The 72,089-nt window shown below is 38.6% G+C and overlaps 3 protein-coding genes across 3 annotated transcripts; 1 reads left to right on the forward strand and 2 right to left on the reverse strand.

The window, feature by feature from the left end:
- The first annotated feature begins 42,263 nt into the window (after positions 1 to 42,263).
- On the forward strand, positions 42,264 to 43,586 carry LOC149685942 (uncharacterized protein F54H12.2-like). Its single transcript, XM_089871079.1, has one exon. It carries the CDS (start codon positions 42,264 to 42,266, stop codon positions 43,584 to 43,586), a length of 1,323 nt encoding a protein of 440 aa, XP_089727205.1.
- A 1,370-nt stretch (positions 43,587 to 44,956) lies between these two features.
- Positions 44,957 to 46,427, reverse strand: LOC149685943 (uncharacterized). The gene is made up of 3 exons (XM_089871080.1): positions 46,345 to 46,427; positions 45,878 to 46,287; positions 44,957 to 45,819 (listed from the first exon to the last, which is right to left on the reverse strand). The coding sequence occupies exons 1-3, from the start codon at positions 46,359 to 46,361 to the stop codon at positions 44,957 to 44,959; spliced, it is 1,290 nt and encodes a 429-aa protein (XP_089727206.1). The 5' UTR covers positions 46,362 to 46,427.
- Positions 46,428 to 49,967: 3,540 nt separating this feature from the next.
- Positions 49,968 to 50,974, reverse strand: LOC149685944 (uncharacterized). Its single transcript, XM_089871148.1, has 2 exons — positions 50,648 to 50,974; positions 49,968 to 50,582 (listed from the first exon to the last, which is right to left on the reverse strand). The coding sequence occupies exons 1-2, from the start codon at positions 50,749 to 50,751 to the stop codon at positions 50,114 to 50,116; spliced, it is 573 nt and encodes a 190-aa protein (XP_089727274.1). The 5' UTR covers positions 50,752 to 50,974; the 3' UTR covers positions 49,968 to 50,113.
- Between the last annotated feature and the right edge of the window lie 21,115 nt (positions 50,975 to 72,089).

Raw genomic sequence — 72,089 nt, forward strand, 5'->3', positions numbered from 1 at the left:
TTACTAGGGCGCCTAAATGGATCAGAAAGGGCGCAAAATTTATAATCAAAGGGCGCCAAAATGATACTGAAGTAAAAAGAGGCGAATAGACCATTTCGGTATTAGGCGCAGCGCCGTTTTCCGTCGTAGAAGCCAAGCCCGTCTTGGGTAAGGCATAAAAAGGTGGAGAGCTTATTTAGCTTATCAAAGACAGCTTCACAAATTTGGGGCGCAGAAGACCGTTCGTGCCTGCGCAGAGATGAATACCGAAATGATCTATTGTGAAAATAAAGCTGACACGGAGAAACCTTTTTTTAAAGGCAGCAAGAAAGTATGCAGGACGAAACCTAGTCTTTTGCATCTTAATCGTCTGCTTCTTGTTGTGGCTGCCACTTACGCTTCAGCACCCAGAGATCCTATAATTCCAATAAAATCCTATATTTTAGAAAGTATCCTACAATTTCACAAATCGTCCTTTAAAGTCCTATATTTTTGGGATTTTGAAGTAATTATTTATAATCCCAGTTGCATGACGTTTTAAACGTAGAATTAGCGAGACCTCATTTGGTCACATAGAAAAATCGCGGAGCTCGTTTCGCTCGCTCAGGAGATTTTTCCCTTCAATGTTTCCAAAATTGAATTTAAATAATTTTTAAAGTATATCAATTACTTTGCATTCTGAGCTGCGTTCCAATTGAACTTTGCCTAAGACCTTTCTTCTAAAATGTCTAGGTTCACAGATTAAGCTCAATTAGAGCACAGACTTTTAAATTATCTTTAATTATAAAAAGATTTTTGAAAATTAGTTTTCTCTGGAAATTATCTTTTCCTACCTTACCCTTTAAATAGCTTGATTTGGTAATTTTCAGTCACTTTTAAGTCTCTTTTTGCTTATTGTTTTTTTTAATCATTAGTCTTTTTTAAAAGTAAATCTGAATGCGTCTTCTATGTGAGCCCTTGAGTATTTGATTAGATCAAGATGTGATATACCGCCTTTAAAGGAATCTTACGTTCTCACTAAGTAAAATTATCCGCACTATGGGTCTTATCACTTATCAGTCCTATATAATCCTTAAGTTTTATGAATCCGGTCCTATAAAATCCGATATTTTGAGAAGGGAATCCTATTTTTCGAATTAAAACATTCTCTAAAAGAGTTGGCGCCCTGATATACGGGAAAAAAATTACTCAAAAAGTATAAATCATTTAGTGATTATCTAAACATATCCAGAGAGAATTGATAAAAATTTCTTGTGCCGAAAATTATCCACAACCAACAACTATCGGCCACCAGTTTCTGGAAAATCATAATAATTCACCATTTCACTGTAACTAAAGTACCTTAATTGTTAAATGTATTTTTCGACATTTTTTTTCTTGGGGGGGGGGCGCCCAAATCCACATTTAGACTGTACCCCCCTAAATTCGAAACGTTCCTACGCGCCTGCAAATCAACGTCTTCTGAAAAATCAGTATCGGAACCGGCGTTACACCATTCTTCTTCTTCTGGCTTTTCGGAGGAGATTTTGACTCCTGAACAGATTCCTCAATCGCAATCCCAATCGCTGCGTGCGTCTGACAGTTCATCAACCACGTTATCAGAGTCCATGACAACTCCTAGATTAAACAGGGCTACCTTACCCGATATTTATTTAGAACCTTTTCGATTGGGATGGCGAAGAGAAGTGTGTAAGAGGGCAACAGTTTGGCCACGAGGTAACGAAGTCGATATCTATTACCGAACTCCCGACAGTAAAAGATTAAGGTCACCGTATGAGGTCCTGGTTTACCTCCAGACTAATAACGTTTCGAACCTAACAAGGGATCATTTCTGTTTTTCCCGAGAGCCAATCTCTGTTTTCCCATGGGAGTTTATCTCCCAAGCAAATAAGAGGAATTACTTATATATTTTATTTTTAGATGGCTGAAAGAGGAAGAGATCATTCACGCCCTATATACTTCGACCCTCCATTAGGACCAAAAATTATAAACAATACGAAATCAACATTATCCAAATTGGATTCTTCGCAGGAAATCTGCGACAAATACGCAGATTTCTGCCTAAACTGTGGACAATCCTCACATCTTCAGAAAGGGTTGCTTTATTCCAAAAAGAGATAAAGACACTCCCCTTTCATGTATCGATTGCAAGGGTCCCCACTGGACCAAAGATTGTAGTACTCCTCCTCAAGATATACCGATCATTATTATGGTTTCACCGGGAGAGCGACGCTCCCTCGAACAACATTCGAATCACGAAACTAGGCAGGAGCTAGAACGCCGTCCAGTCACGGTATATCGCCGTTTTAAAGAAGCCCCACGGCTTGCTGACTCCGTCCCTGATTCTTCACTCCAGGATGTGGTTCCTCAGGCTCCTGATGTTGTCCCAGTCCTAGCTCTCTCCCTGCTCCCGATGCTCTCGCTCCTCTTGCTTCTCTTCCTTCAGCTCCTCGGCAACCTTGGAGTCCCGATGTACGTCCAGTTGACAAGGATAGCATATATTGAAAGCGTTTCGGACAATTGGGATGGCTCCCTCGCATCAGAATTCCCAAAGTACTTACAGCATCAAAAGTTCCCAATGCCAAGCATCCACTCATTTGGAGTACACATAAATGCTGGCGGTGCCATAAAACTGGCCACCACGTCGTTTCTGATTGCCCAGGAGGGCGAAGTAAGGAAGCGTTGGAACGAAGAGCAGCTCGCAGGCGTGCCCGATTGGAAGCCAAACACTCAGCACAATGAAAAAAAAAACTTTTGTGATAACCCCTACCAAAGTATTCTGGGTTCCTCGGGGTAACCCCTTTTTCTTTTGTGATAACCACAGTTCCTAAAGAGAGGGGGATGTAACATGGCTGCCTGATTCCTAAAGGGCGATGTAACATGGCTGCCAGATTCCTTGGAGTCTCTACTCCTTGGATCTGGCAGGGTATATATGCCTCCATGTTACATGCTCCTCCTCCTCCTATCAAATCTTCTGTGATTTATTCCATTATTATTCTCACTCAGTAGTCGTCTCTAAGAGAGAGCGGTTGTTTATGTTGTACATTAAAACTGTCAAGTGTACGGATCAGTTGGGTTAATCCCTTTTCTATTAATAAAATTATAGAAGACTTGTTTCTTCAATTTTTGGATTCAAAACGTAAGTTGTCTTTAATTCTTTTTATGACCCTCGGGAGAATTCCCTTTATTTTAGTTAATTGCTATCGAGGGTTACAGTATGAAAATTGAAATTTTAAAAATGTGTTGTAACGTTGTATGAAAGTTTTAAACATTTTGGACGAAAATTTAATATTTCAAAAATTAACATACTAAACATATATTTTAATACAATGCAGGAAAAATTTTATACATTTTTTGCTTTTTGTAAGAATTTTCTTTACTTTTAATAAACATGTTTAGAAAATTTTGTTGTTTTTTTTATAAAACGTTTAATCTTACATTTTGTTTCTTTTGAAAGTCAATCTTGTTTTTGAAATCATGCCGTTTTTCTTTTTTTTTTTTGATTTTGGGCTTCCATTGTTTTCGGTTCTTGCTGTAAAAATGAAGGAAATTATCAAATTACAAAACAAAATATTATATTTAAGGTTTGGATAGTATCTTACTATGTTTTGTATTTTTTTTTTGTTTCGTACCCTTAAGTTGGTCACCAATTGTTTGATTTTCGTGACTGGTGGACATCTCAATATCAATTTCATGAGTGGTGGACGCCTCAATAGCTTTTTCACGAGGGACTATTTCTGTAGCTAAGTTTTCAATTTTTTCTCCCTCCTCTTGATATTGTGGACTTTACTCTTTTAAGCTTTCTTTTCGTACCCTTATATTGGTCTACTTAATGTGTAATAAACTAAATTTGTCAATGTTTGTAAATTGATAAATTTGATTTTAACAATTGTTTGTATTTCCTTGGAAACCTCATTATCTTTTTCATGAGTGATGGACGCCAACGTATTGATTTCATGACTGGTGGCCGCCTCAATACTATTTTCATTAGGGCCTATTTCAATTTCATTTGCAACTTCGGGAATTGAAATTTCCCCCGCCTTTTGATATTGCAGCAATGCGCGTCTTTCTTTTCTCGTTGATGCCCTTTTGCACGAATCAGCAATTCCTTGAAATATATGTTAATTAACAACAGTTATCACGTTATTGAAAGCTTTCCACTTATTCTTTACCTACAGCTGCGTTGCTTTCATCGCAGCTTCCTGTTTTTTCAATTTCACCCTTTTCATCATCACTTCTGTCTCGCAAAGAGGATGCTGAAAAAATCGTAATGATTAGCATAACATGATCACTTTCCCTTTTTATCTTTTGAGGCACTAAGCTGAACTAGCAGCCTTACCTTCTGATCCGCTTCCACGCGTTTCCAATTTCTGAAACCTTCACCAGTCTGGGATGGGAAATAATAATCCTCCTTCACCTTCTCCACTTTTATTTCTTCAATTCACTTTTTTCAGGTAGGGGTAGGTCTGTTTTTCTAATTTTAATTAATGTTAGCGGTACATTAGCCTCATATAAAAGTTTGTAAAACTGTGAGGCGCCAATGACGAGCGACCGTTTTTTAGAACTCGTCGTAGTATAAGCCAATAAATCAATTATATTGGAACCGACGATTTTACTATTCTCATATATTAATTCCCCGGCGTGTGTCCATCTCATTTTTGATATATGGTCTATCCATTTGTACAAGTTCAAAAAATCGACCGCACTATAGGAGGGAACCGAAGAGACGATTTCAGAACTCCAATTCTGGTTTGTCGCTGGTTTCACTTTCTTCTTTTTCACCGTTTTACTAATTTCCCTTGAAAGTACGTGGTTATATCTTAATAATTTGCCAGTATCGTTTAATTTAGCATCGTTAATGATAGATTTCAACTTATCATCCTACTCTATCTCCATCGAAGTGCCGACTTTGAAACCGCTATTTGAATTTAACCTATTATACTTGTCTTCAGAAATGAATAACATTTTTCGTGCCATTCTGTTTTATTGCGCGACTTATAGCCGCACCTGCCACTGAGCTGATGATAGATAGTAAGGGTCCAAGGAGTAAAGGGTTGAAGCCCCCGTTTTGAATTAGGGATTTTCGACGTAACTCGTCTTATGGCGTGTCGATGTTTCTTCAACCGCCGCTTCCCGTTTTCTGAAAGAGGAACATTGCCTTGTAGGATATTTATACAACACTCGGCAATAAAGGTTATACCGGACGGACTGTAAGAATTAATCCCATCAAAAACATTTAACATGTACAAAAATGGGCCAAGTCTCGCTTCGTGCCCTCTCCACCGTAAAACGTTCTGAGATCCCATGTACAGCCAAGTCTGTCATTTTCTTCTCATTCAATCGCCAATTGAACAATTATGTTATAAATTAAGTCCTTTTCCTAATTAATAACTAATATTCTTTGACTCTATCATTATTATACATCTTTGTTCGTATCAAAAATATCGTGACTTGGCAATCGCAGGTAAGTAATATTAAAAGGAAATCGAGGGGATAGTCACTAAATCGTTGCCGATTTTTAAATAAATCGTTTATGGTCGAGGGGATATATACAAGTTAATGAGTCAGACATAACCCTATGTACAAGTTTATAAGATGAGTCAGACATAACCCTATGTATACAAGTTTATATGGTGAGTTAGGCATAACCCTATTTACAAGTTTATAAGGTGAGTAATGCATAACCCTATTTACAAGTTTATAAGGTGAGTAATGTATAACCCTATTTACAAGTTTATAAGGTGAGTAATGCATAACCCTATGTACAAGATTATAAGGTGAGTAATGCATAACCCTATGTACAAGTTTATAAGGTGAGTAATGCATAACCCTATGTACACGTTTATAAGGTAATTACCTGCGATTGCCAAGTCACGATATTTTTGATACGAACAAAGATGTATAATAATGATAGAGTCAAAGAATATTAGTTATTAATTAGGAAAAGGACTTAATTTATAACATAATTGTTCAATTGGCGATTGAATGAGAAGAAAATGACAGACTTGGCTGTACATGGGATCTCAGAACGTTTTACGGTGGAGAGGGCACGAAGCGAGACTTGGCCCATTTTTGTACATGTTAAATGTTTTTGATGGGATCTCACTTCTTTTTGTAGGAAGCCCTTTTTTTGGCGACATCGTATGATGTATGTCTACGATGGGGGTGGTAGAGGCGGTAAAAGATATGGTTGTTTCGAGGTGTGGAAAGTGGTTAGGGTTCCCACTGCCACAAAATCTGACGGTGTGGTATTCGCGCGGGTGTGCATCTGAAAATGATATGGGACGGAATTGGGACTGATTTCCTCGTGTTGCAAAATTTGGATTCTAAGAATTCTCTCGAGGTCCATGAATATACACCAATTTTAGCTTGAATGCATAAAGAGAGATTGTTTATTCGTTGTGATATATTATTCATATAAACAAAGATGTATATTATCGATAGAGTCAGAAAATATTGGTTATTAACTATGAAATGTAATTTATTTACATTTTATTATTATTTTGTAATTTACATGTTGAAGTTTCTTTTTTTTTGGTTTTTTTGGAGGCAATCCTCCGTTTTTTCTTTTCCGGTACTGTCTCTTGCACGTCGGCAACGGATTTTTTCAAAGCCCACTCCCTATCTCTGTAGGTTTTTCTCAGCGGTTTTGGTGTAGCAATCTTTGATAAGTCTGGGCGATAAATGCTCCTTAATCGATTATATTCAGCAATTGCGGCCTCCTGAGCTTTGATACTACCAAAGTCAACGTTGATTAGGTGCAATCCGTCCAGACTTGTCACCCTTGACAGTGCAACGTACGCTTGACCGGACGTGAACATAGAAGAACCAATGTCTAGTAGGGTTGTCTTTAAACTTAAGCCTTGGCTTTTGTGAATGGTTATCGCATAGGCTATACATATTGGAAATTGTTCGCGATGAACATAAGCCCTTGGAATAATTTCAAACTTAGTTTTAACTGGAGCTAGCTCGTATAGATGATCGTTATTGAATTTAATTTGTATTTTATGAATTTTATTTGCATCTTCAGAGTTAACTTTTACGCCTTGAACTAAACCTATTGAACCGTTCACTAAGCCAAGAGTGACGTCAATATTTCTTCTTAACATCACTTTTGCCCCAATTTTAATGACTATGCTTTCTTCTAACCCCGCTGTCATGGAAGCATCATCTTGATATTTTTTTATGCATTCACGTGCCCTTTTTGACAGATACTTGGGGCAATCTATGCTATCTACAGCAGCAAGTTTTATTTCTGGGTGAGGAAGAGATTTGAGGATGGCACTGTTTAACTGTTGGCACATGTTTTTGGTCGGTAAATAGGCAAACTGTATCATCGGGAAGTTTAGAGAGATATTCACTAATTTCAAATAAATTGCTTTGATTGGAATTAGAATTTAAAGTAATCAATTTTTTTGAGAGTATATCGCGGTCTTTGCGTGTAGTTACGCCTAATCTTACTCTATTTAACATTTCAATAAAGACAGAGTCATCGAGCTGTCTCATATTTATGGTGAGTTCATCATAGATGAATAATTCAGCCCAAAGATTGGGCATACTTAAAGAACCTAACAGCTTGTTAGTTTCAGCGGTCGATAGTTTCTCAAAAGGTGATTTCTCTCTTACGGGTGGAAGCTGTAAAAGATCTCCGAATAGAAGAATGTGTTTTTTACCGAACCATCCATCTTGGTCTTCGGCAGTATCGAATATCTCGGACAAGCGTAAATGAATGTATGTTAGAGTAATATTGGATATCATCGACACTTCGTCTATGATAAACAGTACCACATCTTTCAAATCGGATCTCAATACTTGAAGGACTTCATCCGAGAGTGGCTTGTATTTCGGCGTTTGTTTATGTTCTACAGGTAGCTGCAAAAGTCTATGTATTGTCAACCCATTAACATTAAACGCAGCTATGCCTGTTGGTGCACTGATCGCCACCTTCTTTTTTAAATGTAATTGAACCCAGACTTGAAAGGTTTTGATTAAAAAGCTTTTTCCCGTGCCGCCAGTTCCACTTATAAAGCAACGTAATACACCAATATCATTAATATTATCCATTTTTTTTGTGATCATATCAAACACCCTTTTTTGATCAATATTAAGCTTTTCTATCATCCCTTGGAGATCAATATCAGAATTTTCAACCTCCGCGAAATTGATTCCCTGAAAGTTGTTCATCGCATTTGCAGCCTCCAAAGCTTCGAAATCCAAGGGGTTTTCGGGGCCCTCATCATGAACGTTTTCTCTCTCTTCGTTAATTTCAGCCACTTTCATCTCTATCATGTCAAATGCGTTTTGAATCTTGTACCTCAATTCCATCCGTGAATTTCCATAAGCAACACCTTCCTTTAAATTATCTTTTGCTATATTAAAGGCCTCCGTGTAAGTATCGCAACCCATCTTCAGTTGTTCCAAGGAGCGCCATGGTTTGAATAAAAGAAGCAATGAGAAGAAATACTTTTCGGGTACTTGCTCTACGTCGTAAAAATAATGGTTAATGAGGTAAGGCTTATCCCTTCTCTTCAAGAATCTTTTACTCTCATCAAGAACATAATACTCGACTTTGGTAGAAACTGGGCGCGATTTAACTATATCATAGTTTTCAGCGAAACTATACAAGTTATTGTTTTCTAATTCTTTGGGCCTATTAGGATAATAGTCGTCAATCCAAGACTCGTAATAAATATCAGTAGACTCTGGTTCAAGCATCATCATATCAGCTTTAGACTTAACGCGGCGATTTCGATAAATGTTGACATCAAGCCATCTAATCGTTGAAGTGGGGTCAGTGCCATAGAGAGAAATTCCGAGCAGAGTGTCACTAGCTTCCAGGGCTCCACACTCTCTGCTAGACAACACTCTAAGACCGATGTTAAATAAACGACTTCTTAACGTTTTTGTAGAGTTTATGTCCTCAAACATATCAGTTGCATGAGTTTTCTCACTTTTGGTTGTATATTTTGTTACGTAATAATTTAAAATGGCGGTTTTTTCACCAACATATTGAATGTCCATATTTCCATTCCACGCAAGCAAAACTGCTGCATTGTAGTCATTAACCATCACGCATTCCTCTTTTCGAACAATACTGTAGAGTCGACTGTTGGAAGATAACGTTTTTCTCGCAGCAATTGATTCAACGATATCTCTTATGGTAAGGAGTTCAGTGACTGGGCGTGGGAATCCAAATCGACAAACTGATACAAAACCTTTTCTGGTTTTCTTTTTTCGCATGCAATAGCTGTTATGTTTGTGGGTTTGGTATGACGTGACTCGCTGATGAAGAGTTGGCGAAAGGTTTTTGTTGGGTATAACGCAAGTTACGTACTTAGAGATAAATGACGCAACCTCTGCAAGTGAAGACTCGTGAAGGATAGGGGCGTCTTTAACCCACAACATTAAATGGAAATGTTGCGCCCCACGCGATTGATATTCGCGTCTCCAAAAGTAATGTACAACATTACCGAGCGGGGCATCTGATGACGTAATAAAATCCAACATAGCTTTAAACTTGTTTTCAATGAAGCGGGAAGTGGAGACAGGGTCAAGCGCAACTAACTGAGAAACGCTTTTGTTTGCCATTTCAGGACCGTTGACTTCCATAATGTATTCACGTAAGTCATCCCACATCCATTCAGAAGGACTTATGGTAAGGAACCACGTTGCTGGCCCGTAATTTTGCGTCATACAATTAACATCGTTTCGAGGTTTTTTCCAGTACTGCTCGGTGTTCCTCAATCTACCAAATATCGCAGTTAGGTCGCCTTCCAACTCATCTTTATTAAGCATCTCAAAGTATTGTTGAGCTGTAATTTGTTCCTTTTGATTGACACAGTTCATTTTATAGAAAATGCCAGAATTTATTTGACGCAGATTAGCATCATTTAGTAAAAAGAAGAGATATTGTTGATTTAAGCGAAACTGACAGTGTTTTGACATTAATCTAGCTTTTATAAATTCACTTGATGTTAATCTTTGCTGACGAACTTGAAACTGGCCATATTTACCTTCTACATAAAGGTCGGGGAAGCACTTTACATCTAAATCTTTATCTCTTGAATCAATGGGAGCAGCATTAACCTTAAGCATTTGGTAGAGCTCTGAAATTGGAACGTTTCTTCTCCTCTCATGCAAAGGGTAAATGGTGTATTGGTCATAATCCCTCTCTTTATCAATGGTAATTTGGGTTAGGAGTGCACCATCCCCCACAACAACGTCATCTACCTGAAGTTCTGGCCGGTCCACAATATGTTGGACATTTTCATTTATAGAGCTAATGAATTGATGAGGCGATCGTGGAAGTTTTATCTGAGAATAGTGAGCGTTTACACTTTTGAGGTATTCTAACGCAGCATAAACCTTGTTGATATCTACAATATCTTCCCACACAATTTTTGACTTTGTTGGCACACCACGAACCACGATATAGAGCTCAGGGTTGATGTTAATCGGATCTTCTGGCAGGCAGATCTTTTTAAGCGTTTCTTCAAGTGGCAATGGAAGGTGGAAAGTTCTGCCTTTTACTTTTTTCACCAAATGTTGATTAGGCAAATGTTTGTTTGCGACAGGATTCATTGACATTACGACCTGAAATGCTTTGGCGCGCTGGATTAAAATCTTCTCATAGTCATTTAACACGCTTATCTGTGGTGGGATAGCACTAACGTACAAATCATTCAAAACACAGGTTGATGGCAGTTGATTTGCTCGAATTTTTCGTAAACACGAATGACAAATGTGCAGACTGTAATTTAGTTTATTTTTTTTGTAGTAGTCAAGTAGATAGCTCCAAACACTAGTGTCTATAGGTTTTCGTAAACGTTCTATAGATGAAACATCTCTTGAACAACAAAGTTTGATACATGACATGCACTCAAGCTTTGGAGTATCAAGACACTTGAGTTTAAAGGATTTGAAAGCGTTTCTATGCTTCTCTATGATATCATCTTCCATAATTTCATTGGAATTTATATTTTCCATAACCGTACTTCCAACTGTTTGTTGCTTTCCATATTCCTTCAATTTTTCGACGTCTGTCGCTTGTAACGATTCATCTATATTCTTCAAAAGCATACAAATGCTCTGTACTTCATACATTTCTCTTATTATTGTTCTGAGGCGTGGAAAATGCGATTTTACACCTTTGACATAAGCTATAGATTTAAGCAGTTGTCCTTTTTGTATTGATGAGTAATACTGAACTGTGGTTTTGTTCACCCAGTTTGCGAAACACTTTTTTAATTGTACAATAACGTTTTCATCTAACGCGCACAAATCATCACAACAAGCCCAGACTAGACCTTTGGAATCTTTTTTGACGTGTCCAAAGACCGCTTTGCCCGCATTATCAATTTCAATAGCTTTATCTTTAGCTTCATAGACTTTGTATGATTCGTGTGCATAATATGGCTCCTGGTTATCCCGGTGCTCCGATTTTCCAAGAAAAGCTTCTAATTTGTCACTTAAAGTACTATCCGCAGGACATGCGGTCAGTTTTTCTAATGATATTTTTAGTTTTTGTCTTAATTTTTCAACTGTTTTGTTAAAGTTCCCCAGAGCCAATTTTCTAGTGTGAACCGTCCATTTTATTAATTTTTCTGCTTTCAACCTGTCCTTAATTTTTATAGTTAGAGCTTGAGTAAATTTTTCCAAATTTTTCAATTGCAACTGTAGTTTGTTGCTTGATCTTTTTCTTCGGACTGACTCAACATTAACTTCAGGGTGTGAGTCGTTGTAACGCGCCACAGCTTCACGATTAACTTCCGGATGCGAAGCAGTGTAGCGCCTTACATTTTGGCGATTGACTTCCGGATGTGAAGCAGTGTAGCGAGCTACGGCTTGACGATTGACTTGCGGATGCGAAGCAGTGTAGCGCGCTACTGCTGCCTTGTTAACTTCCGGGTGTGAAGAAGTATAACGAGCTAGTGTATCTTTTCGTTTTTCAGGGTTGTTTTGCCGATAGTGGTAAGCTGCTTGTTTAAGTTGTTGAGAACGTGTCATTTCTGAGGTTTTAGGCCTTCCTCTTTTAATCTTTTTGGGTCTCCCAATCCCAATATGTTTGGAAGACTTATCAACTGGCGTGAAAGCTTCATTAGTCGTTAGAGAAGAACTAGGGAGAGGGATGAGCACTTCAAAATGACCTCTTAAAAAATTGCCAGAGAAACGTAAACGTTTCACTGGGTTCCCACGATTATCACCAAAATGTCCTCTCAAATGGCCATTTTGATACACCTCGAAAGTGTAGGGATACAAAGCAGCGGCCGCCATAAGTTCAGATACAGATCCGTACGTGGAAGCTTGCAGCATTGCCGTCGCGTACAGATCAGCGTTATTGTAAGGGTCTCCATGCTCGTCACACGTATAAAGGTGCATCTGATCCCAATGCTCAAACACATAGTTCACTATCGCACGCCTAATGTCATACGACGACTCAAGGTTCGCAAACACAGAAAATGATATTGAATGAAAGAGACATGAACCATCTCCAGGCATAGGAACCACTCGGTGTGGAGTGGGATCATCATTATTCAGGAATAAAGTTTCAGTTTCTATAGCTCTATTCATTTTTATGTCCGTCGGTATGTAAAGAACAAACAATAGAATATAGATAGCAATCCAATGAACGTCCAAGCAAAGCAACCAACGTGCAAGCAAAGCAACCAAAGTTCAAATCACCAGCAAACTAATACTATGACTTTTCTATATCTTCAATCCAAACAACGTGAAAACAACGCAATCAGCGTCCAAATCACTATCGAACAAATCAGAATAGTCCGTAAGTAAAAACACATTTTAAAAGCCGTTTCATGATAAGAAAGAAAGAATCCATTGAAACTATGGTAACTTACACTGTCGTTGAATAATTGAATGAACGTGCAAGCAATGCAATAAACGTGCAAGCAAAGCAACCAACGTTCAAATCACTAGCAAACTAATATTACGGCTTTTCTATAGCTTCAATTCAAACAACGTGAAAAATACGCAATCAACGTCCAAATCACTAGCAAACAAATCAGAATAGTCCGTAAATAAAAACCCATTTTAAACGCCATTTCATGGCAAGAAAGAAAGAATCCATTTAAACAGGAATGTATGGAGGGGTTGGAATGGCTATGGGGGCTCTCGTTGTACCCCTGATAGTGGAAACATAAGGCAAGTGTAGCTCCTCCCCCTACGTCTATTTAGCTGTCTACCAAAGGCGAAAAATGTAATGACTCGTTAAAAAAGGCATGGCAGAAGTGACCTTTTAGATTTTTTAAAGTTAAATGCGCTGATTCGCCGCCGTTCGCGTTCATATTAGATTCTCTCAGCCTAGGCAGAGGACCTAGGGTAGAGGGTGGAGAATTATAGCAAACAAGTTTTTTGGCAGCCAATGAATGAATGAAAATAATTTAAGTGGTAAATACGATTTTTACGTCACGCTAAGACGTCACTAGTGTAAATTAAGCCACGCCAGTGGTTTCCAAGATCATTTCACGCCGATTAGGATTTGACCTTAGCCATTCCAACCCCTCCATACATTCCTGATTGAAACTATGGTAACTTACACTGTCGTTGAATAATCCAATGAACGTGCAAGCAATGCAATAAACGTGCAAACAAAGCAACCAACGTTCAAATCACTAGCAAACTAATATTACGGCTTTTCTATAGCTTCAATTCAAACAACGTGAAAAATACGCAATCAACGACCAAATCACTAGCAAACAAATCAGAATAGTCCGTAAATAAAAACCCATTTTAAACGCTATTTCATGATAAGAAAGAAAGAATCCATTGAAACTATGGTAGCTTACACTGTCGTTGAATAATCCAATGAACGTGCAAGCAATGCAATAAACGTGCAAGCAAAGCAACCAACGTTCAAATCACTAGCAAACTAATATTACGGCTTTTCTATAGCTTCAATTCAAACAACGTGAAAAATACGCAATCAACGTCCAAATCACTAGCAAACAAATCAGAATAGTCCGTAAATAAAAACCCATTTTAAACGCCATTTCATGGTAAAACCGAAAGAATCCATTGAAACTATTGTAACTTACACGGTCGTTGAATAATCCAATGAACGTCCAAGCAACGAAATCAACGAGCAAGCAAAGAAACCACGTCCAAGCAACGAAATCAACGAGCAAGCAAAGAAACCACGTCCAAGCAAAGCAAGCAACGTTTAAATCACTAGCAAACTACAGCGAAATATTGAATTGAAAATCATCTAAAAATTTCCAGTTTTTTAATTGTCCCATTCTTTATAAAATAAAACATTTATTTCAAGACAAACGGTATAGGTAAAAAATAGTTGACAAGACCCTCTCGTTATACTTCGGTAGTTAAAAAAAAACATTTATTTCGAGACAAACGGTTGGTAAAAAAGTAGTTAAATGAAAACTAGGTTAACTTCGTTTTAGCCAATATAATTGCTAACGTTTATCCATATTTACGCTGAATTACTCCTTTCGACCCCCAGAGAATATGCAGAAAAGATTAGTACACTATATACTAATATAATGTGGCATCAGTTATGACACATTTCTTTTAAACTACTACTGCTATTAGCGTTAATATGCATTTAACTTTCGGTTGGACGAAATAATACTGAAGGACGTATGGCAGAGGGAGAAAGTTAGTGGGGGGGGGCATATGGGGGAATTAACGTTCTAAAGAGGGAAGCAGCTAACGTCTTATTTTGTCTAGATGGCGCTAGCTTTTTCCGGGATTTGACTCAGTATTTTTCATAAGTTTAACCCCCCTCTATTTTGGGGGGGAGAAAGTTAGTGGGGGGCATATGGGGGAATTAACGTTCTAAAGAGGGAAGCAGCTAACGTCTTATTTTGTCAGGATGGCGCTAGCTTTTTCCGGGATTTGACTCAGTATTTTTCATAAGTTTAACCCCCCTCTATTTTGGGGGGGAGAAAGTTAGTGGGGGGCATATGGGGGAATTAACGTTCTAAAGAGGGAAGCAGCTAACGTCTTATTTTGTCAGGATGGCGCTAGCTTTTTCCGGGATTTGACTCAGTATTTTTCATAAGTTTAACCCCCCTCTACTTTGGGGGGGGGGGGAGAAAGTTAGTGGGGGCATATGGGGGAATTAACGTTCTAAAGAGGGAAGCAGCTAACGTCTTATTTTGTCTAGATGACGCTAGCTTTTTCCGGGATTTGACTCAGTATTTTTCATAAGTTTAACCCCCCTCTATTTTGGGGCTGAAAAGGGTAAGTAAGCTTAACATTGGTTGTTTAACCGCTTAGTATGGGGCTCTAAGGGCTGTCATCCGTCCTTCAGTAATGGTTCGTCCATGCTTTCATCAAGAACCCACACTATTTCTAGCAGCGCCATCTAGTTTAAAAATCAAGAACTAAAGAACAATTTTATAAAAATTTCGGAATGTTTTAATTTTTCTGTGCTTTATAAAATAAATGAATACTAAATCCCGAATTTGAAGTTTCTATCTCCCTTAGAAGTACCTTAGAATTTTGATGATCGGTGAGTGAGTGAGTGAGTGACAAAATAAGGTAAATTTCACCGGCGATTTTTCGAAAAGTATATACGGTAGGAACTTGAAATTTGGAAACTATAGCTAGGTTGAACAGTCCTCGCGGCAAGCGAAATTTCAGACTTTTACCTATACCCATCACGAAGATACAGCGGTCTTAAAAGTACCGTGAGTTGCTTCGAGAAAAGGATGTCAGTGCTCGACTTGGCAGGGAGCACTGCCGTGCTCCCAGATCTGACAGTCAGGCCACCTTGGAAGCACTGAACCAGTGTCAGATCACTTCTCAACTGGTGTGCAGTTGCCTTGATCTGCTTGCGCGACTGGCAGCCCGCAACAGGGTTCAGCTGTACTGGCCACCTGTCTCTGAAGTTAAGAAATTAAAAATTTCATACTCTGAACGATTTTAACGAATACTATGATTGCAGTGAAGAGTCGACAATGGAAATTCACGGAGCTTTCGATGGCATTGACGACTTTAATAGCGTCTATCCGAAAGATCTCGAGGGATAATCAAAGGCTCAGTGCTTCTCAAGTACTACAAGCATGAACAGCTTCCTCCTCACACAGTGGCGCCACCAGGGGGTAGACTGGGTAGGCTACAGCCTACCCGTAAATTTCAGAGGGGCCCCGAAATAAGGTTCCCATAATATTAAAATACCATTATTACAATATTTTGATCTAGGCCTACAAAACAATTTACTTTAGACAATGTTTCACAAGGATGACGAACATTTTGGCATCTGATTTTTACAATATTCTACAAAATGGAAAATAGGTTAACACTTTCGTGTTAAAACTTTTTGACTAGCCAGAAAAGTTATCTTCGCTTTTTGATTTTTAGCCACATCGTATCATGTACATCTACGATGAGGCTCTTAGTTTGACCTGCCCTGCTGTCATTCTCGTAGAAGTAGTGTAAATCTTTGGTTCGTCATTGAAGGGACAGTGAATGAAAGAGGATTGTGGTGAAGTGATATGTTTTGTTCTTTTTTTTAAGGGCCCAAGCGCCTGTCCCTGTCCCTGCGCCGGACGCGTACACGATACGGAGAAAGCGTACACGATTTGGAGAGAGAGAAGCTCCGATAGAAACGAATGAAAGCGCGACGTAGAGACTAGAGCGAGAGAACTGCCTGCCTGTTATATAAGTGAGAGGGGGAAGAGGGAGAGGGGGCGTCTTTTTGAGTGAAGGAAGGAAGATGATAATTTTCGCGCACTTTGAGCGCGTGATACATCAGATTATGCTGGATGGTTAGGTTCGGTTAGTTTCATTCATATTAATTGTAATGTGACGTTATTAGAAATTAAGAGAAAACACGATTGTGTTTCAGAAATGTTTTTAGTTGTACGATTTATTTTAGTAATACCTTAGGGAGATCAACTATATGGGGGGACACGTGAGACGTGTAAAATTAGTATTAAGGCCGAGCCCATGGGCCATCTTGTTTTACATGGAAGGGGATTGTAATAGTAAGTTTAAGCATTTCACTTAATTGTACAAGTGAGGTTAATGATAGTGAATTTTGTTTTACGTTTTCTCGATATATCTAAAGCGAATGAAACGATTATTGGATTGCGTTTATATAATGGAAGCTGTTAAACTCCCTTTAAAGTATCTGTCACCCGTCGACAATAAGGATTTCATGCATTCAATCTCGCTCCTCTATTTAAACATTCAACGAAATCGAGGTTAACTTTAAATGAAAAAGCAAGTATATACTGATGGTATATTTTTTGAATGGTGTTAAGGCGGTGTTTATCACGATCCCAGAATGTACGTGTATTTCTCCAGAAAGTGAAAATAATTTTAAAAGCGAAATGAAATATCTAGTATCTTTATACTTTTAATACAGTGTATTAAAATTTTAACATAAGTAAATTTATGAACGTAAGCATTACGGCCCAGGTAATTATTTTTTAGGTCAGGGAAACGAGGGGCTAATCACTTGGATTTTCTGTACTTCAATTAAGGTTTAGGTATGCGTTATTGTGGGGCAACTCACTCAAGTTTTCTGTTTGTGTTGCACTATTACAATTATAAAAGACGGAAAATTATTGATGTACAGATTACGTTAAATCATTTTTGCACAGTTAAAGATAGACCAATCAGTCTTATTTTCTGTACTTCAATAAAGGGTTTACTTATGCGTTACGATAAATCATTTTTGCACTGTGAAAGGGTGCGCAAATTTCCTATTAGTGTCGCACTATTATTTATTATAAGAGAAGAAAATGAATTTAAGTTAGGATTACTAGTAATCATTATATCACACTTAAAGCTAGCACATCGAGGGGCTGGCTATCCACTGAAATTTTCGATTCGTCACGATGTGTTTAAAATTATGAGCCCAGCCCTTGGGTCATCCTGTTTGTTTCGCGCTCTTTTCCTAACCTTCTTCTCTCCCGTTCCTACTGGTCCAATAAAACTTCTAAGTCAGACTCCTTTTGGTAAACGAATTTCCCTTTTCCACACCCCATCGACAGTGCACAGTGACCTGTTACGGGGCTTAACTGAAAATCGCCCTCTCTCTCCACTCCTTGTTTTTATTATTTTCGCAAATGTCTATTGTCTGATAATGCTGAACTTTAATATATTAAACTTCTCTATACGAATAATATGATAAAAATAGATCTTAATTTAATTTTATCGACGCTGTGCAACTTAATAATTCTCTTGAAATTTTATAAGGGGCCCCCCAAATCTTCTTTAGCCTATCTGTAAAAAAATCCTGGCGGCGCCACTGCTCGTGAAGTCTGAGTATGCTAGATAAAAAAATACAGTTTGAAAATTAGTACAAAAATAGAAGCTCCTCGAAGTACAAAGATTTAAAGCTATGTTAACTTATTGGAATTTCTTCTGATATTTAAAAACAACAAACAAAAAACCTTCGAGAAGTTTTGTTTTGACAAAGGGTCTGACGTCAACTACTTAGACTATCCCTTCTAGCATATGGAGCGATTATATCTGTTCTCGCTTGTTCAGAACCTTTCAAACACACTTAAGTTTCTATGAACTTCCTTGAGTTCGACCAAAAGTCTATAAAATCCCATAGCGTCCGAGATTTCATAAAAACAGTTGTTTGGGAAACAGCAGACTTTAACTCGAGTTTAGAACAATTCTTAGCCCTACAGTTTGCCTTACCTATTAAATACAGCTAGATCATCATACATTAACCTAACATAACCTTACCTGACCTAATATTGTTGAGGTTAAAATAAAAAAAAACTAACCAAACCTAATACTATTGGGGTTCAAATAACAAAACCTACACCATCATAAACGACTTTGTTTGTACTGCTCTTTGTAAAGGTACGCCTTGTTTACGAGAACCGCTATTTAGGGTTCCGTCGTTATGAGGAGCGCTATTATGGGATCATCTCCTACGGGAATTGCTTATATGAGAGCTTCCTGGCAATTTCAAAGACAAAAGATAAATGCTGTCTCAAAGCCAAAAATAGTATGATTGATTGTTCTTCGGGTGTTATTAATTCCTGAATTAAAAAGTAATTATGTTGCTTAATATCTAGAATTTCACGTTTCCACGTGACCTTACCAGTCTTTAATTCGGCTGTATAATTCTTTAGGAAAATCTCTTCGTGCGAGGAAAATCAGCAACATTGAAAAATAGGATTCCTTTGAGAAATTGAATTTTCTATTTCCAGTAAAACTTCCGTATAAAGGCGACATGATCGTTTTAAAAATAGTCTTAGAGTATAAAACTGCTGATTCTCCGGACCAAACTTCACCGTATAATTCACGATCTGATAGCTCTTAAAGAGGAAGATAAAGTACACGCTAACTTGCGCTGTAATAAATGTCAAGAATTCGGGCATATTGGACGGAATTGAGACAAAGAAGAACCTATGCCGCATTATAAGAAACAAGAAGCTGCGTGCGCCATAAATACTGAAACAAGTAAGAAACGAGCATGTCAAGCTCGATTTGAAGCGTTAGCTGTGACAAGGCAATTGAACGCGTGCAAAGAAATGTTATGGGTTATTGACAGCGGCGCCACTGACCATATGACGTCATGCATGGACAAGTTTATCACTTTCCAAGATGAAGAATCTCTTGTTTACGTAGCAGGTGGAGGACAACGTATTTCAATGGGTAAAGGAGATGTGGGAATTACGCTGTCGGAAGAATGTGGAGGATATACTCTCAAGCTAACTAACTCCCTCTACGTACCCGAATTAAGGGGAAATTTGTTGTCTGCTAGTCAAATAACTGAAAAGAGAATCGACATCACATTGCAGAATGAAAACCTACTTATTAAGAAACAAGGAAAGATCATAGCTGAAGGTAAAAGGAAAGGAAAACTGTATTATTTACAAGAAGTACCGAATACAGAGCGAAAAATAGAGAAATCAGTAAACAAAGCGATGTCAAATAGTAAAGAATTTTGGCATCAAAGACTCGGACATTTACATTTCGCTGCAGTAGAACAGTTGGCCAGAGCAGATACAATAAGCATAGAAGTACACGAATCAAATGGAAATGACAAGAAATGCGACGTTTGCTTAGAAGGAAAGTTGAGAAGCAAACCGTTTCCCAATAAGAGTATTTCAAGGGAAGACTATCCTCTGAGACTGATTCACACAGATGTTTTTGGCCCAATTAGCCCCATGTCAAAAGGAGGGAATAAAGACTTTGTGACATTTATTGATGATTATTCAAGGTATACTGAAGTGTATATGATGAAACGCAAAAACGAAATGGAATAGAAATTCGATATATTTCGAAGAAAAGTAGAGAATTACCAGGACAAAAGAATCGTCATGTTACGGAGTGATAACGGGGGTGAGTACATGAGTAACTCATTCAAAGCGGGGTTATCAAGACTGGGAATAGACGGACAATTAACAATTCCTGGAACCCCTCAACAAAACGGAATTGCCGAACGGGCAAATCAAACCCTACTGGATTCAGCAAGATGTCTTCTTTTGCAGTCGGGTTTGCCAACACATTTTTGGGCTGATGCAGTGACAGTTGCTGCATACATACGCAATCGATGCCCGACCGAGGCAAACAAAGGGAAAACGCCTTTGGGATTGTGGAAAGGAAAGGCTATAAACATTAGCCATCTCAGAATATTCGGATGCCGAGCATGGGCAGTAAATAACAAAAGAGCTACCAAACTGTCACCTAAGGGAATCGTTTGCATTATGATTGGATATGATACACACGCAAAAGCGTACAAGCTATGGAACTCTAAAACTGATGAAGTGTTCATCAGTAGAGACGTTCAATTTGAAGAAACTATATTCCCAATGAAAATAGAACGTGCTGAAGCCAAACATACTGAACAAAACACCGAAAAAAGTTTGTGGTCTGATTTAGAAGTAACAATCCCGTTTGAAGATGAAGTACCGGATCAAGAAAGGCTACCAGAAAGAGCCGAGGTAGAAAACCAAGAACAGCCACAAGCAAGAGCCGAGGTAGAAAATCAAGGAAACCCACAAGCAAGAGCCAAAGCAGAAGCACCAAATCAAGAACAAATTGATAACGACGAACAGAGACACGAACACGATCGGGAAGACAGGTAATACTGCCAAAGTGGACTCAAGATTATGTCATGGATGAAGAACATACCTGTAATCACACTGTCAAAGTTGAAAAACGAATCGATCCTACTACAAGTTGGGAAGCCCTAAATTCAATGGACGGCAAAGAGTGGAAATCGGCTATGCTCGAAGAAGCGGGAAATACAATGAAAAATAGCACATTTGAATTTGTCCCTAGACCAAAAGATCGAAAACCAGTCAAGTCAAAATGGATTTTCAAAACAAAGTATAATGAAGACGGACTATTAGCTCGATACCGAGCGAGATTAGTCGCTCTTGGAAATACACAGAAGCCTGGCTTAGATTATGACAAAACGTATGCACCAGTGGTTCAAGCGAAAACTACAAGAATTTTATTTGGAATCACCGCTGAGCGAAACTGGAAAATTAGACATTTCGATTTAACTGCGGCGTATTTCTTTGCTGATCTCGATGAAGAGATATTTATGGAGATTTCGGATCACTTCAAACATTTAACCGAAGAACTTCGGCACTCTTTCCCGAACTTACCTACAGATGCGAAAATGGAGTCAAGCCATTTGTCTGGAAGCTGCAGGATAGCATCTATGGGCTGCATCAGTCGGGACGACAGTGGAATAGACATCTCGACAAAGTTTTGAAAAAATATGGGATTCAACAGAGGTCAGGCGGACCCGTGTGTTTACTACATTCCTAAAGGCGATATTATTGTCACTACCTACGTTGACGACGTTGTTGGATATGGCAACGATGATGAACTTGAATGGCTTTACAGTTCCTTAAACAAGCAGTTGGACGTTATAGATCTTGGAGAAGCAAAACATATTCTCTCGATGAGAATAAGAAGAACAGAAGATGTTATTATAATGGATCAAGCACTGTATACGGAGGAACTTCTCAGGAAAATGGGACTGGAGAACGCAAAGAGCATGTCAAATCCATTAAGCTTAGAGACAAAATACAGAGTTAGTGAAAAAGGAGAAGAACTAAATGATGAAAAAGCCACTATGTACAGACGAGCAGTTGGAAGTTTACTTTATCTGGCGACTCATACGAGGCCAGATCTAGCGTTTGCCGCGACATACATGAGTCAATTTAGTAAAGAACCCACAGAAGAGCACTGGACAGGTGTGAAGCATGTTTTAAGGTACTTAGCTGGAACGAATGATTACGCTTTAGTATTTCGAAAGACAAACAAGCCGATGAACATTTATACGGATGCTGACTGGGGTTCGGACGTTGTGGACAGATGATCGTTTTCTGGTTATTCGTTTATCCTAGGCGGAGTGGTAGTAAGCTGGGCTAGCCGCAAGCTAAAATGCTCTGCCTTGAGCACCGTCGAAGCGAAACTCATTGCGTTAAGCGAATGTGCCAAGAAATGCATATGGATAAGAAAACTTTTAAATGAACTAGGACAAAACGATTTACTTCAAAATGTTATGGAGGTAAATCTTGATAACCAAGGCACCATGAAACTAGCGGAAAATCCAACGACCTCGAATAGATCTAAACATATCGATTTGAAGCTATTCTACATTCGCGATCTCGTAGAAAACCAAGATATCAAATTGAAGTATGTGCCAACAGAAAGAAATCTAGCGGACCAGATGAAGATTTTGCCTAGCCTAGGAGCAAACGAACATTTACAATGCATGGGGATCGTTGATCCAGGAGGGGTGTTAGGCATTGATATGCATCGTGTCAAAACTTCGCGGGTTTAAGGTTCCTAACTACTATGTAGCGCCATCTCTACAAACTATTACATGTAAAACCTTTATTGTTAGTCACTTGACTTGTCTTCTTTGTGTATTAAAAACAACTCTCTTTATATGGTTAAGAAACGTATTATTATTATTCGACCTATCCTACAATAATTAATAACACCAGCATCCTACACGCTCTTACAAATAATCTTGCACCACGGAAAAATACCTTATATCCACAGTTTTTATTTCGCGGGGCTACTCAACAACCGGGGGAAACTGTGAACCAGTTCTACGTTCGCTTACGGACTCTAGTAATGGCATGCAAGCCTGAGGACTCTACGGATATTGAAACGGTTTTGGTCATGGATCAATTCGTTCTCGGCAGCAGGGATAAGCTTACAAGGGCAGAGCTCTTTCGATCAGCCGATCCGCCATCGCTAACTGAGGCCTTAAATTCATTTCGGATCAGTGAGAGTACCCAAGCAGAGCTCAAACATGTTGAGGCTGAGACCGCGTCTTCGGGCCTATCGGACTCGGTTAATTACACCTCACATCGACCACGAGGCAGAGCAAGAGGTTTTGCCGCATCCAGGTCACGAGGAAGATCCCAGCAATTTGGCCTGGCATGTCGTGACAGTCAGCGCCAGCAACCACAGGCTATGTATGGATATTGTGGGAAGCATCACACTAAAGACGGTCACTGCAGCGCGTTTGGACAGAAATGTAATTGGTGTCAACGTCTACATCACTTCTCATCAGTTTGTAAGCAAAGACAACGGCAGCAACAGGAGCAGTCCCAAGGCGTTTACTTTATCGACGACGGCCTGCTACCGTCGGCGCGGGCCAATATCCATCAAAACAACAACTATGCACAAGGGCCTATTCCGTTTGGGCACCAGCAAGCGGTTACATCTCCAACGCAACCGCCAAGCCAAGAGCGGGATTATTGGTCTGAAGAATGTTTCCAAATTGTAGAAGTATCCCTTACTCCAGGGAGTATACACCGGGAAGACATTCATTCAGTCCAAGAAGGCGGTGCCCAAAGGAAATACTTCCGTACCCTGCAGATTCACTCAATAAATGGACCGGCACAAACGCTCCGATGCCAGCTAGATACAGGAGCGACCTGTAATGTTATGAATCTTTGAGATTTTGAAAAGTTGCATTATTCAATCTCAAGCCTAAAACCCTTGCCACAGCAAGCACTATCTTTGTATGATAACTCGGTGTTGCGACTTGTGGGTGAAGGAACTCTAACGGGTTCCGTTGGTCCCAAGAGGCAGCAATTAAGCTTCAAGATTGTACAGGGACCTTACAAATGCCCACTACTGTCGGCTAGAGAATGTGTGGACTAATCACGATTCACCCAGTTTGTCACATAGAAGAAGTTCAATCGGCTATGGATGTCACAAGGCGAGAGAGACTGCTCAAAAAATCTTGGATGGCTATACCGATGTTTTTCAGGGTCTGGTGAATTCCCGGGAGAATATTCCATAGCAATAGATGAATCAGTTGCCCCAGTCCAGCACGCACAACGCCGCGTTCCAGTCGCGCTGTTAGAGCCACTTAAAGAAAAATTAGATGAACAAGAAGCCCGAGGAATTATAACGGTGGCCCAGCCTACGGAGTGGATTAGCAGTCTCTTCATAGTACGTAAAGCTCAGAAGTTACCAAATCAAGATAACAAGTCCACCATTCGGATGTGCATTGATCCCAGGGACCTAAACAAGGCCATCAAGCGGCCGAAATTCCCGATGCCAGTACTAGACAATATATTACCCAAGCTGGCTGATGCAAAAATATTTTCGGTGTTAGATGCTAAAGACGGGTTTTATCAAATTCGGTTGGCAGCAGAGAGTTCATATCTAACAACGTTCTGGACGCCATTTGGTCGATACCGGTACCTGAGAATGCCATTCGGGATTTCATCGGCGCCGGAGGAGTTCCAGAGACAAATGTTAGAACTCTTAGAAGGGTTGCAAGGAATATACGACGTACATGACGATATCTTGGTGACAGGCCGAGGGCAAACTTTCGAAGAAGCCGTCGCCGATCATAACAGAAACTTAGAAGCACTGCTACGGCGAGCCAGAGAACGGAATTTATAGCTAAACAAGGGCAAAGTGCGATTGGAACTCACAGAGGTCACCTATATGGGACACCGAATAACCGATAAGGGGATTAAACCGGATTCGACAAAGATTCAGGCCATAACAGAAACGGCGGCACCGGAAGATAAGAAGGCGTTACAACGGTTTCTGGGGTGTATCAATTACGTCAGCTAATTTCTGCCGGCAATGTCGTCCGTTAGCGAGCCGTTAAGACAGCTGTTGGAGAAAGATGTCGTTTTTACTAGGGGTGTGCGAATAGCACTTTTTGTGTACCGATCCGGTTATCGAATACTAAAAAAAATTCCTTATCAAATACCGAATCGAATAGTTTATTCCAAATCGAATACCGAATAGTTGGGCCTTGGTAAATTTTTTACTAACCGATTAATCGCGAATAGTTTAGCCTAGTATTCGCGAATAGTTAACCCTAATACTCGCGAATACTAGGCTTAGCTATTCGCGATTAACCAGGTGGCAATCCCAATATTCGCGAATAGTTACTACAAAGTAAGTAGAAAAACATTTAGAAGCTCTTAAATTTCAAAATACCTCTCCTCATTGGTGGTCAAGTGTGTCTTAAAATTTTCCTAGGCACTTGCTGGTAGTTTTTGATGGAGGACAAATATAATCGAGATGATACTTTTAAAACAAGGTGGGTCTCTCTTGTGCCAAGGACCTAAATTTATGGTAGCCGAACTTTAACCGAATAGTCAGTTCGGTATTCGATATTCGTATCGAATAGTGAAAATGGGCTTATCGAATACCGAATCGAATAATTCGGTTCGGTATTCAATCGAATTATTCGATTGAAACGGTTAACCGCACACCTCTACTAAAAATGGTTAAAAACGTTCAAATTAATTAGCTTTGTCAAAATAATAAATTTAGTACTTCCAGGCCCTTTCTAAGATTAAACATATCGCTTACACATGGCACTAAAATCCTGTAACTAAACCAAATTACAGGCCATTAAGCTTACAACAAACCTAAATGGGAAAGTTCAGAAGAGCCCTTGTGTTTCTACCAAGTAAACGTTACTATGTAAACGCAATTTTAGTTCAAAACTGTATTTATTGGAAATATTACATATTTTGAAAAACAATGAAGAGTAGAAAAATCATGATTAAGAAACTAACTGAAAGGGTGGGGGGAAAGTATCACAATATCAGTTACTGTTGGTAAAAAAACCAGGATTTACTTGAGATATAGTTTTAAATTATACTTTGTTGTCAAGGAGGTCCAAGAAGATAAAAGCTTCCTCGCAGCGGTACTCTGCTTTTTCGATGACATTCTGAAGCTTCTTGCGAGGTAGACCTTACATTTTAATGCAATAATTTTTTATCAGTATCATTTGGTAACGAACGCAGAACGTTCTCATTATATGTGTTATTCAACTGATCAGGTTTTATAATCTATTACTCTCTAAAAGGCCTGTTTTGGACAAGGATGGGGATGGGTTTTTTTCTTGGAAAATGATTGTAAGTACTGAATTGCAGGGTTGTTTGATTTAAATCATTTTGATTTTTTGATTTAAATCAGTTTGATTTAAATCACTGATTTAAATCATGATTTAAATCAAGCGATTTTTATAAAAAAAATCATTTAATTAAAATCAAGAATGTATTTTTATTTTTAAAAAATGTTTTATAAGATTCCAAAAAGTAGTTTAAGAAACTCGAGAAGAAACTTAACTAGAAAAGACCTAAAATTAAAAACAATCGTGGTTTTGGGATATTTCAGTTCAAGTTTTTCCCAGAACTCCAGTTTGTCTTGCTGAAAAGGCTAGGAAATGAAATAGCGGTCAAGCTAGTCTTTTTATACAAGCATTTGAATAGTAACAATATCCAATAGCTGCTTAAATGTCATGATTATTTTCCTTTTGGTTAATTTTGACTCAAAAGTTTTCATGTTGGTAATTTACTATCTAGTAGTTCAATAAAGATCAAAAAAAAAATAAAATAAATCAATTAATATCAAAAAAATCCGATTTAAATAAAAAAAATCGATTTTTTTGAAAAAATCAAAAAATCAACAACCCTGCTGAATTGTGGATTAAATACTGAATTTACAATTTTACATTAGAAACTTATTTTTATTAAAATATTTTTCCTATTTAATATAATATAATAGATTGTAACACACCTCAGGGTAAAATTTCAGGTCATTTGGATCAGTAGATCCGAAGATATCATAAGTTTGGCTTGGAAAATAATTTTTACAGAAAAAAGCTTTAATCTTTCTTAGTATAATAAAACACATAAAAACACACGTCTCACTACAATTTAAGGTCATTTGGATCAATAGGACAAAGGAAGGATCTGGCATAAAACCTACCTCCTCTCATAAAACGTAATGTTAATTTTCGGTTCCTTCGAATTTTCTTCAAAAGTCGCGCTTATACATGTAAATCGAATTCTTTGAACTGGGGGAGTAGATATAAGGAAAAATGGGGGTAGAATACTCTGCGAGTCGGAATGAAGGCTGGTGGTTATCTAAGTCAGATCTAGGCTCTATTTAGCGCCATCATGTCGGCCTAATTTTAAAACATATTCCAAAGTAATTTTAAACTGTTTTGCTCCTACATAAAAATTTACAATTAAAAAACTAAATTTAATAGATAGTTAACAATGAATAATTATTTCTTCCAAATTGTTTCTAAAATAGTAGTGTACGTAGATGACGCTACAATAGGGAAACGCCGGTAGGCTGAGCGTCTGCAATCTGCAAGGAAGTGAGTTCAAAGATAGTTTGTGCAATTTTTGAAATTTGGTTCATAACTGTTGCGTTTACGAATGGGATGATGATATTGATATTGTTTCTTGGTGTCTAGATAATTGTTTTCCTTCTGGTGAGAGAAACAAGTACATTTATTTCTGAACTCATTACTTAATGTGAAGTTGTATTATTAGGTTTTTTAATTATCATGTTAGCAATGCTTATTTTGATTACGTTTATAAAAATAATATTGAACTTTTTCTCTTAAAGTTAGTGATCATAAGTGATGATTAGTAATTGATTACTCTTATTAGTTAAAATTAAGAGTTTATTAAATAAACTATCATTAACGTTTATAGGTAAATTTAAACTTGAAACGATAGTTTGTCTTTGGCAAATATGTAATTGAAAAGAACCCAATTAAGAGTTAATTAAATAAATTATCAAGAGTTAATTAAATAAATTATCATTATCGTTTTTAGGCAAATTTAAACTTGAAATGATAATTTTTCTTTGTCAAAATTTGTTACTGAAAAGTGAAAAGAACCTTAGAAAGTGCTTGTGCTTCGTAAAATTTATTATTAGGCTTATTTGAGTAATCAAACGTTAATAGAAAGATTTTATTGCGAATGCCAATACTTAAAATTAAACATCAAATTATCATTTTTGTTTATTCAAAATTGTAAAGCTTAAAGAGAAAGTTTTTAGACTTTAGCTTATCTAATCCCAAAACCTAAATTCCCAAATTAAATGTACAGGTATAGTTAACCTCAAAAATGTGTCTGTCTAGAAGCACTTGCAAGTTAATTTAATTAACTTACAATATAAATATATATTTATTTAATTCGAACACTTACAGAGATGGTAATATCATAAACTTGCTTAGTTAAGGAGGTTTCCCTGATACACTCTCCAGAGACTACGGTATTAATTTCTTTGGGTTTACAAATCAAATACCTCTTACTTTAAAAATGGGTTTAGTTTTTATTATATTTCAGACTTTCCGACGAGTACAATTCCTAAAATAATTTTGTAAACCTTCTAATTCTAAAAACGCGACGTATTTTATAATTGTAGCGCTACCCGTTTTAAACTGCCTATCTACCATTCGCGAATTTCCCGCCAAGAGATTTCAATTCTCGGCATGTATAGTTGTATAGGCGCGCTACCATGGAAACGCGAGACTCGCCGCCTCGAACAAATTTCCCTCCTCCCTGCCCCAACTAAGCAAGACGTGAGAGGAACGCGCCGGCCGCCGACGTGAGAGAAATGCTAGGTTTAAGCAACATAACTCTCGCTTGTTAATAAGACTAGACGGCCGAGAGCGTAAAGGCGTCAATCCGTGGAGTGAAAGCTCTGTGCGATAGTGCGGGATCGAAACCCGGTCGAGGAGGAAAATAATTTCATAAATAAATAAAATTCTTCCACGTTGCTGAGCCACCTAAGTGTGATACTGAGTACTTTTTAAAAATTTCCGTAATTCCGCATGGGAAAAAAAGGGGAAAAAGGCGCGCCCAGCCGTAATTAAATAGTCGGACTAAACCTTTGCACCATCCGCTAGATGTAGCAAAGCAAAAATGGTATTGCCCAGACTGCGTAAAAGTTCGTCAACAGCTGAAAAAACGTAAAATGTGATAGAAAGTTCCTGCTGTTTTCCTACAATTTTTAATTTTGTGATGAAAAAATAAAAGTGTTGTTGATTTCTTTTAATAGTCAGTATTAATTACAGATACAAAAGTAAAAAGCCATTTACACAATTATTAAGACCTTTTTAATTTCACGATTGCCACGAACTTTTCAAATTTAATTCCAATGGGATGACTGATGGGCATAGGTTCAGAAGAGAACAAGCTACCAAAGCTATTTTATCTATGCTAGGTTTATTATCCTCTGGGGTACCATGTAATAACTCAACTGGTACTTTATTATGCAAAATTGAATATTTTTGACGAAGATGGCCTCTGACTCTTTCAACGTGTATTCTCACGTTAGCAATTTTCCTCGTCTCTTCAACGGCATAAGGGTCTAATTGCTTCTTATTTTTAGTGAATGCTGGAAGTTTAACAGTAGTATATAAATGAGAGAACGGGATGGGTATGAATTTTCCATAGAGATAACATGGGGTATGATACCCTATGGGAAAATTAACATTGGGTATGAAAATTCGACGGTCTCGAATTTTTCCTAAGCGGCTTTTTTGTGCACCTTGGACGGCACGGAGAGTACGTAAGTTTCACGGTAAAAAGAGAACAGAGCGGGACGGGTATAGACCATAGAAATAACATTGGGTGTATTAGTTTTACCGCCTCATAGTACGGTAGAGGCTGACAAAGGTAGTACGGAGGGTCCGTACATAAATCGACGAGGGGGATTGAATTCTTACCGTTTCAGAGTACGGGGAAGACCGAATTAATTGTACGAAAATTATTTGCCTAATTATCGGTGCTTTCCCTGGTATATTACGGGAGTCTGGGGTCGAAAGAGAACGACGAGTTCTCAAATTTCCCATCCGAGAGAGAGATAGCTCTAGTTTCGTTACGATGAGAGAACTCAAGGTTTGGAATTTCATAAACTGTTTATGCGTGCCTTTCACCCATACGAGACAGTTGTCTGCGGCGGTGGTGTTTTTTTAATTAGATAAATCGGAATATAGGAGAGAAGAAAATTAAGCTAAATTTTGACGGTCTTTGAACGAATCGCGTACGGTTGGATATAAGAGATGGGAAAAGTTGGGTATACGTACAGGGTGATAGAAGAAACATGAGGCATGGATGAGGGATATACCCTACGGAATATTACCATAGGTATATACATGTATATACATATTATATGGATTATAGTATAGAGCGGGATTATTGGTCTGAAGAATGTTTCCAAATTGAAGAAGTATCCCTTACTCCAGGGAGTATACACCGGGAAGACATTCATTCAGTCCAAGAAGGCGGTGCCCAAAGGAAATACTTCCGTACCCTGCAGATTCACTCAATAAATGGACCGGCACAAACGCTCCGATGCCAGCTAGATACAGGAGCGACCTGTAATGTTATGAATCTTTGAGATTTTGAAAAGTTGCATTATTCAATCTCAAGCCTAAAACCCTTGCCACAGCAAGCACTATCTTTGTATGATAACTCGGTGTTGCGACTTGTGGGTGAAGGAACTCTAACGGGTTCCGTTGGTCCCAAGAGGCAGCAATTAAGCTTCAAGATTGTACAGGGACCTTACAAATGCCCACTACTGTCGGCTAGAGAATGTGTGGACTAATCACGATTCACCCAGTTTGTCACATAGAAGAAGTTCAATCGGCTATGGATGTCACAAGGCGAGAGAGACTGCTCAAAAAATCTTGGATGGCTATACCGATGTTTTTCAGGGTCTGGTGAATTCCCGGGAGAATATTCCATAGCAATAGATGAATCAGTTGCCCCAGTCCAGCACGCACAACGCCGCGTTCCAGTCGCGCTGTTAGAGCCACTTAAAGAAAAATTAGATGAACAAGAAGCCCGAGGAATTATAACGGTGGCCCAGCCTACGGAGTGGATTAGCAGTCTCTTCATAGTACGTAAAGCTCAGAAGTTACCAAATCAAGATAACAAGTCCACCATTCGGATGTGCATTGATCCCAGGGACCTAAACAAGGCCATCAAGCGGCCGAAATTCCCGATGCCAGTACTAGACAATATATTACCCAAGCTGGCTGATGCAAAAATATTTTCGGTGTTAGATGCTAAAGACGGGTTTTATCAAATTCGGTTGGCAGCAGAGAGTTCATATCTAACAACGTTCTGGACGCCATTTGGTCGATACCGGTACCTGAGAATGCCATTCGGGATTTCATCGGCGCCGGAGGAGTTCCAGAGACAAATGTTAGAACTCTTAGAAGGGTTGCAAGGAATATACGACGTACATGACGATATCTTGGTGACAGGCCGAGGGCAAACTTTCGAAGAAGCCGTCGCCGATCATAACAGAAACTTAGAAGCACTGCTACGGCGAGCCAGAGAACGGAATTTATAGCTAAACAAGGGCAAAGTGCGATTGGAACTCACAGAGGTCACCTATATGGGACACCGAATAACCGATAAGGGGATTAAACCGGATTCGACAAAGATTCAGGCCATAACAGAAACGGCGGCACCGGAAGATAAGAAGGCGTTACAACGGTTTCTGGGGTGTATCAATTACGTCAGCTAATTTCTGCCGGCAATGTCGTCCGTTAGCGAGCCGTTAAGACAGCTGTTGGAGAAAGATGTCGTTTTTACTAGGGGTGTGCGAATAGCACTTTTTGTGTACCGATCCGGTTATCGAATACTAAAAAAAATTCCTTATCAAATACCGAATCGAATAGTTTATTCCAAATCGAATACCGAATAGTTGGGCCTTGGTAAATTTTTTACTAACCGATTAATCGCGAATAGTTTAGCCTAGTATTCGCGAATAGTTAACCCTAATACTCGCGAATACTAGGCTTAGCTATTCGCGATTAACCAGGTGGCAATCCCAATATTCGCGAATAGTTACTACAAAGTAAGTAGAAAAACATTTAGAAGCTCTTAAATTTCAAAATACCTCTCCTCATTGGTGGTCAAGTGTGTCTTAAAATTTTCCTAGGCACTTGCTGGTAGTTTTTGATGGAGGACAAATATAATCGAGATGATACTTTTAAAACAAGGTGGGTCTCTCTTGTGCCAAGGACCTAAATTTATGGTAGCCGAACTTTAACCGAATAGTCAGTTCGGTATTCGATATTCGTATCGAATAGTGAAAATGGGCTTATCGAATACCGAATCGAATAATTCGGTTCGGTATTCAATCGAATTATTCGATTGAAACGGTTAACCGCACACCTCTACTAAAAATGGTTAAAAACGTTCAAATTAATTAGCTTTGTCAAAATAATAAATTTAGTACTTCCAGGCCCTTTCTAAGATTAAACATATCGCTTACACATGGCACTAAAATCCTGTAACTAAACCAAATTACAGGCCATTAAGCTTACAACAAACCTAAATGGGAAAGTTCAGAAGAGCCCTTGTGTTTCTACCAAGTAAACGTTACTATGTAAACGCAATTTTAGTTCAAAACTGTATTTATTGGAAATATTACATATTTTGAAAAACAATGAAGAGTAGAAAAATCATGATTAAGAAACTAACTGAAAGGGTGGGGGAAAAGTATCACAATATCAGTTACTGTTGGTAAAAAAACCAGGATTTACTTGAGATATAGTTTTAAATTATACTTTGTTGTCAAGGAGGTCCAAGAAGATAAAAGCTTCCTCGCAGCGGTACTCTGCTTTTTCGATGACATTCTGAAGCTTCTTGCGAGGTAGACCTTACATTTTAATGCAATAATTTTTTATCAGTATCATTTGGTAACGAACGCAGAACGTTCTCATTATATGTGTTATTCAACTGATCAGGTTTTATAATCTATTACTCTCTAAAAGGCCTGTTTTGGACAAGGATGGGGATGGGTTTTTTTCTTGGAAAATGATTGTAAGTACTGAATTGCAGGGTTGTTTGATTTAAATCATTTTGATTTTTTGATTTAAATCAGTTTGATTTAAATCACTGATTTAAATCATGATTTAAATCAAGCGATTTTTATAAAAAAAATCATTTAATTAAAATCAAGAATGTATTTTTATTTTTAAAAAATGTTTTATAAGATTCCAAAAAGTAGTTTAAGAAACTCGAGAAGAAACTTAACTAGAAAAGACCTAAAATTAAAAACAATCGTGGTTTTGGGATATTTCAGTTCAAGTTTTTCCCAGAACTCCAGTTTGTCTTGCTGAAAAGGCTAGGAAATGAAATAGCGGTCAAGCTAGTCTTTTTATACAAGCATTTGAATAGTAACAATATCCAATAGCTGCTTAAATGTCATGATTATTTTCCTTTTGGTTAATTTTGACTCAAAAGTTTTCATGTTGGTAATTTACTATCTATTAGTTCAATAAAGATCAAAAAAAAAATAAAATAAATCAATTAATATCAAAAAAATCCGATTTAAATAAAAAAAATCGATTTTTTTGAAAAAATCAAAAAATCAACAACCCTGCTGAATTGTGGATTAAATACTGAATTTACAATTTTACATTAGAAACTTATTTTTATTAAAATATTTTTCCTATTTAATATAATATAATAGATTGTAACACACCTCAGGGTAAAATTTCAGGTCATTTGGATCAGTAGATCCGAAGATATCATAAGTTTGGCCTTGGAAAATAATTTTTACAGAAAAAAGCTTTAATCTTTCTTAGTATAATAAAACACATAAAAACACACGTCTCACTACAATTTAAGGTCATTTGGATCAATAGGACAAAGGAAGGATCTGGCATAAAACCTACCTCCTCTCATAAAACGTAATGTTAATTTTCGGTTCCTTCGAATTTTCTTCAAAAGTCGCGCTTATACATGTAAATCGAATTCTTTGAACTGGGGGAGTAGATATAAGGAAAAATGGGGGTGGAATACTCTGCGAGTCGGAATGAAGGCTGGTGGTTATCTAAGTCAGATCTAGGCTCTATTTAGCGCCATCATGTCGGCCTAATTTTAAAACATATTCCAAAGTAATTTTAAACTGTTTTGCTCCTACATAAAAATTTACAATTAAAAAACTAAATTTAATAGATAGTTAACAATGAATAATTATTTCTTCCAAATTGTTTCTAAAATAGTAGTGTACGTAGATGACGCTACAATAGGGAAACGCCGGTAGGCTGAGCGTCTGCAATCTGCAAGGAAGTGAGTTCAAAGATAGTTTGTGCAATTTTTGAAATTTGGTTCATAACTGTTGCGTTTACGAATGGGATGATGATATTGATATTGTTTCTTGGTGTCTAGATAATTGTTTTCCTTCTGGTGAGAGAAACAAGTACATTTATTTCTGAACTCATTACTTAATGTGAAGTTGTATTATTAGGTTTTTTAATTATCATGTTAGCAATGCTTATTTTGATTACGTTTATAAAAATAATATTGAACTTTTTCTCTTAAAGTTAGTGATCATAAGTGATGATTAGTAATTGATTACTCTTATTAGTTAAAATTAAGAGTTTATTAAATAAACTATCATTAACGTTTATAGGTAAATTTAAACTTGAAACGATAGTTTGTCTTTGGCAAATATGTAATTGAAAAGAACCCAATTAAGAGTTAATTAAATAAATTATCAAGAGTTAATTAAATAAATTATCATTATCGTTTTTAGGCAAATTTAAACTTGAAATGATAATTTTTCTTTGTCAAAATTTGTTACTGAAAAGTGAAAAGAACCTTAGAAAGTGCTTGTGCTTCGTAAAATTTATTATTAGGCTTATTTGAGTAATCAAACGTTAATAGAAAGATTTTATTGCGAATGCCAATACTTAAAATTAAACATCAAATTATCATTTTTGTTTATTCAAAATTGTAAAGCTTAAAGAGAAAGTTTTTAGACTTTAGCTTATCTAATCCCAAAACCTAAATTCCCAAATTAAATGTACAGGTATAGTTAACCTCAAAAATGTGTCTGTCTAGAAGCACTTGCAAGTTAATTTAATTAACTTACAATATAAATATATATTTATTTAATTCGAACACTTACAGAGATGGTAATATCATAAACTTGCTTAGTTAAGGAGGTTTCCCTGATACACTCTCCAGAGACTACGGTATTAATTTCTTTGGGTTTACAAATCAAATACCTCTTACTTTAAAAATGGGTTTAGTTTTTATTATATTTCAGACTTTCCGACGAGTACAATTCCTAAAATAATTTTGTAAACCTTCTAATTCTAAAAACGCGACGTATTTTATAATTGTAGCGCTACCCGTTTTAAACTGCCTATCTACCATTCGCGAATTTCCCGCCAAGAGATTTCAATTCTCGGCATGTATAGTTGTATAGGCGCGCTACCATGGAAACGCGAGACTCGCCGCCTCGAACAAATTTCCCTCCTCCCTGCCCCAACTAAGCAAGACGTGAGAGGAACGCGCCGGCCGCCGACGTGAGAGAAATGCTAGGTTTAAGCAACATAACTCTCGCTTGTTAATAAGACTAGACGGCCGAGAGCGTAAAGGCGTCAATCCGTGGAGTGAAAGCTCTGTGCGATAGTGCGGGATCGAAACCCGGTCGAGGAGGAAAATAATTTCATAAATAAATAAAATTCTTCCACGTTGCTGAGCCACCTAAGTGTGATACTGAGTACTTTTTAAAAATTTCCGTAATTCCGCATGGGAAAAAAAGGGGAAAAAGGCGCGCCCAGCCGTAATTAAATAGTCGGACTAAACCTTTGCACCATCCGCTAGATGTAGCAAAGCAAAAATGGTATTGCCCAGACTGCGTAAAAGTTCGTCAACAGCTGAAAAAACGTAAAATGTGATAGAAAGTTCCTGCTGTTTTCCTACAATTTTTAATTTTGTGATGAAAAAATAAAAGTGTTGTTGATTTCTTTTAATAGTCAGTATTAATTACAGATACAAAAGTAAAAAGCCATTTACACAATTATTAAGACCTTTTTAATTTCACGATTGCCACGAACTTTTCAAATTTAATTCCAATGGGATGACTGATGGGCATAGGTTCAGAAGAGAACAAGCTACCAAAGCTATTTTATCTATGCTAGGTTTATTATCCTCTGGGGTACCATGTAATAACTCAACTGGTACTTTATTATGCAAAATTGAATATTTTTGACGAAGATGGCCTCTGACTCTTTCAACGTGTATTCTCACGTTAGCAATTTTCCTCGTCTCTTCAACGGCATAAGGGTCTAATTGCTTCTTATTTTTAGTGAATGCTGGAAGTTTAACAGTAGTATATAAATGAGAGAACGGGATGGGTATGAATTTTCCATAGAGATAACATGGGGTATGATACCCTATGGGAAAATTAACATTGGGTATGAAAATTCGACGGTCTCGAATTTTTCCTAAGCGGCTTTTTTGTGCACCTTGGACGGCACGGAGAGTACGTAAGTTTCACGGTAAAAAGAGAACAGAGCGGGACGGGTATAGACCATAGAAATAACATTGGGTGTATTAGTTTTACCGCCTCATAGTACGGTAGAGGCTGACAAAAGTAGTATGGAGGGTCCGTACATAAATCGACGAGGGGGATTGAATTCTTACCGTTTCAGAGTACGGGGAAGACCGAATTAATTGTACGAAAATTATTTGCCTAATTATCGGTGCTTTCCCTGGTATATTACGGGAGTCTGGGGTCGAAAGAGAACGACGAGTTCTCAAATTTCCCATCCGAGAGAGAGATAGCTCTAGTTTCGTTACGATGAGAGAACTCAAGGTTTGGAATTTCATAAACTGTTTATGCGTGCCTTTCACCCATACGAGACAGTTGTCTGCGGCGGTGGTGTTTTTTTAATTAGATAAATCGGAATATAGGAGAGAAGAAAATTAAGCTAAATTTTGACGGTCTTTGAACGAATCGCGTACGGTTGGATATAAGAGATGGGAAAAGTTGGGTATATGTACAGGGTGATAGAAGAAACATGAGGCATGGATGAGGGATATACCCTACGGAATATTACCATAGGTATATACATGTATATACATATTATATGGATTATAGTATTATTAAGGTAAAGTATAGTATGTCTATATTATGAAGCAAAAGAGGAATATCTTTCGGAGAGAATGGTACAAAGTTCAACAAAATTTTCGAGGAAAATTTACTACATAAAGCTGAATTTTTACATTTTAAACATCATTCTGAATTACCTTCTGCGAGTCTCTTACACCTCAGAATTTACATAATAATATGATGTAAGTATGGTAGTCTATACCTTGATATTTTACAGTATTTACAAGATATTTTCGAAACTTATAGGAATCCTCTCAAGACTTTCCCTATTTCTACCACCAAAGGGGTAACGGTTACTCCAGATTGTAACATTTTTATCGGAACTTTGGATGGAAGTGTGGGCATCGCTTTAACAGAAAGTCATTTCAAACAACTTCGGGACAAGAACGATCAAATAGCTTCCTTCTTGGAAAGCGATTCCATTGAAAACTCTTCGTTTTTCTTCGAAGGATCGGAAACAAGACGAGTCCAGCTAAGCATTTTCCAAAATCGGAGAGTGGTGGACGTGAGAGAAATCATCCTCGGAACTGGGACGAATTATGGAAAGCAGTACCTAACCAAAAGGGGTTTTACCATATCGCAATACCCTTGGAAGACCTTGATGGACAAATACGACGAAATCATAGCGTATCACAACGAGGTGAAACGGGTCTTCAAAATATCAAAAGAGACGTACTGGACCATATTACTGAATACGTGGATAAGCAATGCAATGGTTGTAAAATTGATCATCCCTCACAAAAACAACACGATTGTCTGATGATTGATTGGAACACCCGTTTAGACACGTATTTTGTAGACGCGATGGATACTATTAGTTATTCCGAAATTACCCATAAAATTGACACCTTTTTAAATGAGGATATTCGCGATGCGATTATGTCTTTCATTGTATGTAACGCTAAATAGATGTTGTATAAAACTGAAGATTTTTAAACAATAAATAATTGGTATTAAAGTCTCAATTCTCTATATCGTAGCTCATTTAAAATCATGGACCCAGTGATGAAGCATCCATTCACTGGGCTTGTCTCAGGTCCCACGCAATGTGGCAAGTCACATTTCATTGCGAAATTAATTAAGCATAATGCATCCTGCATTTCCCCACCTCCCCAAAGAATAGTTTGGTGTTATACAGAGCATCAAGAGAAATTATTTAATTCCGTGTTGGAAAATAATCCTAACGTTGAGTTTCACGAGGGTTTATTAGACCCGAGCAATTTGAATCCCGAGGTTAGAAATTTTATAATCCTCGACGATCTATTATGCGAAATAGCTAATAACAAAGACGTCACTAACTTATTTATTCGAGGTTCCCATCACCGTAACACTTCGGTACTCATTCTAATGCAAAATTTGTTTTATCACGGGAAAGAAGTTAGGACCATCAATTTAAATTCCCAATACCTCGTAATTTTTCGTTCGGCTAGAGACGTCTCCAGTGTCTTAAATATCGCTAAACAAATTTCCCCTTCTTATACCAAGTTTGTTGTCGATGCATTTCGTCAAGCCGTGGCGAAACCATACGGTTATTTATTCATCGACCTGAAGCCAAACACTGCAGATGAATATCGACTGCGAACGGGAATAATACCGGGGGAAGAAGCCGCTATTTTTGTACCGAAATAAAATGACTATATCAACATCAAAACGGGTGTGTAAGAACTTGAATTTTTTAAAATTTTTGAGCACCTGTAACGCGAAACAGAGGAAGGCTATCATCAAACTATCGAATCGTGACGCTATATTAGCCTTAGTCGAATGTTGTATAAATGTACTACGCGGTAACATTCAACTAACAGACGGGCAAAAGATACGATTGAAGAAACACCGTAATGTGTTGCATAAACTTTGTAGAAAAATTCCCCTTGCTAAGAGAAAACAGATTCTAGTTCAGAAAGGGGGTTTTCTCCCAATTTTATTAGCACCGTTACTCTCAATCATTAGTTCAGTTGCTGGCTCTGCCATAAATCGTGCCATAAATAAATAAATGGCTCGGAAAATGATTTTGGTGTCCGAAGACGCTTTACGTCGAATGAAAAATACTAATACCGAAGATGTTGCTCTCGAATCGGACATACCATCCTTGGATAAAGAAATGAAAACTATTCTCGACAACCCTCGTATTTGCGAATCGGAGAAATTAACTTTATATAATCAAACTTTGCAACGACACATTGCATCTAATCGGAAACCAGTTGAAAAACACAATCAATCAGTGAAAAAAACCTGGTACGAAGAAATTGCAACGTCTATCCCACCGATCATGCTTCCTGACGCGATATCGTTGTATACTTGGACATTGAGGTATATTTCGTGGAACGAACTTGGAGAAATGGAAATTGGGGGAAGGGTGGTGCCCGGATCTAACGTAGTCGATTTAATTTACGATGCGGTTAGAAAAACCACACCAAATACCGACCCAACGGGCTACAAAAGCTTCTACGAAATATTGCAAAATAAAAATGTACCGAAAAAATTTATCAAAAACCCTACTAGAGCGCGTGTGTTGAAATCATTATTGTTTAACGTGACACCACCCAAACTTAATCAATGGGTGACGATTTGATTGTAATTACAAATAAAACGTTTATCACGAGTTATGAGTGTTTATTTCCCTTTCATATCTCAAAATGGATGGTTGTACAGAAGTTGTAGCGCAAGGTATCGTGTCCAGATTATTTGAATCCTTTTCAAAAAATCCAAAAATATTAACCGGCGTCTTAATAATATTATGTTTCGTAATAATCGAAGTTTTCGATTTCTTAATATTATACTATGCAACTCGCACATCCGGAAATAGTACCATTTATGGATAAGCTAGAAAATATTTATTATGACGTATCTGACTCTGGTGGGTACGCTGGTATTCGCGGATTGTATCGTTCAGCTAAAGAGAAGGGTCTCAAGTGACGACAAAAAACGTTAAGGAATTTTTACAAAAGCAAGATACCTATACTCTAAATAAAAATACCAGGTGGCGATATAAACGAAATAAGACGATAGCGTACGGTATAGACGATCAATGGCAAGCCGACCTCATTGACCTCCAGAAACTTTCGAAACAAAACAAAGGGCATCGATATATACTTGCTTGTATAGATATTTTTAGTAAATACGCTTTCGTTGAACCCGTGAAAGATAAGAAAGGAGATGCTATAGTAAAGGCGTTGAAATAGATACTGGATGGTGAAAGGAAACCAAGGCGAATACAGAGTGACCATGGGAATGAGTTTGTGTGTAAAGCCGTTCAAGCTGAGTTAAAATCACGAGGAATTGAGTTTTTCGCGACAAACTCGGAAGTGCAAGCTAGCATTGTCGAGCGATTTATCAGATCGTTTAAATCAAGGATGTATCGATACTTTACTGCGAAAAATACTTATACGTACGTTGATGTGCTCCCCAGATTAGTTAGTGCTTATAATAACAGTTACCATCGTTCAATTAAATGTAAACCTATAGAAGTAACACCTCAAAATTCCAAAATCATTTGGAAACATTTATACGGAGATATTGACTTTAGTCCCCCTGTGAAGTACGATTTTGAAATCGGAGACATTGTCAGAATAAGTAAAAACAAAGGGCTTTTTGAGAAAGGATACGTCCCTAATTTTTCGGAAGAATTATTTCGAGTAATTAAGCAAATACCGAGACAGCCACCGGTATATAAACTGGAGGCGTTAAATTCGGAACCCATTTTGGGTGTTTTTTACAAAGAGGAAGTACAAAAGGTAGGAAAGGATCTCGATACTTGCGCGTTCAAAATTGAAAAAGTGCTAAAAAAGTGAAAGAAAGCTGATAATACCGTAGAATTGCTGGTGCGTTGGAGTGGATACGGACCTCAATTTGACAGTTGGGTGCAGAAAATAGACTTACAATGAGTTTCTATATCACTTTACCATCCGATTCATCGACAAAATACTTTCCCAACAATACTACGAGTAAATTTAGGACGTATCTTCCAGAAGTAGTAAAACTTAACGGCCCTTACGAAGTTGGATTGACGGAAATAAGTTATCCAAGAACCTGGAATAATGTGAGGGGAGAAAGATCTATAAGAATTTGGTCCACTGACGCTAAAACTATGGAAACGGTAGTTGTTATTCCTAAAGGCAGTTTCTTATCAATTCGAGATTTACTCGGAATGTTGTTGTTCGATGATGGCACAATCAAATTCACGTACACTGCTAGTTTAAAATGCGTATCCGTTTTCATGAACTATAATTACACGATAAATATACCTGGTGATATCGCGGTTATGATGGGATTTACGCTTGACTCAAATGAAGATTACGTAATTACGGAATCCATGATGGCACCTTATATCGTGGATTTGGATGCTGGATTACATTCTCTGTTTGTTTACTCTGACGTAGTTACAAATACGATCGTAGGGGATAGTAAAGTCCCTCTTTTGAGAATAATCAGCGTGAAAGGAAAAGACGGAGAAACTGTCGATGTGGAATTTGCTCGACCTCATTATCTGCCTGTAGCTTCTTCGGACATACAAACTATAGAAATTAACGTTATGGATGAACTGGGAAACCCTATACAATTCGAACGAGGGAAGGTGAACGTTACTCCACACTTCAGACCGCGGAGGACCTGGCTCACCTTATAATAATACGAGCTGGATGGGGTAACTTTCAGTTCAGTGAATAGCGGCGAATGACAAACATCATGGGACGACCCCATTACATTTCAGCCCTAAGCGATTATGAGAACTACTATTTAAACCAGGCTGGTTTCGGATCCATGCCTGTATATCGGGGTGTTCCTGTGCAAAGAGGGTATGGATTAGGGAACATACTGGCTTCGGCCTTTCGGAGCGCCATGCCCCTTTTTAAACGTGGTGCTCAGTTTCTTGGAAGAAAATTTCTCGATACCGGAGCGAAAGTCGTGACGGACGTTGCTAGTGGTATTCCAATCAAAAAGTCTCTAGTGACTAGATCGAAGAGCGCCGGCAAAGAAACCTTATTGTCAGCTGCGGATGTGGTTAGGGAGATGACAGGATCCGGAATTAAAAAGAGGCGGAGGGTGCATCGCAAAGTCACTCGGGTTAAAGCTAAGAAGAGGAAAACATCGTGTCGTTCTTATTCTGATATATTTTCCTAAAGCCTAAGAATATGGCGTTGATGCATCCTTACTCTAGTGGCTGCGTCAATTCCGAATTGGATATTTTCCAAGTCCCGTTAACGCAAACGGGAATTATCAGTGGTGAATGGGTCGAATACTTTCCCATTTCCAGCATCAGCAACAATTCAAACTTAGTTTTCTGCATTAGTGGAAATTCTGAATCCTACACGGATTTGTCCCAAACTCTGCTTCATGTTCAAGTGGATGTGAAAATGGACGATGGATCTTCCCCGAAAGCAGCCGTGATTGCCGCGGATGGTACAGTTACTACGCCGGCGGATAATGTAGCCCCAGTTAATTTGTTTTTGCATAGTCTCTTTCCCGAAGTGCATTTATTTTTAAACGAGAAATCGGTTACCCCTTGCGCTCAAAATTACCCGTACAAAAGTATGATTCAAACTATGTTAACGTTTGGAGACTCTGCAAAAAATAGTTATTTAACAAGCTCATTATTTTATCGCGACACGCCGTGCAAGTTCAACGATTTTGCGAATGACAAGGGTTTCTTGAAGAGAGCTAAGTTCGCCCAAAAAGGAACTATAGATATGATTGGTGCTCTTCATTTAGACATTTGCCAACAACCTCGCTACCTTTTGAACTTGGTGGATTTAAAATTTGTTTTTGGAAAGCCCAATACCGAATTTTGCTTGCATTCTGACGTAAAATGTAAACTGAACATTAAAGCGGCATCGTTATATTTGAGGAAAGTCAAATTGATACCTGAAATCCCGCTTGCACACGCGAAGGTGTTACAAATGTCGAGAGCGAAATATCCAATTACCCGCACGGAAGTTACGTCGTTTTCGATCCCAAAAGGCAACATGAGCGTCGTCCAGGATCATTTATTTAATGGGCAGAAACCGAATAGAGTCGTCATAGGAATGGTCGAACAAAGTGCGTTTTTGGGTGATCTAAAATTGTCACCATATAATTTCCAACCCGTTGATGTGAATCACATTGGTTTGTTCGCCGACGGCAGTAGCGTACCACATAAACCGCTGACGCCAAACTTTGCAGAACATAGCTACATCCAAGCGTACGCTAATTTATTTCTTCAAACGGGTCAGTGGAATATTGACGAAGGAAATCAAATAAGCCGCGACGATTACCCTGGGGGAAACTGTCTTTTTGTCTTTGATTTGACGGCCGATTTAATGAACAATGCCACCCATTTTCATCTCGTTAAAAATGGAAATTTGAGACTAGAAATGAAATTCGCTTCCGCGTTAAAAGAAACCATCGCCGTTATTGTATACGCCGAATTCCAGAGTTTGATTGAAATAGATAAAAACCGAACCGTAATCTTCGACTAGAATGGATACGATACAACTAACGAGAATTTTGGGGAAAGATAAGTTCACCAGAAATTTATTTCGGGGTGTGTTTGCCGCTGACCAACTACCAAAATTTGTGACGACTTTTCCGTCTCTTTATATCGTGAACACCGATACGTCAAACGGTGCTGGTCAGCACTGGGTAGCCTTGTATTTCTCCAGAAATGCCAATACCGAAATGTTCGACTCGTACGGAAATCCACCTGATATGTTTCGTTTTAATGACTTTGTCGAAAGAAATAGTAAAACTGTGACTTTTAACTCGTTACAATTACAAGGAAATCTTAGTAGAACGTGTGGAGGATTTTGTGTGTATTTCGCTCTTAATAGATGTAGGGGTGTGAAAATGTTTAATATCGTGTCTAGATTTTCAAAAAATAAAAATCGAAATGATGAGATGATCAAAGAATTTATGTATTCAAGATATTCAATAAATTTTCAATAAATTATAGTGTTTTTCAAAGTTTATTTACAGAAAAATACATTCTATATTCATATATTTAAAAAAATCGTTAAATATAAGTTCATATTAACAATATTATTTTATTTATTTAAAATGCTGATCCAGTGGTGACCGTGTGATAGGGTACGAATGCCGTCTCCCAAAATATATCTTTTATTATCGCAAGGATTGAGAGACATTTTATTTTGGGAGACAGTAAACAGCTGATGTTTCTGACTGACTATCCGCTTCATAGAATTACTCGTAACTCGAGTACTAAAGAGACAGTCCCGATAACTAGAGTGTCGGATAATTTTTTTTCACTACTCTTTTACAAACACCTTTCGCGGTTTTTTTCTCCCCCTTTTCGGAGAGGATAGAATACATTTTGGGACGAAGTCCAACGAACTCACGTATAGGAATTCCGTCCATCTCATCTTTCATTTTTCCTACAACCTTTTAGTTTACGTTATTGTAAAGAGGGTGATTCACGGGATATCCCGAGAAATCGAAAAGATGGGATGAATTATGAAAGTCTAAGTAGACGTCGTCCGTTTGTATATTATACGTGAGGCTGTCCGTGTCCGTGAAAAGTAACTGAGCCCTGTCACCGTAGGTCTTTCGCATGTACTCGTAATGAAACTCGTACATAGTTAGTTTCGAAAGATCCAAAACGGTGAATCCAGTGTAAATTGGTCTGTTCAAAGTAAGCGACTTCTTCTTCATATGGATACCCACGAGTTCGTTGTGAAAAATCGTAAATTTTTCAAATGCCGGAGAGGACGCTTTCTTGATGGCTCACTCGGGTGTTTGTACGAGATGAAAATCTATCCGGTTTCTCAAGTTCTCCATCGTTTTACCTTTTATATATTTATATATTAAATTAGATTGCAACATTTTTTTCAATTTATGTTGCGGTTTGCTTACCAAAACACGAGTTGTTCAAAAGTTTGAAGAAATCTTTTTCAAAACTATTGGTGGCAAGTTTCCGCTTTTCAATATTAAAATTTATGAAGGGGCGAAGCCAGGGGCTTTGGTCGAAAGATAGTATACGGTGAACTTTCGTGAGTTTAAGTCCTTTCGATACGTAGTATTTCAAATTGCGATAGTGAACTACGTATCGCTCTTTGTTGTAAAGATTGGGAACTAGTTTAGGCAGGGTGTCTTTCTCCGGAAGGTGTAATCGTTGTAGCATCAGTTTGTAATAAGAAGAAAATTGTTCCGTTTTTATTCTTTGAGATTCGGGTGCGAGAGGGTAACAGTTATGTTCGTGATGAAGTTCAGCGGGATATTCTAAGTCAACCTCCAAAATGAAACCGTAAGGAGACTCGTCTGATAGAGAAAGCACGTGTTTATGAGCGTAGTCGAGGAGGTCTTCGACTGGTACCCAAGCGAATCTACTCGTGGGTAGATAATCGACCATGGCGAAACCATAAAGGTTGTTAACGTCGAGGTACATGATGTAATTACTCTCTTTCTTGGGGTCGTAGGTTTCGGGGATGTACGGGTTATTCGCTTCCGCGAAGCGATGGCTAATCATAGACACCCCTCCTCGAATACCACGTTCTATAAACAAGTGCATATCAATATCGAGAAGTAACTCCAACTTCACTTTGGTCATATGAAGCGCGGACTCCCAGGCAAATCCCGGTCCGGTGTATGCATGCGCGCAATCCAGACCGTAGTATTCTACGCACATAGCGCGGAAACTTTCGAATACGTCGGCGAGTTGAAGGGTATCCGCCTGCACGTATAAATCGTGGAGTTCCCCTGTTAATAAACCACCATTAATTTCACTTTTGTTTTAAAAATCTTCCATAGATAATACCTAGATTTTGGATGTTAAAAATGTCCCACAGTTGACGAACATTTTCGTAACTCTCGTCCGATATGTGTTCGTCAGTTAGAGCGTTGAAAAAGGCTTCCTTGGGTGGAAGTTCGACCTCTTGAAACTTCTCGACGTTGCTCATATAGTCGTAGGGATAGGTTAATTTTTTCAGTAAATACGGGACTTGATGAGCGGGATAGAAAGAGTTCAAGATGGGAAATTTTTCTCTACCTCCCATGGCCAAATTCGAAATTAAAGTTTCTAGACTAGCGGGCATAAAACGAATTGAGTCGATGAAACGTAAGCGACCGAAAGTGAAACTGATATACGTTTCACTGTTAGATGGGATACACGAAATGTTCTCATCTTTTTGAAGCCCTATCCTTTGCATTATAAGATGGGCATCATAACTGAAAATTTTATATAGTTTATTATAGTTAATATTTAATGTTAAAACAAGAACATACCGTGACAAATTATGCATTATGACAGGAGTAAACTTTCCTAATCGCAACTTTAAATTACAAGAATTGTGCGCGACTCCACGAAAACGCCCTAGTAATTAATATTATTTAATTTTTATTAATATTTACAGTATATTTATGTTCGTATTACCAGAATAATGGCAATGATCTCTGACTCCCGGATCATCCTGTGTAAGGACGTCCTCACACACGTAACAATGAGTCGCTTTACGACATAACTCTTCCTCGGCTGGACTCAGATCCATAGGAATATTTTCCTTTAATAATTCAGTGATATTGTCTCGCTCCATCAACAAACTTTCGAGAAAAATGTCTATGGCATCGGTTCCCCTATATGTTACAGGCGCATTTGGCTTTCCGTCGGGTCCTATTACGACGTAACTGAAACCGCACGCCACGTGCTCAGAAAGTTTGGTTGTTGATGAGATTGAAGAATCTGGGTAACAAGTCTGGATTTTGTCAATTATAGATTCAAAATCCGCATATATGACGTATGGGACCTAAAAATAAATTTATTAAGACTAAGAACTTATGGAAATTCCAAATGACTTCCTACCTTCTGAAGCCAATCAATTTTTTCAAATTTCAAGATGGGTTTTTTGTGTGGCATTTTAACGAGTTGTGGACTGTGCACGTTACAGTTTTTCACGTGTTCTCTATGATTTCGTTCTGAGTTTCTTCCCGCGAAACGATGTAAACAATAACGGCACACGTAAATTTTTCCGTTATGGTTAGTGAAATGACTTAATAGTCGGCTAATATCAGTAATTAGACAAAAATGTTGCTTTTCTTTTGATTTTAAATAAAGTAGGTCTATTTGTCGATCCTCGGGAGCTTTATTTTCGCTGACGTGGAGAGGAAAAACTTCATTTTCGTAACCAAAAACATTGATAGATAGATTGTTTTTATTTTCAAATCTTTTAAGTTTGAGTGGATTTAATTCAAATGGAAAACAAATGTCGGTGCAGTCTAACTCCGTTTCAAAAGCTACGTATTTATTTTGATCATCGCGATGTGATTTTGGAGGTTGAGGATGTAATTTCGCGAGAATACACCACAAGAAACACTTTTGATCATTAGTTTTAATGTTTAAGAGTCCTTTTCCGGGATTATTCAGTTCAGGGGGAAGCTCTATATAGGTACCACCAACCAGAGGCATGTATCTAATAATATCCACTTGAAAAAACAAGATACGATCTATGGTCCATCCACTGCCCATATCTTGAAATTCCTCCATCGCCTGTACCATTTGTTTCACACACGAGTCTATTTGGTTGGGTATTAAATGTGATAGTAAGGAAGTTTGAGTTCGGCTTCGGAAATAGGGTAATGCTTCGACTTCCGATCCGTCGTTCAGTTCGCGAACGTATCTCACACGTAAAAAAATGTTCCACTTTATACCCCGCTTCTTACTTAAATGGTTTTCCAAGTATTTAATTAATGATGATTTTATTTTTTTAATTATTAATTCTGGATCCGTTTCACTCGTTTGCGGGGTATATCGCGAACTCACGATGGCGTCTTCGAGAACCGCGACTTCTTCGAGGTTTTGAAGAAAGTCACCCACCTGGTTGTTGATGGCTAAGTCAGGGTCTATGGGTTGTTGGTGAGATGGTCCTGGCGTGGGGGAAACTGGACAACTCCGATGAATGCGCGAATGCTGAATTAGTCTGTACCTTCTGGCAAAACTGTTATTACAGACATGGCAGACATATTTTGTTTTTCTATGTTGTTCACGAACGTGGCGATTTAAAAGGAACTTGAAAGAAAATTCTCTCGAGCATAAAGGGCATGAAAACATATTGTCTAGTTGATCGTCGCGACTGATAATTTGCTAGGTCTGAATCAATCTTATATACGTAATGAATACTCTCCCTAATCCTCTCTCTATATATGTGAAAGACTCGACACCCTCTGTGGTCGTGAAATATGATCTGCGATAAAGTGACGCTCCTTGCTACGTTACTGGAAAAGCTTTAAACACCCTGATCAAAGACTAAAAAATAGGGAAGATGAATGAAAAAAAAAAAAAAAACATTCCAGCTTTTAGACAATTATCTAAAAATTTCTATGTAATAAAGAGATTTTCTAACTGAACTATTTTTATTTAGTAATATGCCTATGAAATTATGATAAAACATTGTTTCAGTGTGTTTAAAGAAATTTTATTTATTAATGTTATTTTTGTTTCTTTGTTTGTTTGTTTACATTTCAAAATTTTATTTATTAATGTTATTTTTTTTTCTTTGTTTGTTTGTTTACATTTCAAAATTTTATTTATTAATGTTATTTTTGTTTCTTTGTTTGTTTGTTTACATTTCAAAATTATCGAACTCGCCAGCTAAAGTTTTTTGGCAAATTTGCTCTAACGCAAGTAATTTTTCCAAATCATCGTTATAAATATTTTTTTTCAAAGTTTTTTTCTTTGCTTGCTTTTCTGTTGACGTGGCACATCTCTTTTTTCCCTTTTTAGAGGGAACGTCTACTGTTACGGTCTGGGGCGGGATGGCCGGAGATAGTGATGAAGTCGTTGCTGCCGAGGTTGATGGTGTACTTCTTGGTTCCGTCATTGGTGATGATACGGGAGCCAAAATAGATACGGTGGTGGGTATAGGCTGTTGCGAAGTTCCCTTTTTAGAGGGAAAGTCTACTGTTACGGTCTGGGGCGGGATGGCCGGAGATAGTGATGAAGTCGTTGCTGCCGAGGTTGATGGTGTACTTCTTGGTTCCGTCATTGAGGATGATACGGGAGCCAAAATAGATACGGTGGTGGGTATAGGCTGTTGTGAAGTTGGGCTAAAAGCGTTTAAAAACATGGAGGCAAGATGGTCTTCTTCCTCGGTTACTGCCGGGTCTAGCTTCTCCACCTTGGAAATTAAATGAATGAATACACTAGATTGGATTTATTTTTTTCTTAAAATCATACCTTAATAAGTTGGGTTAAGCCACCCAATGACTGCTTTATCTTCCCAATGTTTGGGTGGTAGCAAAGCGAGACTTTGATGGCGCAAGATTCGGGAATAGATTGAATATTAACCCAAAATCCATTATGATACTTCCGAACAATAACCTCGAAGGTTCTGAACGATAAAGCGGGTAGATCTGGGCGTCCAGGTATTTCTCCCAAGGCCGCTGTATACTTTAGTATGGTAACAATCTTGTTTTTATCGAGGGATGTCATGGTAGACTTTAGAGTTGGTTGTGAATATTATTTTCTCGAGTTGGTCTTTTATATTATTCGAAAAATTGGAATTTGTATTGTTTAATATCACACACGAGCTTTGGACGTTAACTTATTAATATGTTTGTAATGGTAATAAGAACTGATCAATTACGTCAGTGATGACCTAAAGGTCAATCGGTCTAGACATTTTCACGGTATTTAAAAATATAAAATTAGATACCGAATCAATTTTAAGTGGTTTTGGGGTTAGGATTAGAAACTTTGAAGGATTTTGTTGTCATAGGTGTTTTATAAAAATATCTTCTTTCATCATGTACGTCATAGGTGTTTTATAACAATATATTGTTTCATCATGTACGTCATAGTGACGAATTTTAAATTGATTTTCGGCATATTGAAATTAAAATATTAGAATCAGATTAAGTTGTTGAGGCACTTTGTAATAAAACCCCTACTTCCATTCCGACAATAGGTTTACGTATTAATTCCTATCTAGAAAGTCCATGTTGTGATAAATGAAAAACATATTTGGTTTAAATCAAAATACTTTTATTCGCAAGATAAATATTACACATTCCATAGTTTCATTTGGTTCGCTTTGAATAATGCGCAGTTTTTATTATCAGAGTGATATTTACACTCTATTGAACAGAGATTCGACAAGTCTTTGTACTTGGGGCACCCTAATTCTTCGACGTTTATTATTGTTTTTCCAAAAAGTTCAGAAAGATATACTTGTTTTTCTAGCCCCTTAGTGTAAAGGATTGGTGCTTTCTTCGATATGGACGCGACGATTCCAGATAATTCGTCCAATTCGTATTCACCCTCGTCCCATAGCATCCCGCAAATATGTCTGGAGATCCAGGAGTTTATAGCCTTGTCTTTCACGTTTAACTCGTTGTAGGGGAAAGGTGACCTAAATGTGTAAACACCACTTTCACCCGTTTTAATAACGAGAAACGCCAATTCTTTAAGGACGTATTCGTTGTTGGCTCTAATAAAGTTTGCTTCAACTATGCAGGAGTTTCCTTCCAACCTTAATTTTATAACATACATTTGTAACGACTGCCTCAGAAAAACTTTAATACGATAATCGCTTACATTTTTAGTTGTTTTCCGAGATGTGTTCCAAACCAGATACGAATTAGGAATGAAATTAAATAAGTAGCATCACCCATTATATAATAATTCGTTTTAAAAATCATAGCTTATAGATATACTGTATATCTTCCTTGAAAACATGGAGTATATACCTATCGTAATATTCCATAGGGTATATCCCTCATCCATGGCTGATGTTTCTTCTATCACCCTGTACGTATACCCAACTATCCCCATCTCTTATATCTAACCGTACGCGATTTGTTCAAAGACCGTCAAAATTAGCTTAATTTTCTTCTCTCCTATAATCCGATGTATCTAATTAAAAAAAACACCACCGCCGCAGACAAATGTCTCGTATGGGTGAAATGCACGCATAAACAATTTATGAAATTCCAAGCCTCGAGTTCTCTCATCGTAACGAAACTAGAGCTCGCTCTCTCCTTGCCTTCCAAGAGAGACGATTCAGACAAATCGAGACGAGATTATACACCCAACGTTATTATTAACCCGTCCCGCTCTGTTCTCTTTTTACCGTGAAACTTACGTACTCTCCGTGCCGTCCAAGGTGCACAAAAAAGCCGCTTAGGAAAAATTAGAGACCGTCGAATTTTCATACCCAATGTTAATTTTCCCATAGGGTATCATACCCCATGTTATCTCTATGGAAAATTCATACCCATCCCGTTCTCTCATTTATATACTACTTTTAACACTAGCATATTATAGACCAACAGAATCTTGAATGTTAAACCCTCTATCAGCTAAAATTACATCTCCAGGAACTAAATTTTCCCAAAATTTACCGTTTTCAGTAAGATATTTATCGCTAACGCGACCGCCCCACCCTTTCGACAGAAAACTGACAGTTCCTTGTGGAGTTATACCAATAAGAAATTTTACTGTGTTGTGATGTTTATAGTTGGACCATGTTTCTGCCTGCCCCATTACATTAGATGATTTTTCGGTGAATATCTCAAAACAATCAATTATGACAGCCACTTTCGTGCCAAAATGTTCACGAAAACTAAGACTGTTCACGAGTCGAGCTGAGCGAGCTGTTAAAAAGCTCGGCTCGGCTCGAGTCAAAAAACGGCGGCTCGGCTCGGCTCGAGTCAAAAAACGGCGGCTCGGCTCGGCTCGAGTCAAAAAACGGCGGCTCGGCTCGGCTCGAAAATGATCGAGCCGAGCCGAGCTGGCTCGATTAATATATACATGTTTAAAAAAACTGCTACTACCAACGTCAAACTTCAGAATGACTATAAATGCCATCCTATGTTTAGGAATGTAGTGGTTCAGTAAAACCCGCTCTTTAAAATATGCTCAAGGTTCGAGACGAGAGATTTTTCCCACGCTTTATTTCATTTAAAAATACAACGGGACGCTATTGGTGGAGAGAATAAAGACTAAAAGAAAAGCACTATATCAGTGACTAAGCTCGCGAGGCGGCTCGCGAGTCGTAGAGGCTCGATGCCTGTCGGCTCGGCTCGACAATAAAAAAGCTCGCTCGTTAATTAATCGAGCCGCAAAAGTGGCGGCTCGAACTCGGCTCGCTCGTCACGAGCTCGTGAACAGTCCTAACGAAAACTCATTGGCATTGTCGCTACCAAAATATGCTTTCAAGGCCAGTAAATATATCTAGAGAGTCGGGCAGCTAAAGCATCTGAAGTATTGTAAAATATTCGTCCAACTGTTCTTTCAGGCACATTAAACCGATAAGCTAAATCTCTATTAGTGCAAGACAGTCTTAACTTCATAAGAGTTAGAACAAGCTGCTGAAAGGGTGACAGTTCGGAATTATTATTTTGAAACAAGTGTGGTTTTACTTCGTCCAGAACTTCCATTAGATAATCAAATGTTTCTAGCCCTGTGTAGAGTTTTACTTTCTCTTTGTTACCAGCGAAGGAATTTTCTGAATATGTCTTCATTTCCAACTCTTTGCGAATATTACTTAAAGGGGGAGGTGCAGAAAATTAAATTTAATTGAAACCTATTTTTTTGGGTGAGGAATGATGTAAAACGTGCTCATACAAAATTTCACTTAAAAATATTCAGTCGTTTTTTCACAATAAGAATTACAAAACACCGTTTTTACACAAAAAATTCCCGGCGAAATTCAAATTTTCAATTTAGGGGCGTGGCTTAAAACTATTTCTAGCGCGTAGAAAAGCATATGTTTCGCCCACTCGAGAGCGCGCTTCGCACCCGTGACCCGTCAACGCCCTGTCGCCCTCTATAGTCACGCGCTCTAGGCAGTAAGCGCGGGAAATCGGAACGAGAATCTCCAATGTCTCTAATCACTGGCGCGTGGGGGGGGCTCTATTTAAAATAGAGCCCCCCAGAAATTTGTCAGACTTTAAATTTTGCCAATTTTGGTTTTTGCAATTTTGCGACTATAAAATGTATTCTGAATGTACTAAAAGTATATATTTTTTTGGATAATTTTTTCTGCTCTACCTTTTAGGCACAAAATCTCAGTTTTTTTGATTTTGCTGCTTGTCACCCTTTAAGTTGGAAATTTTCTCTTTCATTTCATTCTGGTAACTGAAAACTAGGTTTTCACTTGTTTCTAGTTTTTATTAATTCACTAATTAGTGATTCAGCTTTTTTCAATTCTAACATTGCATTTTCAAAGTCAATTAAGTCAAAAACTCTTCCAAAAGTTTGGCTCTGCTGCTCTACACTGAGTTTGTCAGTTTGTGTACCTATTTGTACGATGAGATTATAATCTGTCTGGACATACACTAATTTCATTTCTGGATGTTTCTTTCTTGGGTTCGATTTCTTATCAAGATGTTCACTGTGAGAAGGATATTCCAGAGATTCTTCATGTAATTTGGTTGAAAAATCGCCCGAATCTTCTATGCTAGTGCTGTTTAAAATGAGGGACTCCGAGGAAAGAAGTGAACAGTCCATAACTGAACTTTCCTCAGTACTCGTTAATGATTTATCATTAGCCATTAAAGATTCCCCATCAACTAATGACTCATCACTGAAGATTCTTGAATCAGAGTTTTGTGCAACAGTACTTTGCGATCTTCCAGAAACTTGGGCTCTACCAATTTTCCTTTTATAACAGTTAAATCGTGACAATAGTTTTGCTTCCTCTTTTGAATCTTTTAACATAGAAAAAGAAGGAACCCATTCTGGATGAGACTCGTCTAAAAGATAAGCTGGACAACCTGAAAACATTTAGCTTAATTTATAAAATGTATTTGTTTAATATTATGTCAAGAAAACCAAATACCTGAAATAAAATGCTTAGAGCATACTCGGAGATGCTTCCCAATCCCATTCCTATTAAGCCTTTCTAGACTTCTCCTTTCTGTTAAAGTTTAAGTCCTTTGGCACTGATTACCTATCACTCGCGGTATTCTATGAAATGTAATTGCTTCTCCGCTTTCATTTAAATTTCCGGTTTTGCTCCCACATCCCTTTACACAACATCTTTGAACCATCTTAATTGCTTATGGCCGCAATTATTTAGTTCAAATTTCTGGCACAGATGGCGCTAAATTATTATTGTGACGTATGCATAAGCGTATATGCCTTTTCCCTATTGGATTTCTGTCCATTGGGAAATTTCGCCCTAGTAAGGTTTCTGTCGAGTGGTAATTCTGGCGAAAGGGATTTCTATCCAATGAGAGTATACCCGCGTAGAGTCCTAGAAATACCGTCTTTTAATAGTAAAAACAACCACATACTTAAATAAGAAACAACGACATAAAGAAATATACTGACCCTTTTATATTTTACAGAACATTTCGATCGTTTATCTATTGCTACTAGTTACTTTGTGAAAACAACAGCGTGACACTACGCGTGGCCTTCTTATCAGCTCAATCTCAAAACTAGACTGGTATGTAAGTGTATATTAGCACGCGTCAAACTAATGCAGATAAAAAATTGTTGCTTAGCAACGAACATGTCCAGTTCCCACAAAAGTCGCATGTCATCGATCACGAAAGTGCTTATTATCTTTCCTCTAATTTATTTTTAATTGGGTAAAAAAACAAAAGAACTAACTTGGTTTTAACGGGTTACAAATTAAAAGAAACATTCGAAAGCGAAGTTGAAACACGCAAGGCCTTTCTCAATATTTCCGTCAAATTATTCTTATGAGTGCTACGGTGCAACTTGAGTAGGAAACAAAATACTTTGCAATATCTCCTATGATATTAACCACTGAACGTTTCAATTTCTTTCCATCTTCACACCCATTTTTGAGTTTGAGAATCCATATATTATTCGGAACAAACCAAGCAATACATTCTGTTTTATTCCTTTGCAAGTGGTTGTCCTTCTGCAATTAAAGAACTAAAACAAGTCATAATAATGAACCTCAAAACAGCAAAATACTACAGAGCACCCTTCATGCCAGTAAGTTTAAACCATTTCATGATTTTCTTCTGCTCAAAAATGAAGTATAGAGTCCAATCTTAAGGATTCATACACTTCAGCTGAGTACGTTATATTTTTTACCAGTTTTCGCCATTCGTTATTTTGAATGCTCAAGGAGAGAAAACTGGCTACATGGTTAAATTATTGCGTGTTTTGCAAATATTTGACAATATCAAGTAATTAAGCGTAAAGTTTGTGGTCTGTTTTTATGTTATTCGTAATGGTGGAAAAATTTTCAGTGTTACTTTTCTCCCGAATGCTGACAAGTTTTTCGGAGCGAAAGTTAATAATTCGTGGAATGGAATGCTAGGGATTCTCGAGAGAAATGTACAATTCCAAAAATATTCTGAACCAAGAATTCATTCTCGACACTAAGAATATGTTAACATGGCTTTAGCATCTTTGTAACGAAATTTGATGGTTTTTTTTCTAGTGCTGACACAATATAAATAGCACGTTTTGCCATATTAATGTTAAATTTTCGTGGAAATATTAAGGGCATAGTTAACTCGAAAATAAGTAGCACTGGGTATTATGTAGCGATAAATTATCATGTAAAATGAAAGAATTAATTTAGAATCCAAGTCTTGCCATATTCTTGTTGAAAAAAGAGTTGATTCTTGGTCCACTTGTTCCATTAGTAATTGCAAAAATGTTTTCAATACTCAGGAGGGAGATTTTGCAATATCTCCTATGATATTAACCACTGAACGTTTCAATTTCTTTCCATCTTCACACCCATTTTTGAGTTTGAGAATCCATATATTATTCGGAACAAACCAAGCAAATGAAAACGATATTTTCTCTGTTATAAATAAATGGGTAACTTAGCCTTTCATAATTTCCATATAGCATTGTTATCAAAGATGTCAAGTTTCTTTCCTAAATTTTATCCGTCTCTTTTTCTGAGGGAAGTTTTCAATTGCAAAAATATGTTTAGTTTTGGTTTCTAATTCTTTCCATCCTGAGGCAGTTGACCTATGTGCAGTATTTTAAAATTGTTGTTATGAAATATATCTAGATAATTGTGGGGTCAGTTGGTGTCGCTCTTCTGATATATATGACGGGGAAACTAAAATCTAAACTAGGAAATGTTAAATCGGAACTTCCTTTCATGTTTTTGTTGCAGTGTCTTCTGGGAACGAGTAAGAACTTCTAGAAGAAGGCTTTACTCGTTTCCAAACTGAAATCAATTTCTATCTCAGGTCCCCAAAGTTTTAATTGCGACGGAGTCTCTCGTTTTCTTTCGGTCTCGTGGAGTCTGGCGTCTTTCGTTCTATTGGTTTTCGTATCCTCGGAAATGACGTCTCAATTTTCAAGCAAATCCGAAGCACTTCCCTTCGATACCATCGACGACGTATTTCACTTTCCCTATGCGAAACCTTTGTTTTTTAGAAACTCCGCCGATTACAGATTCATTCAGGTCAGGTTTATATAAGAATTACACGTAACGTTTTCATTCGGTTCCTCTTACTTTTAAAGAAATATTCTCGATTTAGAAAAATGCATTGATTAACAAGGCATATGCGGAAGTATTAAAGCGAGGAGACGCCAACGCTGATTCGTGTTACTTGACATTTGGAAGTTTAATGGAAAACGACGACATTCATTCAGGAATTGAAAATCGAGAAAAATTTATCATTTCTACGGATATTCTTGACTGGAATATTATCAAGACCCGGTACACAAAGACTGGGAATTGCAAAATGAAACTAAGCCAGCCTCTAATGATAACCCACTTGGTGTTGTATTTCAAGAAAAATATTTCGCAAACGCTTATCATAACCGTAAACAAAAGGTTAGTGTCTCCTTAGAAGTTTTAGGTTTATGGTGGAAATTATTTCTCCATATTTGTCAGGTTGCGACAGCTGAGCGAGGGCGATGTCTTCGAGGATCTGAATCCGGTTTTGAAAAACGAATTGCATCCATGTCAGAGATCGGAAACCCCTGAATTGTTCGTCGTTATCAAAATCTCAGCATTCATGGTCATTTTACGCGTTTGCCTCTTTGGATTCTCTGCTTCCTTAGTCACTCTCGTTCTCGAAATATACGTTGATATGTTTAAAGTTGTCATAGTGGCGCCTTAGCTTATCGGTGACCGACTTTTAGAGCTACATAACTCCATAAAAATAAATTATAACAAAAAGAACAGTGTCTACAAGACCATATCCATCAACCACAAAATTGCTTTCTTGTCATTCTCCTGTTAACTGAATATTTTCAACTACTGCAATAGTTAACTGGTGTAATTCGGCCTCTACATGGCTCCCCCCAGAAATATCATCAAATTTATGCGAATTTTGGTTGGCCAAAGCATCGCGTTAGCTTAATTAGTGTTTCTATCGTGCCACACTTGGCTAGACCACCATATCAGCATATTTTCACTTCGCTGATGTCACGAGGTTAATATCTTGTCAAGCTTCAAAAACTACTGACATTAAACAAAGTCTATACTCTTAGCAACGAAAGACTAACGGGCCAAGAACAAAAGAAAAATAGACGTTACCGAAATAATGTTTTTCCCCAAGGCAAGGTAAAACCATTATCTCTTTGGTTTACTTTTGGTCTTTGGAAACGATATTTAATGGTTTCGACAAGCTACAATAATCACTGTTGATGGAAATTAGGAAACTAACAAGGGAAAGTTGGAAATGAAAAAGTGCGAAGTAACTTGCGAATAGAATTGTTTCAAGAATAAGCAAAGGCTTAATGAACTATCCTGCCCCTTCAATTCTGAGAGAGCAGTAGCTCTCTTAGATAAGACTTCTTACTGCCTTTAATGTATAAGGGTGGTTTTTTGATTGGATGTAACTTTTTCCAAATTATATTAACTGTTTTGAAAAAATTCCACTGAACTAAAATCCGGGCCCTTAATATGTGGCTAAAATTTAATAGGTTATTTTATAAAAAATAAAGTTGCTAAGGGTGGTTTTCATTTCCATAAAATTAATCAGCCCTTTTGACGAAAAACTGGAACTTTTCCCATAGGAATAACATGGGTATTTCTCTCCAATTTAGCCATTTTGTCGCCACCGTTTTTCAATGAAATATACGTTACCAAGATTTAAAACCTTTTCTCGGAACAAATCAAAGGTTTTTGAGAAAAATTAAGTTTAAGTGCAACATTTCCTGTTTTTAAATCATACCTTGACTTACGTTGTTGCACCCTATATTTCATACTGTTGGACGTACGGCGTTTTACAGTGGATAAAGCCGAGGAGAAACTCTCTTGGACTTACGCTGTTTTACCGCGGGCTTTTATCTCTGGTTGCAAAAACAATATTGAAATATATAACAAGTTGGGAAAACCAAAATATTACCTCTCCGAGTCAAGAGGTCTACTACTACAAAGTTATTTACCTAGACATAAAATTATTTCTCTATTTGAAGTTAAAATTTATGAATTATTGAAGCTGTATTCCAAGCATTGCGAATATACAGTAAAGCAGACGACATTTTACATCCAATAAATATAAATCTTGGACACACGGAAATCAGTCAATGGGGAAAAGAACAGGAAATGAAGTATATAATTTTTCAAGAGATATAACCTTTATGTGTTTGTAAAGGCGGAATTGTCTACGCTTTAGCAGTTTACCCTATATTCTCATAGCTACATTCACAACTGGTTTGCAGTATAAATACTACTGTCTCGTTTCACCTCAACGATATTCTTAGTTTGCCAACATGAGTGTTAACGTTAAAAATCACCAATACTTACTTGTTGCATTGAAAGTCAATGCTCACCTTCACAACAATGAAAACTTCGAAGCTATAACCCGATAACGATTAGACCTTTTACTGACATAATTGCAACCTTATGCTTTCTAATATTATAAAATCTAGACCTGATTATTTAAGCGTGTAATTAACTTTCGCCTCACTCTGAACCGTTAATGTCCCTTCATTTCAGACACGAAAATCAAAACCCAAAGTTTACTTCACCTCTGGTCTCAATTATTTACTCTTTGGATCACTAAGCCTATTGCGGATACTACTTGATTTACCCGACACAGTGCAGGCCTTAGCTTTCTTTATGAAATCACTAAACCAAGGATTATTCTATATACAGATATAGTATAGCTTAAGTAATATATAAACAGCCATTTCAAGTAATAATAATAAAAAATATCCTTGGAATATCAAAATGAAACAGAGCTTTAAAGCTGGAAAAGTACTAAATGCATCATAATTACGAAAAATACTTCCACATATTCACTTTATATTATGAAAAAAGGGAATATTAAGGTTCTGTATGATTTCTTTACACATCAACACAAGGCTAACTGCTAAAGCGACGCACTAGTGTAACAATGGACGGACACACAGACAAAAACATAGACTGCTTTTTAACTCTTTCCGTATTAATTTTGATTTGAGAAACAAAATTATCTTAAATAATAAAATAAATATAATTCATATAAAATATTTTCTTCGTTAGTTATTCGCCTTATTGAACGTTACATCGTTTTAAAAAAGAACAATTAAACATTCTTGAGAGACTTGACTAATATTGACGTTTGAATTGAAGGATACGACTGTTTTTTCGCCATACTCAAATAGGTAGTATATAAGGGTTTCGAGTCGCAGCTATGGATAAGAACAGCGCAATTGCGTGAACCTTTGGTGGAAGCCCCACCTTAGGGAGGCCAGACGTTTCTCGTAACCCTGGCCGATCGCCGCGTATGTCTTAACCTCAAGGATGATGATGGAGTAGAAGCCAGGTGTACAGACTGGTGTCCATGTGGGATGGACAAGGATATATATATATATATATTATATTATATAATTATAATAATTTGCCCTAAAATGTTAAACTTACAGTTTTGGAGACTTGGGAGACCACAAAAATCCGAAATTGCGTTCTAACATATGAATGCTCACTGAGAATAGCTAAAATAAAATTAATATATAATTAAAAAATAATGAAACCCTGTATACCTCATATGGAAGTGTTGAATTAACTACGCTTACGTAAACACCACTGTCTTCACTGCCAAGCGAAAACACTTTTTGTCATCTTTCCAGTAGTATTTTAAAGTGTAAAACCTAGGGCTAGGAACTTAGGTTATGTTTCTAGCATCAAACGAAGCAGACTATATCAAATTCCAAAACAGAGCTGGAAATCAGCTTTTTTTATAATCTTAAAGGACGAAAGACGCTAAAAAGAGTATATAACACAGTTATTACCAAAATTCAACTTAATCATTTTAGCACGCTTAAAGACCATTTTGGAAAACACACACCACCATTGGGGTATTCTCCCTCGCACCAATGGTCACCGCCAGACGGTGCCAAAGTTCACTAGAGGCAGGAGGCTAGTCAACTAGCTCTGCCTATAGCGGTGCTTCTAGGCATCACCCTTGTGTAAACTTGAACCCAAAATTTTTTATATTGGGAAAATGGAGGAAGGGGGTCGGAGTAAAGTGTGTAAGGGACTAGAAGTATCGAGGTAACCAAACTCTTCACTTGGCGATGGAAGCGGCATAAAATCGTCAAATTTGTTCACTAGTGCTAGGCTCTATTACCAATGCTAGGGCACTTTAATTCTAGTCCCTTATCTTACTGCTGGTTATTTTTATACCGATATTATATTTTTCCTTTCCTACAAAACGAAACCACACAGGATAAACATTGTTGCTTTGTCTTAAGAAGACGACATATTATTTATATATTAGTTTGAGAAAAAAAGTTCCTTGTCATATTTTCTCTAACATCAGTCTTCTCAGAAACTTACTACAGATTTAAACTTTTTTGGTGCAAACTTGAAAATTTGTTAAGCCAGCAACAATTAAAACTATGTCCGTCAAGGTGCTTACAAGTTGGTGAGCAACGACACGAAATCCCTTCAAAATAATTAATTTCATGATAAAATGTTTTCGGAAAATGTAAATGTTCTTGAAAAAGCGTAGATATGTAATTTTTTCAATTAATTTAGAGGGAATGGATCGATTAACAGTAAAATCAGTTGATTGAATTTAATATTGATTAAGGATTAAATGGATAAAAATAACTAAAACAATTGCAATATCTGAAACTTCAGTCAAATGATAAACCTCACACATATCGTTTTTTTTTTCGGCCTTGGTCCAAACCAAGACGTTTTTTTATAATATCTGTTACTTCAGTCTTATTGTAATTAAAATTCGAATAATTTTATTTTTGCTTTACCGTCATACATTTTGGGTTGAAAGAAGAACTTATGTATCGTTAATTACATTTAACTTATATAAAAAACATAGATTTCGATAAGCATATAATTTGTATATTATGATTATTTAAGAAAAAGTTTAAAAATTACAATATTTAAAATATAGAATAAAAATGTTTATTTGTTTCGTACACTCTATACATATACAGTGTGGTCGAGATCAGACCAACACCTTCCTTTATGTACAACCCCCAATACTGCCAACGGCTGATGTCATACTAAATTATACAGCGTGTAAATAAATGTCTGGAATTCATGCTTATTATATGCTAGTGACAAGTTACAAAAAGAATACTGGATAATATGCCTGAATACAACAAAATATTTTAAAGCACAGCCCTACGATTGGTCTTAGAACTGTTTGGTAAACACATCAACGAAAATATTCGACGTTTCTAGAATTGTGGTTGAGGCACTCTTCCAGACGACTGTCCATGTCTTGCAATACATTTGCAAGCAGTAAACTCATGACGCCTGGTAAGACTAATGGTATTGCTGTCTTAGGTAATCCTCGTCCGTTAAGGCATGATGTAGGGGGGTATGATAATGCCGGTAGTGATGCCATTGTAAACTGGCACAAACAGTAGAAAGGCTTTGTGCAACTTCTTGTTCCACCGCTCTATTATTACTTATTAGCATGAATTGGCTTCAAAACGTGCAACGATGTCAAAATCTCTATCCTCATTACTGACTATACCGTCTCTTCTACATTCACGATCTTGCACTACCGAAATCACGAAGGTGCTCGCCAATGTCGGCAAAGGTGCTTCGCACCGGATATTGTTGGTGTGGAAACAGTTCGGCATAAAGTACTGCCTTTAGTTGAACGTTACCGCGACCTTCACCCAAAATAAACGTGCTGTCCAATTTGTCCTGGTTAGAGTAGGTTGGCATTTTGCTAGGAAACGAGACTAACTACTGTAATTCTACTACTTAGCTGCGACACTGAAAGACCCTGTATATCTAAAGAGACCGGAAGTTCCTCAAAGTTTTCAAAGATTGCCAGATTGAGCGGGTCATGGGGTTTATAGTGGTGAAGGTTGCTTTGACCTTTGACACGTGACACCGTGGTATGTTTTTGATGCTTCAATATCCTCTCCCGATAGGCCCAACCAATTACCATCCTGGTTTTTCGGCTCAGTGTTGCGGTATTGCCGGTCCCATTAGAAATACAAGGTCTGTATTGTTAAGGCTTAGAAATACGTGGTCTTATAAACTAGTCCTCAGGATTAGTGACCCTTAACGTCTATAAAAATAAACTGGTCCTTAGGACCAGTGACTCTAACCATAATATTCTTTCTACTGGTCCCATTGTAAAGTTTTTTTGTTGATATATATAGGCGCTAGCCCTCTTGCGAGAAGGTTCAAGGTAGTTTGACCATAAATGATAGGTTTGACTAAATTGACTCTGCGAGACTTCAAAATTCCAATCGTGCCGAGACTGCCGACTGCCGCGTAGTTTTAAATCAAACTTAATACCACTACCAAAACCTGGTACCACTTGGCAAGCCCTTCATTTGTGTCTAAACTCTAGAGTGATACGGTTTATTGTGTTTGAAAGAGAAAAGTTAAGAGTAGAAATTGGAAGAAAGCTTGAATTTTTAAACTGGTCCCGCCTCAATTCCCATCAAAAAACTTAATTATTAATTTTTTCAATTAAAAAACTGGTCCAAGCAATTAATAAACTGGTTTTGGACCAGTGGACGTGTGCTATTTCTAAGTCTGGTAGTGTTAAAATTGTAACAATACTCCTGTTAAAAAGGCACAAATACTGTAATATCCCGCCCCCAAACTTTAAGTTTCGCTCCTTTTCAATGGCTCTCTTTCAATATGGGAAAAATGCTTTTAAATGACAATTTATTTAAGTGTGAGAATTAAACAGGAAAATGGAAACTGAGTGAAAGATATTATTGTTGTTGAGGAGGGTACGCGCCCTAGCACCGATGCCAAAGGCATATTGTGCATCCTCGTAATCAGGCCTTGAATAGGCCTGTAGCTGCAGCGTAGCGAAGAATTCGCTCCACCGCGAGAGAGGAGACCCTCGAGGGTTCCAGGGTGTGTGAATCAAAATATTCTAATCTAAGCGAGGCGAAGTAGTCGCACTCGCAAAGTACGTGAGCGGATGTTTCTTCCTTCTCAGGACACGACCTACAGAGAGGGTCGTCGGCAAAACCCATCAGATGGAGGTGCCTATTAAGCCGACAATGCCCGGTCAAAAGACCGGTGGCCAGCCTAATATCCCATCTGCCGAGCGAAATTAGGTCCCTAGCACGAGACCTGCAGGGACCATCGACAAACAGCTTTGTCTGTCTCTGGCTCTCCATGCTGTGCCAGAGCTGGTTTTGTATGACAGTCAACCTGTCATGCAGACACCGTTTGACGTGCCTGTAGGGGATGGGGACGGCCGGCTCCGGCCCCAAGAGCTTGGCCTCCGCACCCCTTTTCGCAAATCTATCGGCTTGCTCATTGCCATAATATCCGCTATGCCCTGGCACCCAGTACAGCAGAACCCTGTTGCAGGATGCCAGTCGCGCTAGCAGGTCGAGGCAGCTACGCACCAGTTGAGAAGTAATCTGACACTGGTTCAGAGCGTTCAGGGCAGCCTGACTGTCAGAATAAATTCTCACAGTCCGTCCGGTATACCCTTTGTTAATACAGTAATCTGCGCAATAACAGATCGCGGCAATTTCAGCCTGGAACACACTAGCGAAGGTGCCCAGGCAAGCAGAAAAGCCGACCCTTGTGGTTTGACAGTAATAGCCGGCGCCAGCGCCGGAATCAGTCTTGGAGCCATCGGTGAACCAAATGGTTTCACCCCCAGTGCCAAGAGGCAGCAGGTTAGTCCACTCTGCCCGACTGGGGAAGTGGATGCTGAATGGCTTAGTGAAATCAAAACTGGTAACGGTTTTGTCAGAGCACATCGTAAGCGACGGCTCAAGTGCGGCGTACTCCCGAAAGAGCTTCGTATGGCTGTAATCCCAAAGTCTTGGAACCCAGCAGCCACTAATGTTGAGCCTGTAGGCTCCCATGACAGCTTCCTCCTCAATGAAGAGATGAAGAGGAAGCATGTCAAGGAGCACCTCCAGGGAAGCAGTTGGGGTCGATCTCATGGCCCCCGTAACACCAATGCAGGCAAGCCTTTAAAGCTTGCGCAGGGCAGCCTGCACCGTCTTAAGCCGGACCCTTGTCCACCAGACAAGTGCCCCGTAAGATAGTATGGGTCTGATGATCCCAGTATAGAGCCAGTGTACAGCCTTGGGGTTGAGGCCCCAAGTCTGGCCGACAGAGCTCCTGGTCCTCCAGAAGAGCATCTTGGCCTTCTTAATACACCGATCAAGATGCGGCTTCCATGTGAGTCTACAATCAAAAGTCACCCCCAGGTATTTCACCTCGGAGGACTTTGTCAGGACCTGGCCAAAGAAAGAGATATCATTGAACAGATCCTTAGTATTCTTCCTCGTAAAAGGAACAAGGACAGTTTTATCAGGATTAACGGTGAGGTTAACCGCCTGACACCATTGCTCCACGCTAGAGAGAGCAGATCTCATAAGCGCGGTGACAGTATCCGGGAACTTCCCGGTAAAGACTATCGCTACATCGTCCGCATACCCGAAGCAGCAACAGCCCCCAGCACCACCGAGCCTCCCCAGGAGTTCGTCCACCACCAGGCACTACAACAGGGGGGAGAGCACTCCACCCTGAGGGCAGCTCCTGCTGGTAGTCACCCCTAGAGAGTCCCCAAGGAGGGACGCCGACACCTCGCGGTCGGTAAGCATGGACTTGATCCAGCGGCCAAGAGTGGCGCTGATGCCAAATCTCTCAACAGCTTCAGTAATAACCGAGCTAGAGACCTTGTCAAAGGCCCCCTCGATATCGAGGAAGACAGCCAGTGAAATTTCCTGAAACTCGAATGCCCTATCCAGGCAATTCGTAAGGCCGTGAAGGGCCGTCTCAGTGGATTTGCCTTTTTGGTAGGCAAATTGTGAAGAAGAGAGAGGAGTTACCGAAAGTACCTCGTCTCTGATGTACCTGTCCACCAACTTCTCCAGAATTTTGAGGAAGAAGGAGGTCAGGCATATGGGTCTAAATGCTTTCGCCTCGAGATAGGAAGCCTTCCCGGGCTTGGGAATAAAGATGACCCTAGAGCGTTTCCAGTCACGAGGTATGTGACCGAGAGCAATGCAAAGTCTGTAGATCTTGCATAGCGGAGAGGCGATGTGGTCTAAGCCCTCCTGCAAAAGCAGAGGGAAGACCCCATCGGCTCCCGGAGACTTGTAGGGCTCAAAACAGTTGACAGCCCACCGAAGCTTGGGAATCGTGACAACCTGTCTGGCTACAAGCCAGTCTTCCCTCTTAGCCCTGTGCAGGTTAGGGTAGAGAGAGTCAGGGTTTGTTGGATTGATAAAAGTAGAATCAGGAAAATGGACCTCCAGCATGTGCTTGAGAGTCTCAGCCCCAGATTTAGTGTACACACCCTCCCGTAGCTTAATAGCATTAAGTCGATGTGTGCTGTCGTGCGCTAGAATCTTCATGACCCTAGCCGTGGCAGGGACATTGGAGACTTGCTCACAGAAGGTCCGCCAGGAGTCCTTCTTAGCAGCTCTAATGGCCCTGTTGTAGGTGTTAAGGGACTGCCTGTATCCAGCCCAGTCACCCGTGCGCTTGGCTTTGTTAAAGAGCCTGCGCGTGTATTTACGAAGCCGGCTGAGATCCGCGTTCCACCAAGGGACAAGCCTCGAGCGGTTGACGGTCTTAAGTGGGCAGTTCCGGTGGAACGACTCTATGATGGAGCACTGTAAATCACCAGCAGCCCGATCAAGATCCTTAGGTGAAGTAAGTTTAAGAGTGTGACCCCCTCCGTAGCGTAGGATTAGGTCTTCCCTATAGCCGGCCCAATTAGTCCGTTTTGGGTTGCGTATCTCCGTCCCCGCCGGGACAGAAGTAATCGCGACAGTAAAGCAGATGTGCCTATGATCCGACAGAGACGGTTCATTAGACACATGCCAGTTAGACACGGAAGACACGAGGTTTTCCGTGGCTAGCGTGAGGTCAATGACCTCCCTTCTATTAGAAGTAACAAAAGTAGGTTCATTGTTTTGATTAAGAATACAGAGTTTACAACCAACTAAATATTCTAGTAAATCATCACCTCTCTTGTTGCAGTCAGAGCTGCCCCACGTGATGTGATGAGCATTGGCATCGCAGCCAATGATTAGTTTGTCCCCTCTCTTTTCACATTGATTGACCAAATTGATCACCTCAATTGTCGGGAGAGAGTCCGCGTCGTGGGCAAAGTATGCGGAGGCAGCCGTGATAGTCAACTTGGCATGCCCAGTGGCCAGGACTAGATTCACGGCCGCCGTGTCCTGGGACGTGTACAGCGGTAGAGAGATACAACAAAGATCCCTCCGAACCAAAATACACGCCCTAGGTCTAGCAGCAGTTTGGTCATAAAATAGTGACCCCGCCGCGTCAAGACCGAGGATTTTGCCATGGCAAATCCACGGTTCTTCTATGAGGGCCAGATCAAGACCCTCTATAGCAAACCTCCTGCAGAGTACCGCAGAGGCCGCCTTACTATGGTGCAAATTGATTTGAATTGCACGTAGCGTCCCCATGGTCCTTAAGAGAGGGGTTCAGAAGGGACCTAGCTACACCTCATCGGTCCCGAGAGGGCTAATGGCACCTCCTCCCCCGACAGGCGAGCTCCCAGTCCCAAGATCCTCCCCCTCACCAGGACCACTAGAACGCTCATCGGCTGAACCCCGAAGGGTCCCATCCGATTCTTCCAGTAGGGTGGACTCATCCATGGAAGAACAGACTTCCGAATGAGCCACCCCCCCTCTGTGCCTAGAGCGACACCAGAGAGCTCCTCCGCGAGATCCCCCATCTCGCTAGTCCCACCCCCCGCCGCAGACTCGGCTACAGTGGTTTTAGTGGTTTCCGTGTTCTGAAGGAGTTTGAAGGAACCCTTGTCCACTCCAGTATAGCCCACGAAACCAGCATTCTTAATGGCTTCCAATGAGGAGCCATCAATGAGCAGTACCCAGTACCGTACGGCCCTGTCCACGTACGTCCGGATACATTTCCAGCGTTCAGTGGCAAAACCTGCATTAAGGGCCTTTAGGCGCCGAAACAGCACCGCCGGCTCCTTGGTGATCTGGTCCTTGGTGCGGAACATTACCTTAAACGGCCTAGGGAGTTCGCTAGCTCTCATTACTGAGAGCACCGCATCCCCCACCACCGAGTAGGCTAAGTTGTCCTTCAACCATTGCCCAGTGAACGAATCCTCACAGGAGTATACTAGGGCCCCGGTCGTCAGGCTAAAGTTCGCAAGGCGCGGTAGAGGGCTCCCCGAAGGTATCCCATCCAGCGCCCCTAGAATCGCCTTCTGAATTGGGCCCACGTCTTCCTCCGTGATAACCGCCGTCGGATAGCCTTTTTTGACAATGGCTATCTTTTCTGAGCTGGCGGCGTCACTATAGGACTTAGCCTTTTTCGACGCCGCCTGCGAGGTACTTGGTGAGGGAGTCGAATCCTCCGCTCTGGGCCTCTTCATTGGGTTGTCACGAGCCGCCGCACCCCCAGCGGGGGTGGAGACCGTTTCAGACCCCGATTTGACCTTTTGCCGAGCAATCTGTCGTTTGAGACGACGACGCACGGTACGTTTCGAGGGCTTGCCAGACACACGCACCGATAAATCGGCACGAGTATCGCTGGATACAAGCCCTTGTAAAGTGGTATCAGTGTGGGTTCTGCCTTGAGCAGACCCCTGCACCGTAGGTTTGGTAGTGTTAGAGTTGTTTTTATTAGATTTATCCATGGGAATCCCACGAGTAAGGGGGCAAGTAAAAGGTCACCACCCGGTAGTCCCCCACCCGGGTGGAAGGCTAGATACAACGGGGTGTCGCCTGGTGCCCCGAGGGGATCGTTAGCGATACCGTAGTTTTACTTCCCCAGTACCATGCAGCCCTCGGCACGATGCCTCAACACCTTGGCTTGGGAAGGGCGCGTATCCGCTTAGCCCACACAACGTAGTGGTTAACCAGCTCTCACCACCGAGGAGGTGTGATACTCCGCATAAGTGTAGTTTTAATTATAATTTGTTAGTTTAATTATAAGGTATCCATGAATTTACCAAAAACATTCGTGTTTTGGGTTAATTTCACAATAATTATACTTGATTAACTTTAATTTAACGGTTTATCTAGTGTGGATGGAATTATTTACCCTACCTAATTGGAACGTTTTGTGCAGTTTAACATATTTGCCACAGTCATTATCTTACCCTAAACGTTTGAATTTCGCGCCAAACATAGTAGTTTTAATCTTAATTAAACAGTTTATTTAAACGTTATTTGAGCTTTTAATCCCAAAAATGAATATTTTTGGTTTAATTTCACGTTAATTATTTTTAATAGATTTAAAATTAACGTAGGATTGTGTTTTGGCAGTGTAAATTTGGGTTATAAATGACTTTCAATATATACTTAACCTTAATTGCAATTTTTAGTGGGTTTTGAATTTTATTTTACCTTAAACTTTCGAATTTCGCGCCTATTAATGTACTTTAAAGATAATAATAATAATAATAATAATAATATTGGGCTTTATTCATCGGATATTCCCGTTCAGAAATTTTCTGGTTTACGAGGGAGTCCGCCTTTTAAATTACATAATGTACAATAGCTATTTTTGTTTCAAATAAATTTTCATTTGCTTTACAAAACATGGTTTAGATTCAATTTGTTTTATACCCACTGGTAAATTGTTCCATAGTGTTACGCCTCTAGTCTTTATTTGTTTTTGATTAAATTTATTAGAGGTATTCATCATGTATAAATTATATGAGCTGCCTCTAGTTTGATAGTTTTTAGGTCCATTTAGAGCGTAATTAGAGGGCTGCAAACTGAAAAAAGTCATTCCCAAAGCCTGCCAACTCCAATGGTAAAATTTTCACAAACGCCACTGCCACCCTAACGCCATTGTTATATTTTCAACTCCTCCCTAACGCCACACTCAAGTTCATTTCATTTTTGAATCCCTGCCAAAGCCAATTGTGAAGTTTCACACGAATTCCAATCCCTGCCAAAGCCAATTGATAAATTCAATAATATTTCCTATCCCTGCCGAAGCCAATGTGAAATTTGAAAATTTTTCCAATCCCTGCCAAAGCCAATGAGATATGCGGCAAGTTTTCTAATCCTTGACCAAACTAATGAGATATCCGACAAGTTTTCCCATCTCTGCCAAAGCCAATGAGAGCTTCAACAAACTTTCTTACTCCAAACACAAAAGCATTTAGCCTAACCAATTTCCATTGATATTTACCCCAACGTTTCCCAGCCGGCCGTGTGGTATATTATGGACTTATATATTATGAAGGTTTTCCAACGTTATCCCACTGCATTTTTTCAATTATTTTTATTGTAAACTCGAACATTGTTTATAATTGTAGTTTTCCTTTTTACGTTTAATCTAAGGCGACGGAAAAATTTATGACTCTCTAACTTAAAAAAAAAACAAATAGTTTTAGTTTCGTTTTCTCTCGCACAGCAATGAATTGGAATTTTTTTTGCGGAGGGGCGGCTGTATCAGCCGCGAGCGTCATGTGCCGTCTGTGTGGGGTTGAACTTCATGCATCCCGCTTGCGCCAAAACAACCGCGTGGGAAATTCAAAGAGGAAAAATTGACTAATATCACTAATGCCACCAACTCCATTTGGATACTATAAATGCCAACGCCAGCGAAAGCCACCTGAATCCAACAATAATCCAGTCCCGTCCGACTCCCGTATAAGTTTTCAAAATATTTCCACTCCCTTCCGACTCCGTTCCATTTCAGAGATAGTATTCCCAAAGCCACCCAAAGCCAAATTATTTATTTTACCCAACTCCAACTCCGACCAAAAATGAGGGAGTCCCTTGGCTTTCTATGGAGTTGGAGTTTTCCCAAAGCCTTTGCAGTCCTCTAAGCGTAATCAAAGATATTTAATATATAATCAGGAGTATTTCCCTTTATGATATTAAAAATAAGTGTTGCAAGATGCAACTCATATCTGCATGCCACGTCCAACCAATTCAACTCAGACCTAGCGACAGTTGCGGATGAGCGTCGCCCTCTATGTAAGATTCGCCTCGCACAACTGTTTTGGAGGACTTGCAGTTGATTCATATATGACTTATTTCCATCAGCGTAGAAAATATTCATGTAGTCAAATAGGGGTTGAATTAGCGCACTATATAAGTTGCATGACGCTTTCTTTTCTAGAGCATTAAATAGGGGTTGTAATAGCCAGATTCTTTTTTTTTATTTTTTTACATGTGTAATCGATATGGGTTTTCCATGAAAAATCTTCGTCAATATACAATCCTAAATATTTAACCAGGGGGACTCTAATGATTCCTGTTTTGCCTAAAACTGAAATATCGCGGACTTCGAGTGCATGTTTGCGAGTTGGAGAAAAAATCATAAAGTTTGTTTTCGAAATATTGGTCGCTAAACCAATTTTAAATAATCCGTTACGAAGGGCTAGGAAATCCGTTTCTAGTTTGGAAATTAAGGCGGTTATATTACAATCTGAGGCAAGTAAAGTCTCGTCATCGGCATACTCCGACAAAAGAGATTCACCAACCGCCCGATGATTGTCTTTAGTATACAAATTAAATAGCAAGGGGCCCAGAATGCTTCCTTGAGGAACTCCCGCCTTAATTTGGCTTAAAGGGGAGCTACATTCGTTAAGGCAGACTTGTTGGCTACGATTACATAAATATGAGGAGAGCCAGTCCGTGATGGTCTGATCCATGTTGCAACCTTCCACGATTTTAATTAGTATCGCGTGGTTTACACAATCGAAGGCCTTGCTAAGATCTATAAATACTACCCCCACAAATTTGCCTTTCTCAAGTTCTTTAAGTATATTTTCGTGTAAGTTCAGGGTTCCAGTCAAGGTGGAATGGCCCGGGACAAAACCTGATTGTGTGGCATTAAATATCTTGTTGTCAATACTAAACCTCATTAATTGAGTATGTACACATTTTTCAATAATTTTGGACATGCTTGGTAATATAGAAATGCCTCTGTAGTTATTTGTTAATGTAGGGTCACCTGATTTAAATAATGGGATAACCTTAGCTATCTTCCATTGGTCGGGGTATATGCCAGATTTAAAGCTTAAGTTTATAATTTTTCTCAAAATTGGGGCTATTAAAATTGCTGCGCCCTTAAGAAGCGCGGTCGAGATCCCGTCAGTGCCTACGGCTCTACTGTTTGGCAACTTCTTTATTATTTCAAAAATTAGTGTATCAGTAACTTCTGTGAATTGAAGTCGAGGTCCGACATGTTGAAAAGAGTTGAATGTAGCTAGATCTATGTCCAAGAGAGCCTGGTTATTTATGAAGTGTCTATTAAATTGGTCTGCCATTAAGTTGTTATCTGTCTGTAGCTTTGCGTCTTTGTCTGATTTTAGGGCTGTAACCGTATGCTTTTTACTTTTAATAAAAGGTTTTAAGTTTTTCCAGGTAGTCTTTGGATTTGAGGCCTGGACTAGATGGTATCGAAAATAATCATTTTTAGCTTTGCGAATCATTGCTGTTACCTTATTTCTTAAGTTACGATAGCTGCATATTTTTGCGGGGTCTTTATATGATTTTTTTTTCTCCAAATCGCGTAGATGCATATTGTACTTTATTTCATTATTAAGCCATGGTGGGGACTTAACATATTTACGGTAATGGATGAATGGCATAAATTGGTCAACGTTTGTAATTAGTGTTTCAGTTAATTGTTTAGTAGCTTCGTTAACATCGTTGACTTGGATGTTATTTAAGT

The sequence above is a fragment of the Phalangium opilio genome, unplaced genomic scaffold (assembly GCF_054372755.1).
Source record: "Phalangium opilio isolate 3A_F unplaced genomic scaffold, DU_Popi_V2 ptg000032l_1, whole genome shotgun sequence".
Taxonomy (NCBI): Eukaryota; Metazoa; Arthropoda; class Arachnida; order Opiliones; family Phalangiidae; genus Phalangium; species Phalangium opilio.

Excerpts from the sequence above, each read along its gene's own strand:
- LOC149685942 (XM_089871079.1), top strand. The coding sequence starts at position 42,264 with ATGGCGTTGATGCATCCTTACTCTAGTGGCTGCGTCAATTCCGAATTG.
- LOC149685943 (XM_089871080.1), bottom strand. Across the intron at positions 45,820-45,877 it reads TTTTAACATCCAAAATCTAG|GGGAACTCCACGATTTATAC; the intron begins GTATTATCTATG and ends GTTTATTAACAG.
- LOC149685944 (XM_089871148.1), bottom strand. The coding sequence starts at position 50,751 with ATGATTTTTAAAACGAATTATTATATAATGGGTGATGCTACTTATTTA. Across the intron at positions 50,583-50,647 it reads CTCGGAAAACAACTAAAAAT|GTTGGAAGGAAACTCCTGCA; the intron begins GTAAGCGATTAT and ends TATAAAATTAAG.